At 40.3% G+C, this 72,089-nt stretch overlaps 2 protein-coding genes across 2 annotated transcripts; one reads left to right on the forward strand and one right to left on the reverse strand.

Annotated features, from left to right (window-relative positions):
• The first annotated feature begins 9,314 nt into the window (after window positions 1-9,314).
• Window positions 9,315-21,902, forward strand: INA (internexin neuronal intermediate filament protein alpha). The gene is made up of 3 exons (XM_055424745.2): window positions 9,315-10,444; window positions 18,500-18,624; window positions 19,893-21,902. The coding sequence occupies exons 1-3, from the start codon at window positions 9,380-9,382 to the stop codon at window positions 20,200-20,202; spliced, it is 1,500 nt and encodes a 499-aa protein (XP_055280720.1). The 5' UTR covers window positions 9,315-9,379; the 3' UTR covers window positions 20,203-21,902.
• Window positions 21,903-29,641: 7,739 nt separating this feature from the next.
• PCGF6 (polycomb group ring finger 6) lies at window positions 29,642-58,506 on the reverse strand. Its single transcript, XM_088842296.1, has 10 exons — window positions 57,878-58,506; window positions 57,089-57,188; window positions 56,900-56,996; window positions 56,059-56,114; window positions 55,899-55,958; window positions 54,907-55,015; window positions 50,190-50,217; window positions 41,006-41,104; window positions 34,215-34,301; window positions 29,642-31,066 (listed from the first exon to the last, which is right to left on the reverse strand). Exons 1-10 carry the CDS (start codon window positions 58,238-58,240, stop codon window positions 31,010-31,012), a joined length of 1,056 nt encoding a protein of 351 aa, XP_088698422.1. The 5' UTR covers window positions 58,241-58,506; the 3' UTR covers window positions 29,642-31,009.
• Window positions 58,507-72,089: the final 13,583 nt, after the last annotated feature.

The raw sequence follows: 72,089 nt of genomic DNA on the forward strand, positions 1-72,089 counted from the left end.
TCTTCAAGACAAGCCCTCAGGAGGAATTATTTTCCTCATTCAAATTGGAGTCCCTTTATTCCCCTTCACACAGCATACCTGTATTTAGGTCATATCTCTTTCCAGGGAGGAAAAGATTTGATCCATATAAGCTTGCTGAGTTGAGCTGAAGGATTCTTTTTTGGCATCCGCAGACATGTAGATAAAAGAAATGCTGTGGGAGGGGAAGCTCTCCAAGCCCTTTGCATCTCCCACAGCCAGGAAGTTAATAATTCTGAAATACTTTCTAAGTGGGATTCTTTCTCTAGTCATCATCAAAAGGCAGGAGGTGGACCAAATGGCTTGTCAAATTTGATTCCATTCTGACAATCTATGAGGTCTAGAAAGTAGGCACGCACACCAAGGTCGCTGAGGAGCTGTCCCAGGTCCTGAAGTGTAACTGAGCAGGCAAGCCTCCCTGTTTCTCCTTTCCTTGCATGCTGCTGCTACTAAGTCACTTCAGTCATGTCTGACTCTGTGCGACCCCATAGACAGCAGCCCACCAGGCTCCTCCATCCCTGGGATTCTCCAGACAAGAACACTGGAGTGGGTTGCCATTTCCTTCTCCAATGCAGGAAAGTGAAAGTGAAGTCGCTCAGTCGTGTCTGACTCTTAGCGACCCCATGGACTGCAGCCTACCAGACTCCTCCGTCCATGGGATTTTCCAGGCAAGAGTACTGGAGTGGGTTGCCATTTCCTTGCATACTTGCGTGCTAAAGTCGCTTCAGTTGTGTCCGGTTCTTTGCCACCCTATAGTCAGTAGCCTGCCAGGATCTTCTGTCCTTGGGACTCTCCAAGCAAGAATACTAGAGTGGGTTGTCATTTCCTCCTGCAGGGGAATCCTGCCAACCCAGAGATCAAACCTGTGTCTCTTACATCTCCTGCATTGGCAGGTGGGTTCCTTACCATTAGCACCACCTGGAAAGCCCTTCTCCTATCTTTGGGGCCCTGGCAACTCTGGTTCAGCCTATACTTGGATTTAGAAGCAGTAAATGAAGAGCTAATTCTGGGAAGGGGGAAAGGATGAGAGAGAAAAGTACACAAACACACAGAGTCTTCTGAATCAGCTTAGTCACCAGGAGACTGCTAAGGCAAAAACATAGAAACTTTGGTTTTATTTTATTTTAAAATAAGAAAGGTCACCAAGGAACCCCTAATCAGAAATCAAGAAGAAATGCAAGGGGACAAAAAACTGTGCATCAAACAATGCAATGCAAATCTGCGTAAATACCAATTTGTGAGCAAAACTACATCCACACAGATTGATGTGTCACCATCAACTGAGCCATACCAAAGGACTCACAGCTGTTTTTTATCTTTTCCTGTAGATAGAAACAGTTTAATTTTTACAGATAGAGGACAAATAGGTGTATGACTTAGCTTGATGTCATGTTCTTTCACATGTCTGTGTCATTAAAAAAAATAATAATCACGCCTCTCCAGAAAGTTTGAGGCATAATCCTCCCTACCTGTCTTAATGATATGCTCATGCAATCATCTTTTCACAGAGGTTAAAGAAACTCAGCGGAACAAATATGACTGCGCAACGTCAGAGACAGAAAGGAGATGGGCTGAAGTACACAGCACATATGGCCTGCAGTCAAATACATAGTGCCTTATGTATTTATGTCTGTAAGTTATGACCTCAAATTAGCCATAACTCCTCAACTAATTGCAAGCTCCTTAGAGGTAATGACCACATCTCATGTCTTCTCCTACACAAACAGCACAAACATGTAGGTGGACACACAACAGGTGTTCAATAATATTGGATGGCTGACTGTTTAAGGAAAGTAGAGGTGGAAGCTGGATTTCACTCAGGTAATATATATTTTTTTCTTTCAGGTAATGTATTTTCTTTTTTTAAAAAAATCAGTGTAAAAATTAGTGTATTTTTAACAGGGGAAAACATAAAAACAATGTAAAAGTCCAACAAGAGAATGATGAAACAACTTATGCAACATCTATATAACCAAACACCACACTGAACTGTAAAAAGAAGTAAACAGATCTATATAACCAATGTGGGTAAATGGCTACAATTTATGAAGTAAAAAATTAAAGATGTAGAACATATACAAAACCCATACGATTCTATATTTACTTTAAAAATTAATCTGAGAAAAGGATACTTTTTATCACTTGTAGCTATATTCACTGCTATAATTCCAGCAGCAGGCACACAGCCAGGGTTCAGTAAATATTTAATTGTCTATGGTAACACTGGACTTCCCCAGTGGCTCAGATGGTAAAGAATCTGCCTGCAATGAGAGAGACCCGGGTTCGATCCCTGGTCCGGAAGATTCCCTGGAGAAGGAAATGGCAACCCACTCCTGTATTCCTGCCTGGAAATTTCCATGGACAGAGGAGCCTGGAGGGCTACAGTCCATTGGGTCACAAAAGAGTCGGACAGGACTTAGTGACTAAGCACACACATGGTAACACCAAGGATTCAGTATAGCACTTAAAATACTCCCAACAGTATGTAAATTCTGACATTTTTTTGTTGTTGTCATTGTTACTTCAGAATAAGCAGGATTTTCCTATTGTTGAGCAGGAGGGCGGGGGGCAGGGAAGAGCACTCAGTAATTAAAGGAAGTTGGGAGAGCATTAGAGTGAAGATCATTAGTTCAATCTCAGATTTGGATAATACATTCTTTTTTGCTTACTTTATCTTTTTACCTACCTATATATTAATAAATCTTCACAACTTTTTATTTTGAAAATTTCCAAACCTACAGAAAAATTGCACGACTAATATGATAAGCATCTGCTTTCACCAATTGTTAACATCTTGCCATATTTGCTTTACTTCCCCTGCATCTCTGTGTGCATGTACTATTTTTGCCAAACCATCTAAGAGTAAGTTATATAAATCATGACAATGCAAACCTAAATACTTCATCACATATCTCCAAAGAACATTTGCCTATTTTTTACATATTAATTATCTTCAAAGAACTATTTCTTATTCTGAAGTAGCTTAAGGCCCACAAGAAGTTGCAAAGACAGTTCAGAAAGTTTCCAGGTACCATGCATCCAGCCAGCTCACTCTTCAAGATAACATCTTACATAACCTTAGTACATTATTAAAAACCAGGAAAGTGAAACTGACGCAACAAATTAATTCAACCACAGACCTTATTTGGATTTCACAGGGTTTCTCTCTCTCTCCTCTTTCATTCTATGAATTTTTATCATGCATATAACCTTGAGTGACAAAACTGCTCCCCCACAACAAAACAACCTTCACCTTACCCCTTTACAGCCTCATCCTCCCCACAACCCTAATCTACCAACCACTGATTTGTTCTCCATCACTGCAAGTTTGTCACTTCAAGGATGTTACAGAAATGAGTCATGTAATACAGAGCAATTTTTCACTCAGCATAACGCCCCTGTGATTCATCCAAGTTGCTGAGAATTATTTATCAAGAGTTGATTCTTTTTAATACTGAATAGCCTTCCACTGGATGGATGTATCATAGTTTATCTATTCACCTATTGAAGGACATTTGGGTTGTGTTCTGGTTTTGTCTATTATAAAGAGACCTGCTACAAACATGCATATGCAAATTTTTCTGTGAACACAGGTTTTCATTTTTCTAGGCTAAATACTCAGGAGTGAGATTGCTGAGTCATACAGTCAATGTATTTTTAACTTTATAAGAAACTGCCAAAGTGTTTTCCAGAATGGCTGTACCATTTAACAGCCCCACCAGCAGTGAATAAGAGTCAGATGCTCTGATCTTTGCAGGCACTTGATACTGTCAGTATTTTGTCTCAGCCACTTTAGTAAGTATATATCATTGTGGTTTCAATTTGCATTTCCCCAAAGGCTAGTGATACTGAACTTATTTTTCATGTGCTCACTTGCCATCTGAATATTCCCTTTGGTAAAATGTCTGCTCAATTCTTTTGTCCATTTTCCAACTGGAATATTCATTTTCTTACTACTGTATTTAGAGTTTCTTATATACCACAGATACAAATTCTTTATTGGATATATGATTTGCAAATACTTTCTTCCAATTTGTGGTTTGGCTTTTTATCTTCTTAAATGGGTCTTCTGCAGAGCAAATGATTTTTTTTTAATTTTTATAAAGCCAAATTTATTTGTTTTATGAATTACACACTTGGTATCATGCCAGAGTTTTCCCAAGCAGTTGTACTGGAGAAAAAAATCAACCATGTTTTCCTCCTCACATGTGTTTAATACTGTGAGAGATGCTGAGAGATACATAGATATAGAAGAGTTGTGCTCAAGAAGCTTCTAGTTCAGTTTAGACAAACACACAAATAATTACAGCAGAAGATGGGAGGTGACTGTGAGTCATGTGAGTATTGCAAAGACTGAGTAGCTCGAGGAGAGTTCATGAGAAGGAAGGATCATTTTACATTGGAAATATCAGGGAAGGCTTCATGGAGGAGGCAGTATTTGAGCCTTAAGAATTTCAACAGTTGAAGTCAGAGCAAGAATTGCACAAGCAGTGGAAGAGATGGGACAGAAAAATTAAGATCAAAAAGTGGTCTGAGGAGAAGAGGCTAGAGGGAAAGAATAAGTTCACTTCTGAATAACAGCACTTAATCTTAAGGATTTCAACAGTGGAAGTCAGGGCAAGAACTGCACAACCAGAGGAAAAGATGGGACAGAAAAGTTAAGATCAAGAAGTGGTCTGCGGGGGAGAGGCTAGAGGGAAAGAAAAAGTTGACTGTTAAATAACAGCACTTAAAGGGCAACAAACATTCATGAAGAGATGCCCAAACGGCAGTTGGATATGTGAGTTTGGAGTTGGAAACCGAAAATAGGGATTTGAGAATCAACAACATAGGTCAGGTCTTTTATTAATACATGCCCCACAGCATCTTGTATTCTCTTCTAGATCACCAGTCACAGTTTAGAGCACCAGTCACAGTTATAATTAACAATTAACCGTGTAATTAGTTGCTTAATCTCTATCTCTCTTGCTAAAATTCCAGTCCCGTGGAAGCAGAGTCCCAGCACCTAGTCCAGTGCCTTATATTCAGTAAATATTGCTGAATGAAGGAACGAAAGAAGTTGCTACTTCTAATAGCCATCACTTACTGAGCATGCACATGGAGGCATTGTGATACACACTTTGTACACACAACCTCATTTAGGCCTCACAGTAATCTCATGAAAAGGAGGTCAAAGATTCTCAAACCTAAATTCAATGGGTTGGAGGCAATGCCTTGGAATCTGAATTTAAGTTCCCAGGTACTTCTAAAGGGTAGTCATGTTTGGAGACTCCTCAGGTCGATGGTTTTGTTGAAATTTTACAGATGAAGAGACTAAGGTTCAGCAGATTTTGTTGTTGAGTCTCACTCTCTGTGACCCCATGAACTGCAGCACGCTAGGCTTCCCTGTCCTTCATTATCTCCCAGAGTTTGCTCAAACTCATGTCCATTAAGTCAGTGATGACATCCAATCATCTTATCCTCTGTCACCCCGTTCTCCTCTTGCTCTGAATCGTTCCCAGCATCAGGGTCTTTTCAAATGAGTACGCTCTTCTCATCAGGTGGCCAAGGTATTGGAGCTACAGCACCAGTCTCTCCAATGAATATTCAGGACTGATTTCCTTTAGGATTGACTGGTTTGATCTCCTTGCAGTCCAAGGGACTTTCAAGAGTCTCCTCCAGCACCACAGTTTGAAAGCATCAGTGACTTGTTCAAAGTCCCATGGCTAGGAAGAACCTTGATGCAAAACTAGAGCTCTTTACCGCAAGCCTCCCTGCCTCTGGGAGATATCACACCTAAAAATGAGTTTATGAGGGAACAGCAGAAGGCCAAAGACTGAGTCCTTGAAATCCGAGAGAGTAGTGAGCACTGCCAAATGCCACAGAGTGGCCATGGAGGATGTGGCAGGAGGAAGAATCTGGGGATAATTGAACAATGTGTCTACAGTGCCTGAGTCTGCCATTATAGTAAAATGAATACACACCCCCTTGCATAGGGCAAGGCACTCACTTAGGAGACCTGGCCAGCTGGAAGGAGATGTGGCTTGTGACTCAGCCAAGATTACTCTTTGGTAGTACAACTCTGTGCTAAAATAATTAAAGCCAAATATTTGGGCCTATGGAGTGGTATGCCAAAAAAGAGGAGGCAGGGAGGCACAAGTCTCATGGGGGCATTTAAGTATGGAATCTCTGAAATGCTAAGCTATTCAGCAATTGCAAATTGCAGCTCACTTTAGATTTTCCAGGGCCACTACCCCTTTGATGGATGATTCCGGTTTTCGCCTCACCCTCTTCTGCTCTATGTGTGTTTGCCTTTGGATTACTGCTTCTGTTGGAGAATGGAAAAGAAAGGCAAGGACCTCCCTGGTGGTCCAGTGGTTAAAAATCAAGTTAAAATTTCCTGCCAATGCAGGGGATATGGGTTTGATCCCTGCTCCTGAAATCTTCCACATGCCATGGAGGAATGAAGCCTGTGCAACACAACTACTAAAGACCACATTCTCTGGAGTCTGTGCTTTGTAACAAAAGAAGCCACTGCAATGAGAAGCTCATGAGCTGCAATGAAAACCCAGCAAAGCCAAAAATAAATAAATAACAATTTTAAAAAGAAAGGTGATTTTGCTTTCGGTAGTACAGTTAATGGACAAGGCAATGGCAACCCACTCCAGTACTCTTGCCTGGGAAATCCCATGGGTGGAGGAGCCTGGTAGGTTGCAGTCCATGGGGTCGTGAAGAGTCAGACATGACTGAGCGACTTCACTTTCACTTTTCACTTTCATGCATCGGAGAAGGCAATGACAACCCACTCCAGTGTTCTTGCCTGGAGAATCCCAGGGACGGGGGAACCTGGTGGGCTGCCGTCTATGGGGTTGCACAGAGTCGTACACGACTGAAGTGACTTCGCAGCAGCAGCAGCAGCAGTACAGTTAAAGTGATATTGGAGCCACAGAAAATTAGAAAAAGCTTCTAATTATATGTGCTTGTTTCCACTTAGCCACACTCATGTTAACCCCTGGTAGCACAAACAGTCAAGAGGGCTATACTCTCACTCCCAAGGGGCAGCCTAGAGGCCTGTGCAAGGATACTGTGGGCAGTCTCATCACAAAACCTGACTCATTTGCTGTTGATGGTAGAGGCAAAGCAATACCTATTTGAAAGAGGCCAATGATGACATTAACCCCTTACATCTGTACAAAGCACCTTCACATGCACCAACTCAGTCTTTTATGACCTTGATGTAGGTGCTGCTATCCCCTCATGCTTAGTAAATGGCAGGAGACACAATTCAAACCCATCACCTCTGATTCTTTAAATTACAAACCAGTCTGCTATTTTGTTATTGGCCAAAACCTTTCCGAAGCCCACTTAGCTTTATTCTGGCTACATGGAAATTAATAAGACTTTGAGAGTCTCATTGCTCTAAGCAGAATTATGCAGTGAGGAAAGAAAGTGTGTTTGCTTGCTAGTAACCTTATGTAGGGAGAAGGCAATGGCAAGCCACTCCAGTACTCTTGCCTAGAAAATCCCATGGATGGAGGAGCCTGGTAGGCTGCAGTCCGTGGGGTCACTATGGGTCGGACACGACTGAGTGACTTCACTTTCACTTTTCACTTTCACACATTGGAGAAGGAAATGGCAGCCCACTCCAGTGTTCTTGCCTGGAGAATCCCGGGGACGGGGGAGCCTGGTGGGCTTCCGTCTATGGGGTCACACAGAGTCGGACACGACTGAAGTGACTTAGCAGCAGCAGCAGCAGCAACCTTATGTAGTGTGCTGCAGCTAAGCCTGCTTCTTATCAGTAAGATGGGGAAAAAGGTCACCTTGAAGAGTAGCCAGAAGGAAGTAAACCTACGCAAAATTCTTGACACGATGGCTGGCAGAGAATATTCATTCAGTGATGTCAGCACTCTTCCATCCTTCACATTACCAGGTATTTCAGAGTCCACTGAACTCAGAATTGAGTCCCTGCAGTTCAGGTCTTGGTTTCTGAGGAGGAACCAAGGACCAGGCTGTGGTAGGGCCCAGCTATCTTACATGACATAAAGCACAAAGACAAGAATACGCTCCAAAGCCCCACAGGACTCTATTCCCTCCCCCCCGCCCCCCCCTTTTAGTGGCCTGTCTCAGGTAATATTTCTTCCATGAAAGTTAAATTTATCATAGAACTACATCATTGAGATTCCAAGATCAAAAAAGGCCTTCAGTTTGGAATTCTGGAATCTACTAAAAAGTTCCTCCCCTTCCCTCTTCAAAGTCATAGCCACATCCTGAGAGATTACAAGTTTGAAGACCCCCACGCTGCTTCCTCCCAGCCTTCATCTTTACAGATCCCATTCTTGGGAATCCACCCCTGTGCAGAGAAGGCCAGCTCAGTCAGCAGCACTCTTCTGCACTTTCGGAACTTAATGTTTGCAGGGACCTCTTTTGTCCAAAGACAAATCTTCTAAACCAGATGAAAATATTCACAGACTGAAATCTCAAACGCCTACAGGGCCAGACAGGTAAAGTAGATGAATTAAGAAGGCGGACATTAATCAGTGGAGAGTGGTGAGGGACTGTGGTGAACAGGAGGGCACACTTAACACATAAGTGGCAGGGGCACCTCAGCTCCGCCCATCATGGCCATCCCAGCTTTCCCTCCGCTTCTCTCCACTCCCTGCAACTCAGGCTTTCGCGGCGCACCTCCGTCCCCTCTCTTCCCCGGGGCGTTGCAGGCTTTCGGTGCAGCCACCCAACCCGTGCGCCCCCGAGAGCCGCAGAGGAGCAGCTGATGCGATGCTCTCTGACGTAGACCCACTTTTCCCCTGGGAACCCCGAGCGGGTTGAAGGAGGGGACAAAGCCGCGCCCTGAGGGTCTACACTCTAACTGGAAAAACAGGGCCTGACGCCCGGGAGCTCCGGGGTGGGCGTGAGAGTACAGCACACCTCTCGGAAAACACTAACCTCCCGGTGGATTAAAGCGGGCAAGGAGGGCAGGGTCAAGGGACTCGATAGAACCGCTCAGTTTCCAGATGGGAAACCCCCCATCGTTCAGGCACCCCTCCACACAAGTCACTTCCAAACCAGACGATTCTCGGCGAGGGGCTCATCAGACAGGCGGTGGCTCCTACACAAATGGCTGTGTCCACTCGCCCTCGGTCCGGGGCGCGCGCAGCTGCAGGAGTCACTGCGCTTCCCCGCCCCCGCTCCTGAAGGCCCCCCTCTCCCCTCTCCGCCAGACCGGAGCAGGAGCTCCGCCCCCAACGCACCGCCCCAGTCGTCCCCCCACCCCCCACGCCTTAAAACCCGGTGCACGCCGCCCCACCGCGCCCCGCCCGGCGCACCTCTCCTCTCCTCGCCAGAGCCAGCCGCAGCCGCTCTCCCGGCCCTTGGTCCCGGCACCATGAGCTTCGGCTCGGAGCACTACCTGTGCGCCTCCTCCTCTTACCGCAAGGTGTTCGGGGACGGCTCGCGCCTGTCCTCGCGCCTCTCCGGGGCTGGCGGCGCGGGGAGCTTCCGCTCGCAGTCGCTGTCCCGCTGCAATGTGGCCTCCTCGGCCGCCTGCTCCTCGGCCTCGTCGCTTGGCCTGGGCCTGGCCTACCGCCGGTCCCCGGCGTCCGACGGGCTGGACCTGAGTCAGGCGGCGGCGCGCACCAATGAGTACAAGATCATCCGCACTAACGAGAAGGAGCAGCTGCAGGGCCTCAACGACCGCTTCGCCGTGTTCATCGAGAAGGTGCACCAGCTGGAAACGCAGAACCGAGCGCTCGAGGCCGAGCTGGCCGCCCTGCGGCAGCGCCACGCCGAGCCGTCGCGCGTCGGCGAGCTCTTCCAGCGCGAGCTGCGCGATCTGCGCGCGCAGCTGGAGGAGGCGAGTTCGGCGCGCGCGCAGGCCCTGCTGGAGCGCGACGGGCTGGCCGAGGAGGTGCAGCGGCTGCGGGCGCGCTGCGAGGAGGAGAGCCGGGGGCGCGAAGGGGCCGAGCGCGCCCTGAAGGCGCAGCAGCGCGACGTGGACGGCGCCACGCTTGCCCGCCTGGATCTGGAGAAGAAGGTAGAGTCACTGCTGGACGAGTTGGCCTTCGTGCGCCAGGTGCACGACGAGGAGGTGGCCGAGCTGCTGGCCACGCTGCAGGCGTCTTCGCAGGCCGCGGCCGAGGTGGACGTGGCTGTGGCTAAACCAGATCTGAGTTCGGCGCTGAGGGAAATCCGCGCCCAGTATGAGTCGCTGGCCGCCAAGAACTTGCAGTCGGCCGAGGAGTGGTACAAGTCCAAGTTTGCCAACCTGAACGAGCAGGCAGCGCGCAGCACCGAGGCCATCCGGGCCAGCCGCGAGGAAATTCACGAGTACCGGCGCCAGCTGCAGGCACGCACCATCGAGATCGAGGGCCTGCGCGGGGCCAATGAGTCCCTGGAGAGGCAGATCCTGGAGCTGGAGGAGCGACACAGTGCCGAGGTGGCCAGCTACCAGGTAAAGGTTGGAGCGCTGTGTAAAGAAGGGAGCCCTGTGCTCTCCGGCTCGTATTTCTCGCACGGTTGGGGCCCTCGAAATCAAGGGGAGGATAAAGGAGGGGACGGAAAGCGCCCCGCCCAGAGGCATTGGCAAACAAAAAACCCTGGAGCCTCTCTCGCTAATTTTAGGGGCCTGGACTCCCTCTTTCTCTGCCCCTCACTTGCGTCCCTGTCTGAGCCCTTCTAACAAAGAAGCCCTCAAGCTTCTATTCTTCAGCAAGTGGCCATAAACACGCTGGCGACCTGAAGAACAGCCCCCTCCCAAAGAGGGAGTGAGCGCAATAGGGGTGGGTCGCAGCCTCTCCGTGGTTGGTGGTGCTGTTTCCGCTGTCTGGCTTGTTTGATTGACTTTGAAATGCTTTCTGTGCGTCCTGGGAGTATTTCTGCCCTTGGGTTGGGGGAAGAATGCGAGACTATACTGGCAGGAGTTCTATCCCATTGTCTTGACTTTTGCCCTCAGAGGAGTAGAGACTGGCAGTCAAGGAGATGAGTGATTGGGCTAGTAATAACCGCCCTGCTCTGTTCTCCCCCAGCACACACTCACTCAGTTCTCTCGGCGACTGACTAACGGTATTTCCTCCTAAAGAAAACATTACAGACGTTAGCAAAGGATGGTCGGGCGCTGTCCTCGGTGCTGATCTAGAGTTCTTCCCTTCTCAGAATTTCCCTCCTGTCTCATGTCCCAGTTATGACTCTCTAGGCAATTAACTGCTTCGATTTTTTTTTTCTTCTGCAACACCAACACATCAGTCTTGGCTACCTGCAATCAAGGGTCACCTCGTGGACAGCATCAATTTTCACTTTCATGGATGGTTTAGCATTTAACAAAAACCACTTAGTCTGCCCCACAGCAGTGAAGTCCCACTCGAAAATGCCCATTTCCTTAACATTTTTCCATCCTAAGTGCATGTGATAAATCACAGAGATGAGTGCATCTTTGTTATAGGTCACTTATTTTTTCCCGTCTTTGCCTGTCCTCTAAGCTCCTGTGAAGGTATCAATTGGTTCTTTCCTCCTTTTCTCTCCAAACAAAGGCGACTGCATCTTCAGTTTTACTACATGGAACATTCTGGGCTTAGGACCACAAAGGATACAGAGGCAGGTGAAAAGTGTGGAAAAGAATCTAAATAGTGTGGTTCTGTTTCAAGGTGCAATAAAAGTTCCATTGGATAGAATGCTAGTAGTTCAGAAACTTGCAATAATTCATTCTACCAAGCTGAAAGTTTCCATTTGATAAAATTAATAATGTTTACGAACATTAAGAAAATACAATCAAGAAAGCAGTGAATACTCAAAGTGCTATTTTTGTCTGGAGCCAGAGAATTATTATGAGTGTGCAGTATTTGCTGTTCATTATAAATAACTCCCTTTGATAAAGGAAGAAAGCTTGCTTGGGCTGTTTATTTTGGTATTTATAATTACAGTAATATTCAAATAAATACTTTTATTCCACTTCAAAATGTTTAACTTGAACTTTTCACTATGTGGCCTAGCTCTCAATGGCCTGAACTAATTACATTTAGTTAATTGAGATTTCATGTTTTCTTCTAGAAGCTTCAAAGGATGGGCTACCTGGTCTTCTGAAGGGCTAGCCCAGTATTTCTCTAAACAGGATAACTTACCCATAATCACCATCTGAATTGGGCTTTGCCATGTCCTCTGTTTGCTTGGTGTAGCCCCTACATTCTAAGAAATAGTGACAGTAATGTCTGGTTTGTTTTGTTTGCTTTAAAAGGCTTTCAATGTTAGACAATAGTAGGGTCATCCAGACTAGCCTGCAGAAAACAAAAAACAACAGAAACTGCGGCATCTGCAGCTCTGCAGTGCTGCCCCCATCAGCCATAGCCTCAGTGGACCTGCTGTGAATGGAAGAGGCGATCAGACAACAAATATAGATATATAAAATCTGAAGAGGGGTGCACATCTTCACCTGCGTATCCTGAAGTCCTGAAGCCACAAGGGTGTCATCAGGTTATTCTGACAATCTTAGCAGTGCTGACTGAGATGAAAAGCCTCCTTCCCCACAGTGAGATTCAGCCATTGTTTTCTTGCCCTCTAACCGCCCCCCTCCCCTTTCACTGCAGTGATGGGAGGCTATTCTCTTTCTTCTGCTTCAGAGATTAGTGGTAGGTCCATTTTCCTTTGCAGGTTTGCCACCCTCTTAGAGGCAGAGGAAGGCCCCATTAAAGTCACGTTTTCCCTGCCCCAGAGAGCTGACAGCCTATTTGAGGAAAGAAAGCTTATCACACTTTTGAAAGGGTGAAGAATGATTCAAGGTGACATATTAGTGTGAGTATACAGTGGTGTATGCCAGAGCTTGAATTAGGCGACACGAAAAATTAAGAGGCACTAGGACTATTGTCCTCACAAGTCAAACAGAGCCATCCTCTTTAGCCAGAGGCTTTCCATTTCTGACACAGGGTGATTCTGTTTCCTGCTTCACCACCATTAGAGTCCCTGTTCTGCCAAAGATGTCTAAGGACATTTTTGAATGGTACTGGGGGCCCTGGCCCTGTACGATGGTCAGTCTTGGAAAGCTGAAGCTTTCCTTGAAAGACCTTGCAGAACAATCAGGATCACACCATCAGTTAATGCTCTCCAGGGAGATGAGCCAAGTCTGCCCTCTTCTCTCCAGTATGAGATTGAAATGTAGCCTAATTAAACAGCAGGAAGGGGATGGCCCCTTGGAGATTGGGGGTGGAAGTGGCTGCATATAAATCTATAACCTGATAGATCCATTTCTGAAATTAGAATTCAAGAAAAAGGTCTTCATTTGGTCCCCTTCTCTCTCTCTTTTTTTCACCTCTTCCATATGCTTTTTACTTTCTTTTGTTCTGTTTTTGCCCTCTCTACCTCAGTATATTAGGGCTTCCCTGGTGGCTCAGTGGTAAAGAATCTGCCTGCCAATGCAGGAGGTGCAGGTTCGATCCCTGGGGATCAGGAAGATTCCCCTGGAGGAGGAAATGGTAACCCTCTCTAGTATTCTTGCCTGGGAAATCCCATGGAGAACGGAGCCTGGTGGGCTAAAGTCCATTGGGTCACAAAGAGTCGGACATGACTTAGCAACTAACCACCAAATATACCACCTCACTGTATTATTGTCACCTGGGCCACCCTGATAGAGCCTTTACAGAAAAACTAGAGGTTCCTAAACCCATTGACCTACCAAGGTTACTTGGGGGCTTAACAGAAAGAGTCTCAGGCTTACTCCCAAAGATATGGATTCAGTAGTTTGCAGGTGGGGCCCAAGAATATGCAGTTTCAGTAAAAGCACTGCAGCCTGTCACTTCCTCAGACTGATCGGGGGGTGCACTGACTTAAACCACCTTTCCCAGTGTAAACCAGCCTGTAGAAATACTTGTAGTGCACCATTTTTAAAGTATTGTAGAAAAAATCATGGGATGAAACAAAGATAGGAGTGAAAAAAGGCAGCAGAGTGACCACAGGGTCATATGTACCGTATATAGAAATCCTTTCTCCCCACCTTTGTTATCAGGCAGAGCAGTAATTCTGAACAGCTTTCCTCAATCAGATGGTGCCGCACTCACTACTGTTCCCCTGGGTGAGGGCTTCTAAAAGTGATGAACCCACAGCTCTGTCTGTTGTCCTGTTCTCCACTGCAGATGCTCTGGTGGCCTGTTCTCTCTCTTACTCCCAGTCCACATCCTTCCAGCCCTGAGGAGGATGCTCAGCATTAGCCATTCCAGGAGAGACCCCTGGAATGGGAGTGCCTCTCTCCTGTTCCCTCAGTCTAAGCCAGCAGCCGCTGCGTGGTTGGGGGAGGGGGCAGACTGCAGCGCTTTGCTCAGATTTCCAGCTGGAGGCCATCTTTGGCAGGGCTTTTGAAGGGCAATGCAAGACAGCCTAGGGTGGGGAAGAAAGCGCAGACAAAGAGCCTAGATGTTGAAGAGCAGTGGTCAGCAGTCAGCATAGTTCCTTCTAAAAAGAGCAAAGTCATGCTTTATGTCTACACTGATCCATAAAATAGACCTGTGAAATGTGTGGAAGAAAAGTTCAAGGAAATCTCATCTATCTAGAACTCAGGTCCCCAGCAACCTCTTATTCAGAAAACAGCTGTGAAACAAAAATATTTTTTTTAAAAGAAACTAATTAACCTGCTGATGTGACACATCTATCTCTAAATCACATGTTAGGAAGTTGGCCCTCTGTTGCCCCCCAGCTTATTTGTTACTTTACTTTGTGATTCTAAAGCACTTGGCTATTTGGATTTCAAGCCTGCGGCAAGATAGAGAAGAGGAACCACAGGAGTCAGGCATTGTCAGGAGTGAGTAGCAGCAGATCAGTTCAACTTTCAGGACAAAGAAAACCACTAGTAGTTCAAATACTGCTCTCAGGGGCCATTTAGGGTAGAAATACACAGCCTTATATATACCGTAGTTGACCTAAAAGATAAAACACATCACAGAATTATAGAGAAATAATTGATCATTATCTTAATCTTTAGTTGCTGAGAAAGGTTGCATTTTGTTTAGTATCCTAGGAAAGAGTAGTACAAACTCTTTAGAAAAGTTTTTATTTAGATTTGTTATTAAAAACTGTTACGGAAACCTGGGTGTCCAGAGCTGAAAAGCCTGTGGCTGTTTTGAAGAATGAAGTATTATATTAAATTCTGGAATTTAAGGTTTAACTTTGTACCTTCCTATCAGGAGAAAGAAAATAATATCCTTTAAATGAAAAAAAAAAAAACAACTATTATGGAGATGTACATCTTCGTGAAAAACAAAAAATAATCCAGTGCTTTATAGGATTTGCCTCCAACTCTCCAATGTTAAAGTTTTATTATACGTTGCTTTCTTTAGTTATCTAAGCCAGGGTTTGCCTATCTCTGAGATCTAATGCCTGATGATCCGAGGTGGAGCCAATGTAATAATAGAAATAAAGTGCACAACAAATGCAGTGTGATTGAATCATTCCAAAACCATCCCCTCCCCTTAATCCGTGGAAAAATTGTTTTCCACAAAACCGGTCCCCTGTACCACAAAGGGTTGGGACCGCTGATCTAAGGGGTTGTAGGGAGGGCTCGTGATCAATTTATCCATATCATTAAAAGGGTAGCGTCACATGGTATGATATTAACAATAATAAAAATTACTAACATTTATTAAGCAGTTCCTAGGTACCAAATATTGGAGAAGGAAATGGCAACCCACTCCAGTGTTCTTGCCTGGAGAATCCCAGGGATGGCGGAGCCTGGTCGGCTGCCGTCTATGGGGTCGCACAGAGTCGGACACGACTGAAGCGACTTAGCAGCAGCAGCAGCAGCAGCAGCAGCAGGTACCAAATGCTGTTCTAATGACTATTATCTAATTGAACAGATAATGGACTCATCACATAATAATGTGAGGTGCATTAAACTGAAATCCTCATTTGAGGATCTCAGAATACCTCAGAAAAGAATAAACATTATAATTTCCCATATACAGAAATGGAAGTTTCAAGGAAAGTAAAGTATAGAAAACTGAGGTATGTTAAATATTGATGGCAGGGCAAGAAATGCAACCCAAAGATCTTGATGAAATCCTCTTTTTTTCCTCCTGTAACATTTCTCCTGCCCCTCTGCATAATGAGAATACTTCCTCCCCTTTCTCCTTTTTCCTTCACCTTAGACTCTTTTCCCCTTACCACAGTATATTGATTCTTCTACTCCTAGGGCATCACTAGATTTGCTTGTAGCTCAGATGGTAGAGTCTGCCTGCAATGTGGGACAACCAGGTTCAATCCCTGGGTCAGGAAGATCCCCTGGAGAAGGAAATGGCAACCCACTCCAGTATTCTTGTCTGGAAAATCCCATGAACGGAGGAGACTGGTGGACTACGGTCCATGGGGTTGCAAAGAGTTGGACACGACTGAGCAACTAACACTGCTGCTGCTTGCTGCTGCATCACTTCAGTCGTGTCTGACTCTATGTGACCCCATAGACAGAAGCCCACCAGGCTCCCCATCCCTGGGATTCTCCAGGCAAGAACACTGGAGTGGGTTGCCATTTCCTTCTCCAATGTGTGAAAGTGAAAAGTGAAAGTGAGGTCGCTCAGTCGTGTCCGACCCTTAGCAACCCCACCGACTGCAACCTACCAGACTCCTCCATCCATGGGATTTTCTAGGCAAGAGTACTGGAGTGGCTTGCCATTGCCTTCTCCGAGCAACTAACACTATTTAACCTCAAATATAGCAACCATCAAGTAAAATTTCTTGGCAAAAATCCCTTTAAACTCTTATGATATCTTAACACACTTTGGAATATTTCCACCACTGTTCAGTGTATTATATATTTTCCTCACTGCTTATCATTCCTTGCTCTGTACCCATCAGTTAATTGGGTTTTTTCTTTGCAGTATTCCTGTCAATATTTATAGAACAGGTAGGTGTTATGAATTTTAATTCTTTCTGAAGATTCTTTTGATTTGGAAGTTTGCACCCGTGATCTATCAGCCCTGGCTTTCACCAGCATTTTATCATCCCTGCAAGGGAAATTCAAAGGGTTCCTCAGCACTTTCTTGAGGTTTCTGATATATTTATCTTCATGACTGTTGCATAAAAATAACTCTCAGCCACTGTACTCACCAAGTTGAGAATTGCAACTAAATTATATGAGTTATTTGCTCAGAATAAGAAAAGAAATTCATTCAACAGTCATTCATTGAGCATCTCCAGTGTTCATTGTGCTAGGCTATGGGCTTCCAGGGGTGAACTAGACAGACGGCTTCCATGTAAATTACATCCTGGTACAATAGTTTTCTAACAGTGGATTTACCCTCCCAGGGCCATTTAGCAGTGTCTGGAGACATTGCTGGTTATCACAGCTGGGAGAGAAGGTGCTGCTGGCATCTAGTCGATGCCATTCTAGTCAGGAATGCTGCTAAAAATCCTACATTCACAGCGACAGCCCCCCTCAACAAAGAATTATCCATATAATAAGAGCTAAAAAGCAGAGTGGCCACTTTCAGGTGAGGGCTTTTTTCTGAAGATACTTTTTTAAAAGTTTTCACGAATTTCCTTCATGGGCTAGCAGTTGCCCTGGTTTAAGGTAAAAGTACATGCTAGATCAGTGTGGAGAGGGTACTTAAATTGAATGCTGAAGACCTGAGTAAAGGGCATTTGAACTGAATCTTGTATGACATGAAGTCAGCCATGTGAAGACCCACCACAGAGCATTCCAAACAGAGGAAAGAGCTAGTCTAATGGGCCTGCAATAGCAATGAACTTAGTAAGTTTAAGGAGCGAAAGAGAAGGCCTTGGTAACTAAAACATACTGAGCAAGGTGAAAAGTATATGCTGTGCTGAGAAGTTTACACTTAATTCCAAAGCTGTTGAAGGGTTTTAAGTAGATGAGGAATAGGATCTGCTGTGTTTTTAAAAGATCCCCTCGTTTCTCAAGAATCACAGATTTAAACCTTTTTTTTCTTCTGTGCCTGGTTTTGCACCTGGAGGAACTTAAAGCACAAGTGTTATATGAACTTAAGTTTCTTTTTTAAAAAATTGTAATTTCAATTTGCCATTTGGATTAAAAAAAAATTCCTTGAAGTGTTTATGCTTCCTATCTGTCAAGTAAAATTCGGTCAGTGACGTGATTGAGTAGCATCACAACGAATGGAGGCAGAGACTTGCCATCCTCTCTGTGCTCTCCACAGTTGGAATTTTCTGAATCTAAGCACCTAACCTGAGCCTTTGGTTTTGAAAAGGACATTCAACAACTGAGTGATTTGGCAGTGATACATAGCAAGGGAGGGACAGTGAGTAAAAAATAAATATCTTCCTGGTGTTTAACTGAAAACCCTGTGCCCCGTGACAGAAAGGTATCCAGATCTCCTGGGACCTTTATGGAAAAATTAAGATGTTGGAACCCCATCCTGGAACAGTTGAATCAGAATCTGGGCTGAGGGACAGGTATGGATTTTTCATGTGTAGGCAGAGTTGAGAATCCTTGCTTTCTCAATCTCGATGAATGTCAGCCAGTTTGGCCTACGGCTATTGGATTTGTGTTGCTACTTTTCAGGATAACATTGGGCAGCTGGAGAATGATTTGAGGAACACCAAGAGTGAGATGGCCCGCCACCTTCGGGAATACCAGGACTTGCTCAACGTCAAAATGGCTCTTGACATTGAGATAGCAGCTTACAGGTACGTCACAGGGCATACTCACCTAGGCAAATCCCATCACCTAGGGCATTGCTACCCAGATAAGTGGTTTTAGGCTCCAGTTTCTGATGGGTGAAGCAGGGGATGAGGAAAGGCATCACTGGCTCCTTCCAGGTGAGCTGACCCTTACGTCCCTCAACTTGGTTAGGTCCCAGCTCTACCCTACTAGTGCCTGGAGGCCTGGAGACCTACCTCTGCAAAGATTTAAGGGAATAATGTGAGTGCACAGAGGTTGAAATAAAACCCATCAGACTCTAACTTTAAAAACAGGGTTCAAAAAAATAAATAAAAACAGGGTTCATATAACATAGACAGTCCTTATAGAGGAAGGAAAAAAAAAATAACAGCAGCTACTACTTTTTGAATGACTACTGTGTGCTAGGCACTATATTAGATTCTGCATATAAACTATCTAGGTATCAGGTTGTATTATCATTTTGCAGATGAGGAAATATGAACTGTAGACTGATTGTGTAACTTGCTGAAAGTCACAGTGTTGGTAAGTGAAAGAGTTCAAATTCAACCTCAGATCTGAGAATTTTTTCTTTTTTTCTGACACTTTGTATACTACTTTAAAGCTCACAGAGGATTTGATAGTGTTTTGAGTTTCTGATTTTTTTTTAAATGATAAAAGTTACCAGAATTATGAGAGGAAAAGAAAGATATTGGGACCATTCTATTATGATGCTGTTTAGGCCAGGCTGGGAAAAAGCTTGGTATCTGAAACAGTTTAATTCCTTGGTTTCTGTTATTGCTGATTCCATTTCCTTTGTACCCTGAAATGCTGAAAAAATACAGATCTCAAGTTCAAGCTGAATTAGGCAGTTCCTTTGTGGACTTCTTACCTTCTTATCCCTGTTGCACTTAAGGTGTTAATTAGTAAATTACTTCTTAGATCTTTGTAGACTCTAAGTGCCAAAAATGGGTGTGATGAAACCAAGGGGAGTTGAAGGGTTGTTTTTTTTTAATGTATTTGCAAATAGGATAGGTTTCCCCTTGACAGTGCTTTAAACATAGCTGGTGCTAAAGGCGTGTGTGTTTGTGTGTGCTGGATGAAATGGTGTGTGTGTGTGCTGGATAAAGTCCAAGTCTTTGGCCTTGAAATTCAATATTTATTGGTCTCAATGTCATGAAGAAACTGTGAAATCTGGAATCTGGAGTCTTTCTGAAATGAATAGGAGATGGAGGGTTAAATTCTTTTAAAAGTTGCAAGTTGACTTCCTAAGAGTTTTTCTCTGTTGGATTTACAGGAAACTGCTGGAAGGCGAAGAGACACGTTTCAGCACCAGTGGATTAAGCATTTCAGGGCTGACTCCACTTCCCAACCCAAGCTATCTGCTCCCACCTAGAATCCTCAGTTCTACCACCTCCAAAGGGTCAGGCACTGGCCTGTCTCTTAAGAAAGAAGAGGAGGAAGAGGAGGCTTCTAAGGTAGCCTCAAAGAAAACCTCCCAGATAGGGGAAAGTTTTGAAGAAATATTGGAGGAGACAGTGATCTCTACTAAGAAAACCGAGAAATCAAATATAGAAGAAAACACCATTTCAAGCCAAAAAATATAATTCTCTTGCTTAAAAAAAGTTGATGCTTAGGAGGGGATAATATACACTTGACTTGTTAAACAGCCTATTCCTGATCCAAAACACCTGTCGCCACTCTACATTGTCTTCAAGGCTTCAGTCTCATATTTAGCATTGAATACTTACTTTCTCTAATAAGAAAACCACACCTTAGATTGGAGCAAACCGCAGTCCTAGAGTAATCACAGAGGAGTTATCTAAGAATGCAGCTTTCTCACCTAAAGCTCAGGCTTCACAGCTATAGATGATTCAGGTACAGAGGAAGTACAAACTAAGGTGCTAAATCTGTGATCATCACCATCTTGCTGTGAATTGAAATTAAAACCTATATTCACTCACCATACCCAGCCGTTACCCAGCTATGTAATCTCACTCTAGATATCTAAAACATAAGATCACTGCCAGAGATAAACCCACAGTCCACACCCGACACCACTCAGATAGAATTGTTTTACAAATGATAGGTGTTTGTTTAATGGGTATTTTCCCTCTCACCGCCCTGCAATTCCATATATCCTTTCTTCCATTCAGGAAAAAAAAAAAAAAGGCTAGTGTAGTATTTGTCCTTTTAAAACACATTTAGGTTCTTCTCAAAAGAACTTAACCCCTTTAGCTCTCTGCTCAGTAAATAGAATTAGATGCATGTTGACCATTTCTATGATTCGTGTAATGACTTCTCCCTGTCCATTTCATGTCCTTTTAATTATATACTTTAAAAAAAAAAATGGCAGTGATAAGTTTTGTGGGTTACCCCCAAGAAACAATGAAAAGAGCCCCTAGGTTTTAGGCTTTTAGATTAATCAAATCCATTTAATTAGGAAAAAGGAATAGTTTATTAAGAATGTAGCTTTTCACCTTAACTTTAGAAGCAGTCATAGTTAATCCCAAACTGTGATTAAGCTGACCTTAGATTTAGTAGTGTAAGCTAGAAGAGGTGAGTATTTGTATGAAGAGGAAGAGACAAGGTCTCATTTATCCGTGGCAGTTCATTTGTGGTGATAGAGAATTAGCTGTTTCATGCCTTTTCCCTTAAAATCCTCGTATTTCCCTGCCCACTAGTCTAGGTCCTATAAAGGCCTTGTCTTCACACCTATGCCTTTTAAGAATGCTAAGTGTAGATTATCTTATCACCAGGACACAATGCTCCTGCCCAAAAGTAAAAAGTCCCTTCTGGTCAATCAACACCACCAGCAAATAAATATAAAAAAGAAATCTTGATCTTCTAACAGAGTCTTGCCCAACAGATTTCCCGTTGCTGCATAATTGGTGGGGTCTTGCTTCCCTGCTGGAGAGGAAGAGACACTCAGACCAGAGAAGGGGCACAGATGTCCTGCTTGCACGCTAGGAAATAGGTTCTGGGAAGTCCAGTTTTCATTTGCCCAGCAGTGTAGCACCTGCATTGCCCAGTCTTCCACATGTGCCGTTTGATGCAGAATTAATTCTCTGTCGGAGTCACTTCCACAGATCTGAAGTGTTGCCATATCTGTGTCACACATCTCCATTTCCGTGGTGAAAAGGACATGATGCTTTTACTCAACTTTCTGATCCTAGCACGTGCTTCAGCCGTTCAAGGAACTTGAAAGAATACTTTTCTCTTCTTCCTTTCCCTCACTCCATTCCTGTCTTTACTCCTTACACTTACTGTAAAACATTAGTAAAATAAGAATTAAAAGTCACACGAATCCCACCAATATAACTTGTGTTTTGTGGTTTCTGCTGCTTTAACTGAGAGAAGCACTGTTTTGGTTCAGAGAACAGTTGCACCCCCCTGATAATTCAGAAATCATATATTCTTTGTTCTGTGCATCCTTGTTTAGTGTTTCTTTTTTTTTTCTCCCCCTGTCAAAGCCTTAGGGCTATAGTCTGCAGGCTGTCTGGTCTGAAACATAATGCACTAAGTGGGCAGTTCATGGCAGGAAATGGGGAAATCAAATCAGTCAAATGATGAAAGACAATGTATTCTGTGCCTGGATAATGATTTAACTAGCTTAGCTTGCTGAAGATTTCTGAGAATGAACTGGCAGAAGGCAGATGATTTAAAAGTTCTTCAAAACAGTAAGAATCTTTTCCTTCTTTGAAAATGAGGTTCTGCTCCTGCAGAACCCACATGCCTAGGTGGTACATGGGCAGCAGTAATAGAATCTTCCTTTACTGTAGTGATTCTTAACCTTTTTTGGGATTAAAAAGGCTTTTCCCCCTTGGAGAAAGCTATGGATCCTTTCCCCCAAGAAAATACATGCACAAAACTATACAGGTCAAGGGGCCTGTGACTCCTTTAGAATTATCTACTTCTGGTATACAGAAGTCCATGGATGCCAAGTTGAGATCTCCTAATGCCATGCCAGGTTCCAGGATGGAGACTGCTAATGAGGGGATATTTGGATGCAACTCACAGCTGATGGTTGAAGCTGGAGCTTGCTGAATCCTGAACAATATTGTCATTCTCAGTCCATCTGTCTAAAGGCACTTCCAGGCCACTTGAAGATACATTAGTGGTACTGCTAATGAAAGATGTTAGTTGCACACTAACAATGAGAGTTTTGCAATAAAACATCTTTTAGGAACTTCCATGGTGGTCCAGTGGTTATCACTCCTCACTTCCAATGCAGAGGATGCAGGTCCAATCCCTGGTCAGGGAACTATAATCCCACATACTGAGTGGCACAACCAGAAAGTAAAAAAAACACACAAACATCTTTTAGGGCCTATTAAAAGAACAGTAAACTCATCAGTACATGGGCTTGCAATGTAGACATTTGTTGCCACTTCTAAGAATAGTAGTATGTGGTTACCAGATCCTTCTCTATGCAAGGCCAGAGTCCTTTCCTTAATTTATAGCGTTTCTGGCTCTTACTAGTCTGTATCTCCTATTTTCAGTGAGTCGCCACTAGTTGCTATGAGCTCATTTATAAAAGAAAGACATTAAAAGCATATTATGAAGTTGATAAATTATTAAGACAGAACAATTATAGTAATAGGGAAACATGGCATTCAGCATCACCAGGCAGGGAGGAGAAGGAAAGGGGAGCAGCAATATCGACTGTTAGAACAGGACAGGACAACAGAGTGAGTCTGTGAGACTGGGGAAGCCTGTCCATGAAGCATACTAGTGATAGACTTTCAGTCACTAGGCAATGTGATCCTCCACATTCTGAAATGTATTAGTAACACCTCTTAAGTATTCAGTACCTACTTACTATATGCCAGTCACTGTACTATGCAGTAAACGTAGAATGAGTTAAGCCTCACCACTCTCGCTAGTATAGTATTTGTATACCCATTTGACAAATGAAGAAACAGAGTCTTGGAATGACAAAGTGAGTAACAGAGCTGGTCTTCTGACTCTTCGGTGCCTGCTTTTCTTTCTTATGTTGCCTTTCTACGTAAAAGAAAGTACCCCCCGCCCCGACTTGAGGGAATAAACGTCTTTCTTTCCATCTTCTTTTTCACTCCTTCCTCCCAGGGTTTAACTTAAGGTTTCTCTGCCCCAGAAACCTTTGGCAACATCGAGTCCCAAGGGCAAACTGGTACACATTGCAGATTTCCCGAGCCTACTGCCTTCCTGCACTGTAGTGAGGTGGTGGCAGCCCAAACCTGGGCCTTGGCCCATCCAACCATGAGCCTCTGCACGTTCCTGCTAAAAATTATAAAGGAGTGGATGCTATTTACCTATTTTTTAAAAAGGAGCTTTAAAAATATTTTTGTAAAGGCATCCTATAGCTCAGTATCAAAGAGCTGGAATTAAGGGAATGTTACAGAGGGGCCCTTGCCTCAAGAGGTAATAAATCCAAGATATTTGTAATTTATTTTACTGGACTGGCTAAAGAGGGGGACAAAATTTGAACAATAGTCTAGAAACTTAGAGTCCAAATTTTATCTCCAGAAATAATACAAGTTATGCAGTCATGGAGATAAACTTCTAGAACTTACTTGTGAACATAAGCAGGGAGACCAGACAACCACTCATGGATCTAAAGGCAAACATGAGATAGTTTTTTAAATGTATTTAAAATCCATTGGAACAGAAAGCACATTGGCAGTTGCTAGGTCTAGAAAAGAGGGGTATAGAAGTGGGGCTTTATTGTGGAATGATGGAAATGTTTTGGAACTGGATATAGATGGTGACTGCACAACACTGCAAATGTACTAAATGCCACTGAACTATTCACTTTAAAATGATTAATTTTATGTCATCTAAATTCACCTCAATTTTAAGAACCCACTGTTGGAGAATTTATGAGACTATCAGAAAAATAATTATGACGTCTACCATACCTTCTGCTCCAGCTGAGGCCATTATGTACAGCCACCTGGGTCAACCCAGTAGAAGGAATTCCATTTGGACAACACATTAAGCCAGATCTACTAAGAGTAGTATTGATTTCAAAACAGAGCCTGGACAAAAAGCCAGAAATCTCCCTGGATGTAAATGAGAGAATAGCTAGAAATGTTGCTTGCTTATGAGCAGTTATCACTGATTTCCAGCTAATTTTATTTTTATTATTATATCATCAGAAATCTGTAAGTTCCTTAAAAATATCCAAATTGTAAGAACACATTTTGTTTCTTGGAACCAAATAAATTGATATACTGAAAGCACAGTGCTAATTTAAAATGGAAATAACTGAGGGGAGCTTTGTAAACATAGTTCCTATGTGAAATTTTATTTTTCTTTCTAGACAGTACATTACTGGTTTTGCTGCATGTTCAGATTTAAGTGTACAGGTTAGCTGCTGTCATCATGCCTTTTGCTATTTTCAAATATCTCACATGGCTATGCCATTTGCAAATGGGGTGAGTGCTACTGAATCCAGTCAAACAAAGGGCTGTTTTTATTACATTACCAACCCTTGCTGCATACACTTAAAGGGAGAAAAGAATGGTTACTATGTGGATCAAAAGGCTGCTCTCCTCCTCTATCGATCTCTTAGAAGTTGATTGGATTGCCCTCATGTTTTATGCTATTTCACAAGCTTACTAGGTGGGGGTGGGAACTAGCTAAAATTTATCAATTCTTTCTTAAAATCCCTTGAAACACACACACACACACACACACACACACACACACATACACACCCCAAGGCTGTAATAAAACAGAGTGAGTCATACCACAGATATTTAAAGAATTACGTTTCTACAGTGCTTCAGTGATTCTGAATAAAACAAAACAGAGAGAGCTCAGGCTACAAAGAAAATGAAGACTGATCCTGGAAGGGTCTCCAGGCTTGCTTCCTCATTGATTAATTACTGTAGATCACCACATGGCTACCGTCTTCCCTGATGAGACAAGTGGTCTCTGTTCTGAGACTTTTCAGTTTTATCACATTCTCCTAGGGGTTAGAGAATGCTCAGCAGACTGTAACCAAAATCATTAGTATAACGGCTGGAATTTTAGAATATAATCAGTAGCGGTCTGGTTTATTGCTGATTATTACACAGCGCAAAAAAGCAGCTCTTTCCTTAGAAGTACTTATAAAAACAAACTTAACTCAGGCTAGGCCATATGTGTGAATAAATGAGGGGTAACTTTCATCCCTCATGATTTCCAGGCATAAGAATTTATACATGACATATAGAATTCCTGATGTCCTTTAGGACTAGACAATCTTTTATCTTTATCTTTAGTCAGACATATGCTCAGCAAAAGGAACCCGACTCTGGCAACTGAAATTGTCTGTCCATGGCCTAACCTAGTCTGTAAAGTAGAAACAGCAAACTTAAGATTAGAACTAAGGTGAAAGCAGAATTCAGGTCCAACTCCAGGGCCTGTATCCCCACACTTGGTCCAGTTATTAATAGAACGAAGTGAATATAGAAAATATACAGGACAGAAAATGGGGAGGGAGAACATGGTTTAACTTTGATCTTTTAATACTAACGGGCCTACTTATTCGTTGGAAACTAATTCAGCAAAGTAATCTAAGATGTGACTACCAAAGGACCATAACTGAATTTGAAAACAGACTATATGCCAACCACTATTCTGAGTGCTCAACACATTCATTAATTATTGTAACAAGTCTTTGCGTTAGGTACAACTGTCCCGATTTACTGATATGGAAAACTAAAGCTCAGAGAAATTATATAAAAGTTCAAGATCACACAGCTTGCAAATAACAAAGCTGGAGGTCAAACCTGTGAGCCTGGGCTTCAAAATTCATGTCCTTAACCAATGTGAAATACTGCCTCTAGGCCTACTGGGGGGAAAAAATCTGTTCCTGGCAAACATCTTCATCTTCTGATTTAAAATGTTGTTCAACCAGCTTTTCTTTTGGAAAAACATTTTCTTAGAAATATTAGAAGAAAAAACTTTTCTTACTTAAAAAAAAATAGTAACACTATAATAACCTGTGTAAAACTACTCAGTCGTGTCCGACTCTTTGCAACCCCATGGACTATAGCCTGCCAGGCTCCTCTGTCCATGGGGATTCTCCATGCAAGAATACTGGAGTGGGTTGCTACGCCCTCCTCCATGGGAGTTTACCAACCTAGGGATCAAACCCAGGTCTCCCACATTGCCTGTGGATTCTTTTACCATCTGAGCCACCAGGGAAGCCCTGTAAAACCACAGGTACCATCAAAATGAAACAAATATACAGTAAAGATCAAACCATAATATCCATTCTATGTAAATAAATACCTGTCAAGCTTTCAGAAGATCAATATGGTATTTCATTTATGCATGGACTATTAATCTCAATGGATAATAAAAATTTAGATATCATCTGTCCAGTTTTGAAGAGAGGCCAATAATCAAACTCACGTACACAACATTATTGAAAAAGTTTAAAAGTCAGGACCTACCCTTTGACCATGATAGACAGCAAAAATGAACATTCAGAGTCAGCTTGATTCTTCTCTATTAACAGAGCCTTCCAAGATAACAAAATAAACCAGAGAGGTTGCCAACTATCAGAACTTGAAAAGGAAAAAATAATTTTTTTTAATTAGTCACATATACATCTAATAAGAAATTATAATCTGGTCATTTTAGAAGACTATTTATCTAGGATTGAATCACTGAGATTATACTTTGTGTAGGCTGAACAGGGAAAGTAAACTGGTTGGTGGCATCACTTCCAAGAATTCAAAGCCACAGTTGCCGTAGAAGAGTCACTGTGTGAGTGTGTGCAACAAGTTTGAATCCAGAGGAGAGACTGTCGAACTAGATAAGACTGTATCTGACTCAATCAAGAAGGAAGGGCAATGCAGTGGAAGCAGAGGGGAAGCTCAGTGAAGCCCAAGGTCAGAAGAAATGATCATACCAGAGAGAAAAGACTGGGATGGCATTTAGGGAGGAACTGAGAAAACTGCCAAGCTCACATTCTGTCAGACTACTATTATTACAAATTAGTCCCCTGGATATCTTTGCTTAGAAAGGGCTTAAGCAAAAACAGAGAACCTAACAACTGTGCCAAACAAATCTTTCTCGAGCCATTGATCTAGACTCTGGAATCTGTACTTCATGTAGTCTTATTTGTGCAGACTTGAGGATTTAGTTTTGTTTCTGCTTTTGTTCCTAGCAAAAATCCCTCTTGAAACAGTAAGGCTAACTCAAGGCAATAAGACAGGGCATTTGTCTTGTTTTTGCTCGAGCTTTTTCCTCATCTAAGTCTGACCCTCCGGTTATTTGAAGACAGTTACCATATATGGCCTCTCACCGCTAAATTTTTTGCTTCTCCAAGATAGAAGCAATTGGTCAATGCTTGCTCTTGTTTTCTGAGTCTCTCCGAGTGTTCCCTATCCCACTGCCTTCCCATCTGTCAATATTTCTAAGGTATGCTACACAAAACTGGATAAAAGATGCATTGGAGATTAGAGGTATTAACTCCCTTGATCTAAAATTGTGTTTCTACTGATGTAGCCCAAGGTCACATTGCCTTTGGAAGTACCAATTTTTAAACCTTTTTTTTTTTTTTTTACTGATGTTTAAACTGATTTTTAAATCAGTGTTCTTACTTAGTATACTGTCTGGTAGTAACAACAAGCCAAATAAAAATAACCAGATAAAATTCATTCTTTTGGATGCCTGGAGGTTAAGTTCAAGGGGGAGGGAAAAAAGAAAGGGTGGAACTCTTTGTGACTCTCATAGTATTTACTAGTATCTGCCTTTGGTAAGATTCTGAGATGTGAGTAATCCATAGGCTGCAAGTTCCTTAAAGGCAGACCACTTTCCTCTAATTTTAATTTTGTTGTCCACACTAGTGATATTCTTTTGACTTATTGAAGAAATATTTGTCAAATAATTACACTTGATGTTATTGTTGTTCAGTCACTCTGTCGTGTCCAACTCAGTGCGACCCCATGGACTGCAGCATGTCAGGCTTCTGTCCTTCACCTCCCGGAGCTAGCTCAAAACTCACATTCATTGAATCGGTGATGCCGTTCAACCATTTTGTCCTCTGTCATCCCCATCTCCTTCTGCCTTCAATTTTTACCAGCATCAAAATCAGTCCTTCCAATGAATATTCAGGGTTGATTTCCTTTAGGATTGACTGGTTTGATCTCCTTGTAGTCCAAGAGACTCTCGGGAATCTTCTCCAACACCACAGTTCGAAAGTATCAATTCTTTGGCGCTTAGACTTCTTTATGGCCCAACTCTCACCTTTATACGTGACTACTGGAAAAACCATAGCTTTGACAAGATGGACCTTTAATTAATTACATATAATACTCTGCTTTAAAAAAATAAGTGTCTTCCCATGTTACTATAAATCATAATTTCTGAGCCCTTGAAATAACATTAGTATGCCTGAGAACTTGGTCACACGAGATAGTTTATGTAAACAATGTGATTTATGGTGAATGCCTATTTTTATGTACCTGGGACATGCTGTATCAGGTTATCTACTGGAAGGGTGCTAGGGTATCAAGGCTGCATGCCTATGTGACTGAATTCCAGTAAAAACTCTGGACTCTAGGGCTCAGGTGAGCTTCCCTGGTTGGCAACACTTCACATATCATGCTGGGAAAATTAAACACTCTCCTTGCATCTCCAATGGAAGAGGATAAATGGAAGCTTGTGCCTGGTTTCTCCTGGACTCTACCCTATATAACTTTTCCTGTTGCTCATTTTAATCTGTATCCTCTCATAGTAAGAAGCTATAACCAAGAGCATAATAACTTTTTGGGTCCCATGAGTCCTTCTTGTGAACCATTAAACCTGAGAGTGGTCTTGGAGATCCCCAACACAGATGTTAACACGGGACAAGAACAAAAATAGTAAGTAATTTGTGCAAGAGACATTTATGAGGCAGTGAACTCCATAGCTGTTACTTTGTCTACTGTCAAATAAAGGCATCCAGTATAACCAGGGAAAGATGTTTATAAAATATTTATTTGATGGCACAGTTTAACTTTGCTTTGGCTGTCTTGTCCCTTAAAGAGTTTTAGTTATTTAAAAAAAAATCCTCAATAAACACAAGCATTTCAAAATAGGTTAAAATAAATTTTTATTAAAAAATTGTATTAAATGTTAGAAGAAATTTATACAGAATTCATAAATTCTTTATAAAACAATTGTCAACCTTTCTCCAATTATAATTGTTTTTATGCAGATTTGGAAATTTTGCAGTGAAATAAGCTTTACAAAATATTTATTTTAAAGCATTACAATGCTAACTTTAGGCAAAATAATCTTTAAAATGGAAATTTTTGCATGCAAGTGAGTGATCTCTCAAACACCCGTATTCTTTATCCCAGTGACAAATGGGAAAATGAACATTAAACTGAGGAAACATTACTGAGGAAACAATGAACAAGTATTCTGTAAACCTTAAATTCACTCAAATTTTTAAATTACTTTCAAAAGCAGTACCATTACAAGGTACTGACAATCACACTGTGTACTCAAAATTAATGTTAATCAAACTAACATTCAAAAAAATGTTGCAAAGAGGCACCCCTTGTTGTAAGATATGTTAAAGATGCCTTCATTACACTGAAGACCTAAACCCTACAGGGCACAGTATCCTCACACACAAAAAAATTAGAATTCATCCCTTGTAGAAGTGGATAATATCTCTTTAGTAGTGTTGCTTGTTTAAAAAAAAAAAGACATAAGTTCAAAATATGACGGCAACATACAAAAGTGGCCCATAGTTTTGGTCTTTGAGAGGTGAAGTGAAGTGAAGTCGCTCAGTCGTGTCCGACTCTTTGCGACCCCATGGACTGTAGCCCACCAGGCTCCTCCATCCATGGGATTCTCCAGGCAAGAATATTGGAGTGGGTTGCCATTTCCTTCTCCAGGGGATCTTCCCGACCCAGGGACTGAATCCAGGTCTCCACAATCTGTAATTTAACAGAGTCTGGTTTTAAATTTTCAGTTCAAAAGCACACTTCTTTTCCAACTGGATGACTGCCCAACGGATGCCATTCCAAAGAGCAGAATCCCAATCACCAACTTGAAAGGGGAATGGCTCAATGAAGACAAAACAGTGACTGATTTACCTCAAAGATTAGGAAACAAAATCTATATCAAAGTATCTGAAATCATAAAAAGTAAATGCTTTAAAAAATTTCCCCCTGAGCTATGGATGCTTTTTATATAGTCACTTACTAGAGACTTTACTAAACAGATCTTTCACTAAACAGATGCATTCTATCATTCCAAGTTATACTTAAAAATCCTATAAGACTCCTATGATTCTTGGTGCTGAAAATAGATAAGTTACATCTCAAACAGCACAAAATGATAGCAATTACACGTTTCATGGAAATCTTTGGTGAGAATGCAATCCTGCAGAAGCCTCCTTATTATGTTCACCCACTCATAATATTCTTACAATCTTCAAGTAATTTTCAAAGGAGAAACCACAAGTCCATAATGAAGGACCAGCAGACCATCCTGAAAAAAATAAAAGTGTTCTGCAGTTACTTGAAAACCACGTACATATATGATCAAGTCAAAGATAGTTCATTTTTTATAACCCAACACTAATGTGAAATTCTTTGATTTAAAGAGAATAAAGGTCCAAGATAAAGAAACTTGCTTATCTACTCACCTCATAACCAAACACTCCCTGTTAGTGTGCCTTTTTAATGACTCTTAGAAGAAAATCCTGAAACTACCAGTATCCACAGTTTGTCAAGGTTGTTTGTGGCTAAACAATTCTCCAAAAAGAACTAAAACTTCTCATTTTGCATATTACTTAATATATCACCCAAATCTGGGCTTCTCTAAGAAAGACTCAATTGTTACGGAGTATCATGTATCTGCTAGGAAATAAAACATTTATTTCCCATATAAATGCAGCTTACAACTAAAATAAGTGAGAAAACTTCAGAACTCTTACCCATTTAATACATGATACATTTTACTTCCTTCCTGAAGACTGTTCAGTACAATACACCCTTTCTTTGATACCCAGAGTCATCATTTTGAACTGTAACTGTACTGTGCTATATAACACAGTGATGTCCTCTGGGGTTGTCGGGAAACTTAACACTAAATGACTCCAGATATCATGTTTATGAGTCTTCTTTATGTCTCCTTTCTTGATATCGGGTCTTAATTCTTTGTGCTCTCGCCAAGGCAGAACCCAGTAAGCAACCTACCTTTTTAAGGTGCTATTTGTAATCTACTATGAACTGAAAAACTAGCTTAAAAAGAAGACTCATTCAGAAAGTATGCCATGGGCAATGGGCCTACTTTGAGCAACATTTAGAGGGAGTGGTGGCATACACGCCTTGCATTTCCAACTGTGGTCTAGCTACCACACTTTCTTTCTTCTTTATTAAGCTTTTTTATGGCTCCACTTACTCATTTCTCATTCACTATTCAACTCACTGCAATCTGGCTTCTGTTACTGGCAACTCCAGTGAAAACTCATCAGAATTCTAGAAAGGGGTTCACAAATTCAAATACCCACAAAAGCCAGAGAAGTACCATAAATGAATATGTGAGTCAGTTAAGTAGTCAAATAGGGTATATTGAGACCAGTGGTAAACCATATAGCAGATGCTTAGCTAAAGGAATTTAAACTCAAAAAATATTTAAAACACAGAATAAGCCAAATAAAGTACAATCAATCCCATACCATGTTTGGCCTACAGATCATCAGATCTCTTCTAGACTAATTAGTCTAATCAAAGTAAATGAATTTGTATTCTAACACACACAGAAGGATCCTATTAACATATTTACATGAATACAAATTACATTTTAGAGAATGTCAATTTTTTGCATATAGTTGTTTCAGAATTACAAGCTGTTTAAAATCTCAAAACAACTTCAATACATGTATAAAATTACACTTTATGAAACGAGAAAATCTTTATAATTCAAATTTGTACCTATGTTTATTATGTTTATATTCTGATAATATTTATATATTTAGATGTTTCCATTCATGGTCTTCTTACACAATCTAACCAGAGTAAATCCTCTAAAAGACAAGTCAGATTATGTCTCTTCTGTCCTTGGCTCAAATCTCTCCAATCAATAGTTTCCCCCCTCACTCAGTTAAAATCCAAAGTTCATACTACAGTCTATAAAGTCCTGCATGGTTTTATTCTGTCAGATCTGAGCTCCTCCCACTCTCTCCCTCACGTGTTACCTCCTAGCTTTCCCACTGCAGAGATGTATTATTCATTTAGCAAAGAGGTCCTGAGATTACATGACACTTACACAGTTATCAATGAGGACTTTAATTATAAATATTCTTTAAATTGAAGTCATACTTTCTACATACTCCATTGACTTTGGGATTTTATACCTAGCCTTTTACATTTCTAATCAAGCTTAACTTTAAAAAAGACAATATTTTCTAAGATTTCTACAGTCTGATTTTATAAAAATCTTAGGAAATGTCTTGTTTCTACCTCTAAGTATGCTTTACTTAGCTAAGAAACAATTTTACTTTTGTATTTTATGAAGATCTTTTGAATTATTTGTTACTAAAATATAAACAATTAGTACAGTGTTATATTTCTAAAAACATGTATGAATAATCAAATAATTACCCAAATAAGTATTCAGCTACCAATTTGTTAAGATCCTAAGCTTTAAGTTCAACTTTCTCAACAGTTGAACCTTGATTCTACCGCTAACTAACCAAGTGATCTTGGGCAAGGTACTTAATCTCCATACACCAGTTCTGTCAACTATCTGATTCCCCAAAGGATTTCAGAATTAGAGGGCAAAATTCCAAAAGAAACTGGAATTTTCTCTTCATTAAAATGGTAGGTCTTATCTTGCTTTCATTTATCCTTATTAGAGTTCACACTATACTTCCCACTCACATTATAGGTTACTTAAAATATCCTAACAGTTACCATGGATTTTTACCAACTGAGCTAGGAATGGTATGTGAAATCTCTACAGACTAACAAGTATCCGCAAGTTTTTCTTAACGACACATCCTTGCAGATACATTTGCCCAGCAGTCTTCAAAGCTCTACTGCAGTACAAGACAGAGAAGCAAAAAGGCCTCTAGAATCAAACTGCCTGGGGTTTGAGCCCTGGCTCACACACTTACTCACTGTGGATAAGTTACATGTCCTTTCTGTACCTTACCTGTGCGTGCATGATCAGTCACTTCAGTCACATCCGACTCTGTGCTACCCTATGGACTGCAGTCCGCCAGGCTCCTCTGTCCATGGGATTCTCCAGGCAAGAATACGGGAGTGGGTTGCCATGTCCTTCTCCAGGGGATCTTCCCAACCCAGGGATCAAACCCAAGTCTCCTGCACTGCAGGCAGATTCTTTACCGTCTGAGCTCCAAGGAAATCCACCTTACCTGTACCTTTCCTTATCTTTAAAACTGGGGATAAAAGAATACCTACCTCATAAAACTATGATGAGTAAGAGAGCTCATCATTACAAATCATTTAGAAAAGTACCTGACACACAGTAAGCATCCAGTAACCATTAGTTTTATTATTTATAGTCCAGATAATTTTAATTATAGAATGTTTATTAAAACCCTGGTAACATGGAACACTCTTCTTTCATTAATTAACTTACCCATTAGGCATAAATATGGTAGACTTACCTGCATTGCTGCATCGCCTATTGCACGTCGAATTTCCCTTAGAGTTTGATACCGTTCTAACAAGTGATCACCACAGATGATGTCTACCTACAGGCAAATAAGAGTATAAATTTGCTTTCCTGCTTCAAAAAACCACATTAAAAAACAGGAAGATCGATATAATTATTTTTAGACTAGGCTTTGCTATTTTGTTTTTTATTTATTTTGGCCATGGCATGTGGGATCTTAGTTCACCAACTGGGAACTGAACCCATATCCCCTGCATTGGAAGCGTAGTCTTAACCACTGGATGGCCAGGGAAGTTCTGACTTAACTATTTTAGACTGATTAAACATTCTTACGAAGGAGTTTAGAAACTATTTACAAATAAAATGGAATGAGCACTAGAGGACACGGCACAACACAGAACACTACAGCAGATATTCCCAATGGTTTCCTTGAATCTCTCAGAATAAGTTAAATCATACTTGATATGTTCAGCATAAGATGGCACAGAAAATTATATTTTTGAACAGTTCCACGACACAGTGATTAAGGACTTATAATGCTTCAAAAGGCAATCTTTAGTTGTTTGAATGATTTTCTTATTAAGGAATATCTCATTTTCCAACAATGAAAAGTCTAACACTGATATAAAGTACACAATAAGGCATTGTGTTTTACGGGTAGAACAATCTTAACAAGATCTTTTCAGCTCTTTTAGTAATGTCAAAGCTCTAAGATAAATCTACTTTTATACTGAATGCACTAGACAGAACAATATGGTTGTATAGTTACATACTATATTGTATATGATTCCAGTACACTCACTTGCTAGAAACAGAAATGAAGTCCTTACATGCTCTTTCACTGAGTATTCCTTTTCCACTGTTTCAAATGGGAACAGGTCCTCAAAATCTTATTAACACATATCATTTAACAGACTCCATCTCCTAAGACTCCTAGCCATCTCATTCTCTGTCGTCCCCTTCTCCTCCCGCCCCCAACCTTTCCTAGCATCAGAGTCTTTTCCAGTGAGTCAACTCGTCGCATGAGGTGGCCACCTCTTAACTCCTATTTCTCCTTTTCCTTTCTTCTCACATGCAATCAGCTACACCTGTTGCTTCTTTCTTCATAATAACTTTTAACTTCATATCATTCTTTCAAGTGCTGCCTTCAGATTTAAACCACTGAAATCATCTCCTAACCAGATTCTTAACTTCAAATTCTGTTTACTCTAAAAATCCTATGCAATGCCAACATGTTAACCCCCCTAAAACCTTTAGCATGCTTGGGTAAGAATAAAAAGTACCTACATTTAACTGAGCAGACACTATGCACAGCATACGTTACACTTATACATTTTACATATGTTATCTCATATCATTTTCACATTCCTGTGAGTTAGGTATTATAATCCCCACTTTGCAGATAGGGATGCTAAGAAGTAAAGACATTAAATTTTCCTAAAATTACAAAGCCGGTAAGCAGCAAAGCTCAGATCTGAACTCAGGTCTATTTCCAGGTCTGTCTATTTCCAAAAATCAGTGCATGTCAGGGATTGGCAAACTTTCTATAAAGGGCTAGATAATAAACCGTTTATAAAAAGATGGCACGCTAGATTTGGCCTGTGGGTCAGTTTGTCAAGCCCTGTGCTATCTCACAATGAATAACCTCCAATTAGTAACAACTCCTGTTTTATGCTTACCAGTTTTAAAGTTGGTAGAGCAATATCTGTTTGCAAAAGGACTCTGATCTTGCACACAGAACTTAGATCCAAGAAAAATTACAGACCTTGGAAACTAACATGTTTTTATTAAGTATCCAGCAAGCCAGAGACCACCACTCTTAGCGGGCTTCACCATGTGGTATACATTTATGACTTAGTTACTACAAATTTTCAACTTAATCCCAAGAGGTTAGCCAGTTACTAACAGTTTGATGCATATGGTCCCAGATGCTATGTGTGCATGCAAGGATTTTATTTTTATAGAAATGGGATCGTGTCACATATTTTGTTCTACATATTCTTAAAACATACACACACACACAAACACCAAAACCTTAATATACATGGACATCTTTTGGAATGCATAGTTAACTCTGTCTTTAATAGCTGCATAGTGTTCTGTTTTATGAAGTATATCATAAATTATATATCCATTCTCCTCAGAAACATTTAAACTGCTTCTCACATTACCTGTTGATTAACTTAGTTCATTCAAACAGAGTTACATCTTTGAGAATGTCACAAATATGACCCGCATATTTGATAATTAGCTAGAAGGACTCAGCATATTCACAGCTATGATTTACTACAGCAACACAGCAAGGATACAGTCAGATCATCAGGAAGGTAAAAAGATGTAGGGAGAGTCTGGAGAAATCCATTCACAGGCTTCCTTTGCTCTTCCCTCCCAGTCCAGGAAGCAATACTCCCACAATACTCTTTTCTCTAGCAGTAGAAATGCAGCCAATTTGTGCAGTGTCTCTGCCAGGGAAGCCCACTTGAGGCTCAGAGTTTAGGGTTTGTACTGAGGCCTGGTCATGTTGGCATTCTCTGCCTAACAACTACCAAATTCCAGACTCCCAGAAGCAAAGCAGGTATTCACTGTTTGTTCAGTCCATGCACAGGGAAACATAAAATAGTTAGGTAAGTTTTCATATTAGTGCAGGGAACTTTTTACAAGCCAGCTCCCTAGATGCTAGGCAAGGGCCAACCTTGTCAGCCAGCCCTTCTAAAGACAGCAGCCTCGGGTCTGCTTTGTTAACTCTTTTCTGCATAATCTTTCTAACCTCTGGAGTATTAAGTCTTAAGACAGGAAGGATAACTACAATATTTCTGAACCTCAGAGCAGAAATCAGAATGTGAAGATAGTCTTAAGGGAAGAAAAACCCTTAACTTTTTAAAAGCAAGATCACACTAAAGCTTCCAAGACAGAATTTTTCACTGAATGAGCCAGTGCCACACTCATCCCTCTTTGTTCACACATACTCTTTTCTTTGATAGAAAGTTCTTTTCTTCCTTATCTGGCCAAAAAAAAAAAAAATCCATTCTGCAAATCCTTTGACAAATTCAGAGCTAAATCATTCACTCTGTGCTCCTGTTGCACTCATCATAGCCTATTGTCATTTTATATCTTTCCCACACAGTTGAGTTGCCTGACAGCATGAATTTTCTGTCTCATGTTTGTACTGGATGCCAAACACACAGATTGTTTAATACTAATAAACAGTAAATGAATGGTAGGGATATACCATATGACACATTAGAATCTCCGTAAAATAAATGATTTGGAAACAATTCAGTGGTATGGTTAAGCGTTAAGGTAATATACTAAATAAACAATAATAAAAAAGAACTTATCGGGACTTCCCTGCTGGTCCAGTGAATAAGAATCCCCCTGCCAATGCAGGGGACACAGGTTCTATCCCTGGTCCAGAAGATCCCACATACCTGAGGCAACTAAGTCTGTGTACAGCCTCAATTACTGAGCCTATGTGTCATAATTACTGAGCCCATGTGCCTAGAGCCCATGCTCTGCAACAAGAGAAGCCACAATAATGAGAAGCCCGAGCACCGCAAGGAAGAGTAGCCCCTGCTCAGGGCAGCTAGACAAAGTTTGCGCACAGCAACAAAGACCCAGCACAGACAAAAAGTAAAATGAATAAATAAATCTTAAGAAAAAAACCCTATCTTACAAGATGAATTCAAAATTTACTACTACATCTTTTATATAGAAAATATTTAGTGATAAATGTGATAAGCATTTTATAAAACCAAAAATAAGATCAAATGAAGTACAAAGGAATATACCACAAGAGTTGGTAAAAAAAAAAAAAAAGAAAAACAAGAAGATACAGTAAGACATCAATAAATTCAAAACACCACTAAATCAACCATGATAATTCAAGACACTGGGATATCTATATGAAAAAAATCCACTCAGATAATTATTGATTTCTGATTTGAATTAACTTAAATCTCTTAAGAACACGTGATCTATATATTTTTTATCTTTCAGAACTATCTTCTTTTATGTTTATCTGCCACAAATAAATATCTTTAAAGGTATTTTATCAAGTAACAATCCCTTAGTAATCATTCATTCCTGCTAGTAAATAACCATTCATGAAGGTCATATATCTGTAAACAAAGCATACATTTTCTATTATTGTTTAATGGTTAACTATTTTGTTTGCTGCTGCTGCTGCGTCGCTTCAATCATGTCCGACTCTGTGCGACCCCATAGACGGCAGCCCATCAGGTCCCCCGTCCCTGGGATTCTCCAGGCAAGAATACTGGAGGGGGTTGCCATTTCCTTCAATGCATGAATGTGAAAAGTGAAAGTGAAGTCGCTCGGCTGTGTCCGACTCCTAGCGACCCCATGGACTGCAGCCTACCAGGCTCCTCCGTCCATGGGATTTTCCAGGCAAGAGTACTGGAGTGGGTTGCCATTGCCTTCTCCTAACTACTTTGTTTAATGGTTAACTATTAACCATTGGCATGCTCAGTCCATGGGGTTGCAAAGAATTGGACATGACTGAACAACTGAACTGAACTGAATGGTTAACTAGCTCAATGTTTAATTCACATTAGAAGTGTAACTCTTGCTTATTTTCTCTTCGATTTAGAAAGCTTCAACAATTTTAGTCATAAATGGGTCTGTATAAGTGATAATTATCTGTTTTATTATTTTAACATTTTGGTGAAATAGTAATTTATGAATGTTACAAGTTATAAAGTACCTGAATTAGAAAAAACTATTTACCTAGAGAACCAAGAGCTGAGAGAGAAAATTAAAGACTGAAACAAATTTCAAAATGTTAAAAGCCTTGAATTCTATGAAATGCAGAAAAAAATAAACCCACATTTTTATACAATAGAGTCAATTTAGAGTTTTGGCAACCAAATTTCTTAAAACACCAAATGTGAAATTTATCAATGGCTCTGATCAATATCTAACCACAGAGGAAGTAATCTATACCCTAAAGAAAGCCTCTTGGGTGCCACTTCTTATTGTATATAATCAGGTGCAACTCTTCTGATTTCTGCTCTTAGAAATAACAGACTATTATGGGATCACTCACAATTCTTTGTTCAGGATTCTGTCAACAGCTATCTATTTCTCACCAAAATACAGACTAAAGGTAATAAATAAGTCATTTCCAGTTTTCAGTTGCCATGAGATATAGCTAGCATGATATCAAAGTCAGTAAAGGAAGTCACATCTAGCTGCATTTAATATATATTTGGAGGAGGGCACGGCAACCCACTCCAGTATTTTTGCCTGGAGAATCCCTACAGGCTGAAGGGCTTGGTGGGCTACAGTCCATGGGGTTGCAAAGAGTTAGACATGACTGAACAATATGTATTAACAATATATATTTATATATTATATATAATATCAACAGATATTGATACTAAAAGCATAGCAAAATTTCAGCTAGCTTTAAAATATTTACTAACTTAATCTATAGTAAATAGATATTTTAGAAAAAAATTATTCTGTGAAATTTTACACATGATGAAAAATAACAAAAAATCCCTTTTAAATTTGACTAATGAAACAGCAAAACTATATAAATGTGCATTTTCACTGGCCCACATTACCAAACTATGAGTATCCGTTCCGCTCCGTTCAGTCGCTCAGTCGTGTCCAACTCTTTGCGACCCCGTGGACTGTAGCCTACCAGGCATCTCCGTCCATGGGATTCTCCAGGCAAGAATACTGGAGTAGGTTACCATTTCCTTCTCCAGGGGATCTTCCCAACCCAGGGACAGAACCCGGGTCTCCCGCATTGGAGGCAGACGCTTTAACCTCTGAGCCACCAGGGAAGCCCAACTATGAGTATATCTATCTAGTATAGACTGTTATTTTTCTAAGGATTGAAAAAGATCTTCCATTCTTGTTGTATAATACTTTTATAAGATGAAAATCTCAAACATCATGTGTATATTTATACTTTATATTCAATAATACATGACGTTTGAGATTTTCATCTTGTAAAAGTATTATACAGCAAGAATGGAAGATCTTTTTCAATCCTTAGAAAAATAACAGTCTATACTAGATGGATATTTCACTTTTCTAGGTGTCCTGAGCTAGATACTGATACAAGGATGGCCTCTGAAGAGACTGAATGGATAGAAAAATATACTTTTGCTCTACTATCAAAAATAAAAGAGCTGGAGCTGAGGCTCTAGAAGCTCTTTAATCATTCTCATATCCTCAGCTTTTCTCTGACACCCAGAGATGGTAATCAATGGCAGCAAGAAACAGCCAGTAAGTCAAATATGATTAAAATTTTGGGGTAGGGATCACTGTATACCAATATTCAATAACTATTTATAACATCTGATGCTGGGAAAGGTTGGGGGCGGGAGGAGAAGGGGACGACGGAGAATGAGATGGCTGGATGGCATCACCGACTCTGTGGACATGAGTTTGAGTGTACTCCGGGAGTTGGTGATGGACAGGGAGGCCTGGCGTGCTGATTCATGGGGTCGTGGAGAGTCGGACACGACTGAGCGACTGAACTGAACTGAACAATGTCATAAAACAAAAGCCACTGCCTGAAATCCTAGAGACAGTTCTTTCTTCAATATGCTAAAGGTAATCTCACAACTTTCTGTTTTTTAATATTTGTTTTTATTTGGCTGTGCCAGGTCTTAGGTGCAGCATGTGGGATCTAGTTCCCAGACCAAGGACTAAACCCAAGCCTTCTGCACTGGGAGTGTGAAGTCCCAGCCACTGGACCACCAGGGAAGTCAGTCCCTTCCCCTGACTTTTTACATACATATACTCTACCTGACAAGCTGGATCAAGACCCATTTTTCTTCTGAGGAATTTTTCTACATGTCCAATAGTTGCTTCTCCTGAAACTCGGACAAACTTCTTTTCCAATGGCTACAAAAGTAAACAAACAAACCAATTTCAGGTAAAAAATGCATAAAATGCATAAACCTTAAAACACATTTTATAGCAAAGATAATTTAAAAGATTTACAAAAGAAAAAATATCATGAAATTTGAGTTATCTAACTCATACAAAAAAAGAATTTCTGCTTAGCTTCTCTCTAAAAAATAGAGAGAACAAATTGTCAACAATTTTTTTTAATAGAAAGGCTTTAAAACTTAGAGCAAAATTTATTGACAGTGAATACCCAAGATTCAATGTCTAAAAGAACCTAGCTTCCTCAACAAAAAAACTGCAAGGAAAAGAAAAAAACAAACCACCAATCAAAGAGTAGGAGGAATCCATAAACTAAAAAAGATATAAGGCCTATAAATAAGAGATATCAACCAATTACAATGCTGCTGCTGCTGCTGCTGCTAAGTCACTTCAGTCATGTCCGACTCTGTGCGACCCCACAGACAGCAGCCCACTAGGCTCCCCTATCCCTGGGATTCTCCAGGCAAGAACACTGGAGTGGGTTGCCATTTCCTTCCCCAATGCATGAAAGTGAAAAGTGAAAGTGAAGTCCCTCAGTCCTGTCCAACTCTTAGTGACCCCATGGACTGCAGCACACCAGACTCCTCCATCCATGGGATTTTCCAGGCAAGAGTACTAGAGTGGGGTACCATTGCCTTCTCCAACCAATTACAATATATGGATCTTATTTGGATCCTGATTTTAAAAAATCTATAAAACAACTTTCATAGGAAATTTCAATAGCATGTGGATATTTGACTTAGGAATTACTGTTAACTTTTAAAACTATAGCATCATTATTATATTTTTATAAAAAGTCTTCATCTTTCAGAAACAAACTGAATTATTTACTGATAAAACGATAGTCTTGAATTTGCTTGAAGATTATATAGGAGAAGTGATAAAGGTAAAGATGAACTGAGATTGGCCATGATTTTATAATTATTGACATTAAGTAATACATGTACATAGGCATTCATTTTACTATTGTCTACTTTTGTATGAGTATGAAAGTTTCTTGCAATAGTGGAAAATAAAAAGATTAACATATAAACATAAATGGCTGGAATCTGATCCAATGATCTAAGGTGATGGGTCAAGAGACCATAGGGTTTTAAAGTAGAAAGAAACTAAATGCTTTCCCTGCTATTCTATCTCTGAGGCAATTAAAAGGATATTACTATTAACAAAAATGAAAAGCTGGGGTAATAAGAACTAAAAGGTACCTTTTAGGAAAACATAAAGTATTTAAAAAGCAGAGACATTACTTTGCCAACCAAGGTCCGTCTAGTCAAGGCTATGGTTTTTCCAGTGGTCATGTATGGATGTGAGAGCTGGACTGTGAAGAAAGCTGATCGCAGAAGAATTGATGCTTTTGAACTGTGGTGTTGGAGAAGACTCTTGAGAGTCCCTTGGACTGCAAGGAGATCCAACCAGTCCATTCTGGGGGAGATCAGTCCTGGGTGTTCATTGGAAGGACTGATGCTAAAGTTGAAACTGCAATACTTTGGCCACCTCATGCGACGGGTTGATTCACTGGAAAAGACTCTGATGCTGGGAGGGATTGGGGGCAGGAGGAGACAGGAACAACAGAGAATGAGATGGCTGGATGGCATCACTGACTCGATGGACATGAGTTTGAGTGAACTCCGGGAGTTGGTGATGGACAGGGAGGCCTGGTGTGCTGTGATTCATGGGGTCGCAAAGAGTTGGACACCACTGAGCGACTGAACTGAACTGAACTGAAAGTATTTTTATAGAAGTAGCAGAAAGGAATCCTAGAATTGTTACCAAAAGGACCCAGGCAGGTTAAGCACGTATTTGTCCCATGTAACAGCACTCAGCTCTCTTCTCTGTAATTTGGTTTCTTAAGAACTTTCCTAATGATAGCCTTATCCCTAAATACCATAGTGCAACAGATAGCATATTACGTGCAAATATTGCAGAGACAGACTGCCTGGGTTTAAATTTTCTAGTTGCAAGTCTTTGGACAACTTGCTAAAGCTTTCTGCGTTTCCATTTCCCCATTTGTAAAGCAGAGATACTAGCAGCACCTACCTCACAGAATTATCATGAGGAAAGGGTGTTGAAAAAGTATGTGTGTGTATGTGTGCGTGTTTGTTAGCTGCTCGATTGTGTCCAACTCTTTGTGAGCCCATGGACTGTAGCCTGCCAGGCTCCCCAGTCCATGGAATTCCCTAGGCAAGAATACTGAAGTGGGCTCCCAATTCCTCCTCCAGAGGATCTTCCTGACCCAGGGATTGAACCTAGGTCTCCTGCATTGCAGGTGGATTCCTTACCATCTGAGCCACCAGAGAAGCCCTAATATATGTAAATAACTATAAATAATTCCTGGCACACAGTACACACTTAGTTATTACTAGTGCATTGATTTATTGTGCTCCTTTATGTGAAGGAATGTAATTAGAGGACCTAATTGTCATCATGGATACTGATATAATGCAGACAAAAATGGCAAAGGTTTGTGTCTTTTTAACACAGGTGTAAGAATCATCTCGAAAATCTACAGCAGTCTTTCTCACTAAGGAGCAGAAAGAGCAGTGCTCCAAGTGCAGTACTGATGAAGGTACTGCACTGTAGGTACCATTGCCTGAATAGCCTGAATCCTATCAAGTGCCTTGAGAAGCTGCAATTCTGGGTCGTCTAGGTAGATGCCTGCCTGGCAACAAGTGCATTTCTGAAGGTCAGGTTCTCATTACTATCTTAATAGTAGGCTTCCGGAATACCAAAAGAGGATAGTTCAATATTCCTCATTTCTAGTTCTTGATGAGCACTTCACCCCTATGTGTTTATTAAGATTAATCCAACTTAGTTGAGGTTATCGATACTGTACTTTTTAGATTATCCAAAACAGAATTATGAAATCTGCCACCATCTCAAAGAAAACATTGGCCTTAGCTTTCAAAGTTGGGTTCTTACATGGTTAACTTTAGTCTTCATACTCCAGGCTCATAAGGTAACATTTTTTTCTGCTATAATTTTCAGATCCAGCTTTTTTAGAAGAAAATGTAATCTTCTGATTTTTGCGCTTTTTTTTTTTGTTAAGGCTATAACCCAGTTCTCACCTAAATGGTCAACTTAGTTTTTTCCTACTACATCTAATAGCCTCCTACCATCTGCACATAAACAGAAAAGTGAAATTTCACAGAATTATATTTCTTTGAAATTAAGCACAAAAATCTTCCCTACCACCTGTTAACACAGAAGGTCAATTTGGTAAGAAAGCTGGAATAATAAGAATTTATAGGGAGATTTAAGAGACATTCAGTTATTTTTTGGCTATAGAAAATGCATACTACTAAAAATATCTTTTATAAAGATCAACTCATTTTACCTTGAAAAAATTCCTGCCTCTGTCAAATGAAAATAGTTACCAACCCAGTAGCAAGGTAAATCCCAAGCAACCAGATTGTAATTCTGAAATACCACCCAAGGATACCTTGGAGAAATGACCAATTCTGTGTCTGGGGCAAGAGATGTACAAGTTGAGTATCAAATATCTTGTTATTACAGCCATGATTATCTTAAGATATGACAATCTGAACATCAAAATAGATCACTAAAGTGGATTTAAACCACAAATATTTTTAAATGCAAAGTAAAACAAAAACACTTATTATGACTGCAGCATGCTAAAGAATCAACTCATTATTTTGAATCTGGTAAGTAAAGAGAAAGAATCAGCATTTATCCTTTCTTTCCGATATGAATGGTATTGCTGGCTAACCAAACAGAAGTTTCTCTTATAGAAATATTTCAATAAATGGAGGAGGAATAACAACATCATTTTCCAAACCCTATTAAGTTAATGGATTTGACATTGAGTACCAATACTTGTTAGCATTACAAAGACACACACAAAATCAGAGACAAAAACACACACACACAAAAACAGAGACAAACACACACACACACACAAAAACAAAGAGATACAAACAGCCAGACATTATGTGCCTCCAGATGGACAAAAACACCACCACCTACAAAGTATTCTTAGTTCCCTCAAGTCAAACCTGTATGATCAATACTCAGACTTAACTACCAGTTTGTGAGCAAGACAGAAGAACTTGTTAAATTACAGAGATGCAACATCAAAACCCAATCTGTAGGAAACAATATAGCACAAATGACTCAGTTTTGTCAACAATGAACTGCAAGAAAAGAGAAACAGAAATGAACTGTGAGAAAAAAGAAACAGAAAACTTACAAATTTAAAGATCTATCAACCAATCACATGTATGAACATTATTTGGACTTTAATTTAAAATAAAACACTCATTGCGACTAAGATAAAAATTTGTACGCCGACTAGATACCTGGTAAGAAACATCTTTTTTTGTTTCCTAATTTAAATCTTTTGAAAAATCACAAACTTACAAAGAGGTTATAAGACTAGTAAAATGAAGATCCAGATAGACTTCACCTACTTTATGAACTAGAATATTATCATATTGCTATATTTGCTTTATCTCTTCCAACGGGTATGTATGTGTGTGTACATACATGGACACTTACTATTTCTTAAGTCGCTATGTGTGTCTGACTCTCCGCAACCACATGGACTATAGCCCACCAGGATCCTCTGTCCATGGGGGTTCTCCAGGCAAGAATACTGGAGTGGATTGCCATGCCCTCCTCCAGGGGATCTTCCCAACCCAGGGATTGAACCCAGGCCTCCCGCGTCACAGGTGGATTCTTTTCCTGTCTAAGCCACTGCTGCTGCTGCTGCTGTGACTCTGTGCAACCACATAGATGGCAGCCCAGCAGGCTCCCCCGTCCCTGGGATTCTCAAGGCAAGAACACCGGAGTGGGTTGCCATTTCCTTCTCCAATGCATGAAAATGAAAGTGAAGTCGCTCAGTCGTGTCTGACTCTTAGCGACCCCATGGACTATAGCCCACCAGGCTCCTCCATCCATGGGATTTTCCAGGCAAGAGTACTGGAGTGGGGTGCCATTGCCTTCTCCGGTCTGAGCCACTAGGGAAGCCCATTTCTTAAGTTACTTGCAGACATTGAGATATTTTACTCCTAAATATACCTGCAGTTATCTTCTCAGAATAAAGGGACTCTCCCTCATAACTACAATATAATTATGAGGAAATTTATAGACACATTCAGGAAATTTATAACAATACAATGCAATTATCTAAATGGGTCCAAATTCAAATTTTTCCAACGTCCTAATAATGTCCTTTGTATGTTGTTCTTATTTCAATCCAGAATCTAATGAAAGAATGCACACTGCATTTTGTTTTCATGCTTCTCTAATTTCCTTTCATCTAAAACAGGTCTGTCACTTTATTTTTATCTTTCACTACACTGACATTTTTGTAACTTGTTTTTTTGGTATGATACATGTTCACTAAAAAAAGGGACTCATCTTTTAAGATTACTGAAATACTTTACAGAGGAAGTGGCAAAATGCCAGGGATTTGTTTCAGAAAAACATTAGAAAGAAGGGAAGTGTGGGAGTCCCTGGTGGCCTAGTGGTTAGGATTCAGAGCTTTCATTACCATGGCACGGGTTCAATCTCTGCTTCGGAAACCAAGATCCCACAAGCCCCATGGCAAAGTCCCCCAAAAAAGAAGGGAAGTGGATGGAATTATAAAAGAAATTCAATTGGTCATTAGTTAACTGGTAAAACTGTGTGATGGATGCATGGAGGTTCTATTCCGTCTACTTTTCAGTATGTTCAAACATCTTCATAATTAAAAGTTAAAGAAAAAAAGATTCCTGGGAAAAATTTTCTGACATTTATTACTGCTTGGTGGAATATTTTTAAATTGAATGCAGCAAACAGACTTTATGATCGTCATGCCATAAGTATATGTGGTGAAAAGTTTAACTAGGCATTATCATAGCCATATTTATTTGAACTCCAAGATAAGAAATAAAAGCAGCTTTTTAAGCAGTAGATTATACTGAGCTATAATATAAAAAACTGTAACTAGAACTCCCCTATAAATGCAGAATTAAAAGAAAAATGATAAGACTGCCAAAGTGTTAGCTAAGAAAGTATTTTTAAAAAAGACTGTTTCAGCAAAGTAAAAATAGTCAAAAAATGCAAAAATAGGATCATTTGTTTCTAAAACAATACATTCATTACCTCATACAGACATAAGCCTGCAAATTAACATGGGAACCTTTAGTTAATACTGAAAACGTAATGCTTCAAAACTTTAACAATAGTATAAACAAACTCCTATAAACTTAGCTTTATCAACTCAAAGTCAATCTTGTTTTAAATAAATCCCAAGCTTTTCCTATCCCAACTGCTTCCTGGCCCCCATCCCCTTGGCTTGTTTTGAAACAAACCCCTTACATATAATTTCCTTTGTAAATACTTCAGCATGCATTTCTAAAAAATAAGAACTCTTTTTAAAAATATAATACTACCACCATACTTGAAAATAGACAGTAAGTGTACAAATTTCACCAACTGTCTCAATTTTTTTACCTAGTAGAAAATGATTTTATTTTTATGGTTGTCATTACAAAGAGAATAAAAATTTTAATTTATGTATATATTATTTTTATCAGATATATTTTTGTTTTCTCAAAATGCATCCACTAAATTTATTACAATGCTTCTATTTGAAGTTTTCTTGGCCTTGGCTTGTTTTTTAACAGCTTTACTGAGATATAATTCACTTATCATTAAATTCACCACATTTTAAAGTATACAATTCAATGGTTTTTAGTGTATTTATATAGGTGTGCATCTATCACCATTACTTAATTTCAGAACATTTTCATCACCCAAAAAGAAACGCACACCAGTTAGTAGTCACTCCCAACTTCCTCCCACCCTCAAGTGTCTGGCAACCACTAATCTACTCCGTATCTCTATGCTTTTGCCTATACTAGACATTTCATGTAAGTGGAATCAAATAACACGTGGTCTTTTGTGCCTGGCTTCTTTCAGTTAAACGTCTTCAAGGTTCATCCATGTTGCAGCATGTATCAATACTTCATTCCTTTGGACGGCCAAATACTGTTTCATTACATGGATATATCGTACTTGGTTTATCCGTTCATTAGTTTATAGATATTTGTGTTACTTACAACTGGGGGCTAGCGTCTCATAAATTTTTTAGTTTTCAAATCCTATCCAAATAGACAACAAACACTGATGTCCCTTGAGTCTCTTCTAATCAATATATTCTATCTACATGTTCCCTTTTTACATCTTTTCCTTTTATTTGCTGAAGAAACAGAACTGTTTGTCCTTGTCCTGCAGTTTTCCAGTACCTAGATTTGGCTTATTATGTTCCTACAGAGTAATAAAATAAGTTCCTGTGTCCCCTGGATTTCCTGTAAATTAGTAACCCAGGGGTATGATCAGTTTCACATTTGTTTTGGCAAGAACACTTCATAGGTGGCAGGCAAAGTCATATTTCTTTGATGTGTGAGGCTCCGAATTACATACATATTCTAAGTGCACATGTGCTTTTGTGGAAGTAATAGGATAATATTCCAACTTCATTTTTAGTTCTTTCTCCATGAGATTTTTATATTCTGTTGGCTCACCTGGCTATTACAGGTCACTACACAGATGTCTTCAGTGAACTCTAAGAGCCTGTGACTATATTTGTCCCATATAGAAACTTTTATACTACTTTCCCACCCACCACACTACGAAAGGACTTCCTAAAGTTATTCACCATAAGTTTGGTATTTTACAACTTCAGTTCAGTTCAGTTCAGTCGCTCAGTCGTGTCCGACTCTTTCCAACCCCATGAATTACAGCACGCCAGGCCTCCCTGTCCATCACCAACTCCCGGAGTTCACTCAAACTCATGTCCATTGAGTCGGTGATGCCATCCAGCCATCTCATTCTCTGTTGTCCCCTTCTCCTCCTGCCCCCAATCCCTCCCAGCATCAGAGTCTTTTCCAGTGAGTCAACTCGTCGCATGAGGTGGCCAAAGTACTGGAGTTTCAGCTTTAGCATCAATCCTTCCAATGAACACCCAGGATTGATCTCCTTTAGAATGGACTGGTTGGATCTCCTTGCAGTCCAAGGGACTCTCAAGAGTCTTCTCCAGCACCACAGTTCAAAAGCATTAATTCTTTGGTGCTCAGCTTTCTTCACAGTCCAACTCTCACATCCATACATGACCACTGGATAAACCATAGCCTTGACTAGATGGACCTTTGCTGGCAAAGTAATGTCTCTGCTTTTTAATATGCTATCTAGGTTGGTCATAACTTTCCTTAGAGGTTAAAAGTTACCAAACCTAACACTGCATCCCCTCCATCACAATGATCTCTGGGAAAAACCTATAATATACTTTGTCCAAAAAAGTACACTCTATTCCTGTGCGTCAACTCATGTCCCTTAAGCCACTACAGTCACAAAACAAAACACTAAGCCCAACCACGTATGATTCACCCATATTTTCGTGTAGACTTTGACACAGTCACTGAAAATCTAAGCAGAGCAAAGTCAGTTATTTCTTTATATTTTTATAATCCCATGTAACTATAAGGCCTGATTTACCCCCTTTAAAAAAGTCTCCTTTTCCTGAGTGACTCACACTACAGCAGCTACACAGTGTGCAAAGGCACCTGTGATACCTAAGCCTTTAAGACAACTCTGAACTTAAGAATACATTCTTACTGCTAAAGTTTCACTAAATGATTTAAGTAAAAAGTTGAGGCAAGTTAATTTGAACCAAAGATGTTACATGAAAATGAAATTGTAAGTTCATATTTAACTCTAAATGCCAACTATGCAAAAAATGCTTTGAAATATTTTTAAATCACCAAATCAGCACAGCATTTGGCTTCACTTTTAAAAATTTCTCACTTATTTTTCCTTAGACCATTGTTGTGAAATAATAATAAATCCTTACTTAATAACTCTTTTCTCAAAAATCTACTATAAGAGAGCATTATTGAATATACTCCAAATTTCAACAAGCTTTATGTCTAAAACACTTTTTATTGTTATCAAAGACAGTCTCCACATGATTGTTAATCTTAAATTTGTGTCTTATAGGGGCCTTTTGTAAAGCAAATGAAAAATAAAAGTAAAATACCTTAAAATGTCCTGTGCCTTCATTAGCACTGAAAAATGAAAGCAAAATTAATCAATTTAAAGTACATATTTAATTATATAACACAGAAAAATAACATAATAAAAATATTTGAGAAACATCAATTTAATCTTAAAACACAGTTACCTAACCCTTTATGAAATGAACAGATACAGTCAATTGTCATATCTGCCACCTAGTGGTAAGGTAAAGGCAGCTTTATACCGTAGTTTATTTTGCTTTGTATATTTTCTTCCAGGAATCAAAAGCATAGATTTCTCCCACATATAGCATTCTAACATTTTCCAGTTTAAAGTAAAACTTTTTTTTCTTTATCATAATTAATGTGTTTTTTTCTCAACAGTAACATTTATAAGATAAGAGTCCTTACAAAAAAGCTGCTACTTTTCCTCTTGTTTTACTTGTAGCATAATCACCTAGGCATGATTTACTCAACTTGTCTTTCTCCTACAAGGACAAAGACTTTTGATTAAATCAATTACTCATATCATGAAGAGACAAGGAACAAACTTTTTTGAGCAAATACTATGCACCAGGAGTTATATTAAGTCTTCATATATTATGAATGTTTTCCATTCAGTCCTCAACAGTAGCCCTGTAAATCAGGCACTAGAATCTCCAGTAGACAGATAAGGAAAATTAAGCTCAGAGATGATGAATAACTTACTTAGGGTTACAGAGCCAGGAAGTAATAAAGCTGGGTTTCAAAAACAGGTATACATATCAAGGCCCACATTCCTTTTTTTTTTTTGCCACGCTGCCCAGGATCATAGTTTCCTGAACAGAGATTAAACCTGGGCCATGGGCCATGGGAGTGAGAGTTTCAGAATCCTAACCATTGGACCATCAGGGAATTCTTAAAGCCCACATTCTTTCTTTCCTATCATGTGAAAAATAGGCAAGGTCACAATAGCATCATAATACAAACATAATGACATTAAAATATAATATACAAGTTTTAACTATTTATAAAGTATGTTATACTGACATAAATATAAAACAATTTATGTATACATATTATATATAGACTTAAACCTAAGATTATAACATAATCTTAAAAGTTATAAAATATTCTCAGGAATTCCCTGGTGGTCCAGTGGTTAGGACTCTGTGCTTTCACTGCCAAGGGTGTGGGTTCAATTCCTGGTCGAAGAACTAAGATCCAGCAAGCCGTGCAGCCAAAAAATAAATAACATCAAAAACATCCTCTTCTTCATCATAAGAATTATCTCTATAGAATCCATGATGCATGGGCATCTGGCTTCTGCTTAAATGTCTAAAGAGATAGCTTCTTATTGGCAAGTCAGTTCATTCCATTTGTGGGCAACTTTAGAAACCACTTGCTTGCACTGAATCAAATGTTTCTCCCTGTAACACACCTACTGGCCCTAGTTTCGCCTTTTGGTGCTCTTGTGGCTTAGATTCAGTTTTTCTGCCACCACACATAACATGGTTTTCACACATTTCACTATTCTGATTACACCTCCATTTACCACTAGCTCTCTTAAAATATAGTGCCCAGAGCTGACCATAAGACCCTAGTTGGCTAGCATAGCATACAGTGGAATAGCAACTCTCTGGTTTACTAAACACCACTGAGCTTAAGATTACATTAAATTTTTGCCATATCTTCTCTCACACACTCTCATGTGAGTCCCTTTTCTTTACCAGGCAGATGCTGTACATATTACAGCACCAGACAAGCCTTTATTTCTGAATGAGCCTGCATTATTTCAATATGCATATATTACAGTAGTTTAGACATGTGAGGAATATCACATGTAGATTCTTATGACAATCCTGTGAGTTGGTATTATAATCTCCAATTTAGAAATATGGAAACCGATGACCAGAGGAGTTAAGCTACACCCTAAGGTTTACATACCTTGAGTTATGCTTTTTCTGTATACACTACACTGCCTGTCTAAGATTATTTCTTTTTATAATTTTTTACCTTACACATAGAAACTGAAAAACAAAAAAAAAAGTACTGTACAAGACTATCTTAGGATCACAAAAGATGCATACCAAATTTGGAGGTTGAGTGGGGAATCTCACTTCATGCTCATTCCAGCGGTTGAAAAATCACTGTCCACAGGCTGAACCCAGCTCAGTACTTTTCTCCTCCAATTCAAGCAGGGTCATTAGCTGGATCAAATTTACCCTTGTACTTGCATCAGGTTAAAAATCTCACCTGCAATTTGTCCTACCAAGAAAGAGCTTCCTATGGGTTACCCTTGGTAGCCTGACTTCAGGGGTAACACCAAGCTTTTCAATGTAATAAACATATGGGGATTTAACTCTGAGGACTGACTTCAAAAGGACTTCTTGCCACATTGGAAGTTTTCTTCCCCATAACCATTTGAAAACATAAAAGGCTATTTTCTGATGTAAACAGATTACCCATCATAATCAACAACACACAAGGGTCAGTTCTCTCGTTTTACAGACAGGGAAGCTGAAGAAGCTAAAAACTACAAGTTACATGAGGGCAAGGGCCATGGCTGACTTATTCAAATTACATTCCCAACAGTTAGCAGACTGCTGTGCTGGTACACAGCCGCACCTTAATAAGTATCTAATGCATTAACAGTAGTGGTTAGTTCAGTTTTACAAAACTATATAACAAAGGAGTTAGGACTTAAATAGAGATCTTATTCCAAGTGAGGCTTCTTTTCTTCTACAGCAGGGAATGTGTTAAAAATGGAACAGCCCTGGTAAATGGTAATGACTACTTTGAGTACTGTGGTCAAGCATGTCATGATTAAGTACCGATTTGTGCTGCTGGCAGAGGGAGAGATAATGTAGCACACTTGGCACATATTTGCCATCTTTACATTACTGCCACTTTTCAAAAAAGGTTTAAAAAATGTTCCTATTGTACATTAGCGGAAAAGGTTCAGTTCAGTTCAGTTCAGTCGCTCAGTCGTGTCCGACTCTCCGCGACCCCATGAACCACAGCACGCCAGGCCTCCCTGTCCATCACCAACTCCCGGAGTTCACGCAAACTCATGTCCACAGAGTCAGTGATGCCATCCAGCCATCTCATTCTCGGTCGTCCCCTTCTCCTCCCTCCCCCAACCTTTCCCAGCATCAGAGTCTTTTCCAGTGAGTCAACTCGTCGCATGAGGTGGCCAAAGTATTACATTTCCCTAAAATAATGTTTCAGAAATACAAATTCCTTTCAATTTTCATTAACTAGACTTATTAAAAATCAAGTTACATGGTAAAAAGTCAAATACAATAAAAAGTAAGACTTTTTCTGATCCTAGATTCATAAACTCCAGTGCCCTTTTATAAAAGTAACTGCTATCAACATTTTCTTAAATGTCCTTTCAGAAATGGTCTATCCTTTTTGTGGGGGGAAATATATACATATACACACATATATGTTCACCAGCCCCTTTTTTAAAAAACATAAATGAGCACATGCTATATAGTCTCTTCTACATCTTATTTTTTTCACTTAAGAAAATGAATTTTGGCAATTGTTCCATACAAGCACATATGTTACTAGCACATGCTCATGGTCCACATACCATTAACTTACTAGTTCCTTTTTGAACATTTAGGCTGGAACACATTCTTTACAGAAAGTGCTGTTTTAAAGTCTGGTATTATATGATTTCTTATTCTTCTAAAGAGATCTTTATTTCTTTTCTCATAAAACACTACTATGTGGGCTCAGTGGAGGCATAAGAAAGGTTTCTCACCTCTCAGGGATCCATAATATTTGAGAACACAGGATGAATGCAAAAAGAGATAAATATAACACAGTACAAGCTAGATACTAAATAAATAATACAGGCAACCTAGAGTTATAAGGAGGAAGTGACTGAGAAGTCAAATAGTCATCAGGGACATAAAATGGAAGATCTAGATTTTCCAAGAAAGGCATTTTAGTTTATCCTGCAAACCATGTAATTATTTCAAAAACTACAGTTTGATACAGGCCAACTCTATGATGACAGTTGGTCTAACAATGCTGCAATATAATGGAGTACACTATATGTTACAGTGTTGGAAAGAAGCAAATTTATATGAATTAGGGAGATATCCAACTACTGGAAAATGATTTGGCAAAACCAAGTAAAGTTGAAGTTGAACATATCCTAAAGAATCAACAAATCTACACTCTTAGAGAACTATCTCACAAAGACACAAGGAGATCTGTAAAAATTCCTTAAAGCAACACTGTACAATAGCAAAAGAAATTGGAAACAACGTAAGTGCTCCAAAGTACAAGCAAAGATAAATTATGGTATGTTTATTTTAAGGGAACAGCCAGTGAAAATGAGTGAACTAGTTAAACATTTTAACATGGATGAATCACACACTGCTAAGTGAAAAAAGTTGGAAACCATAGTATGACACCATTTAAGGTTTTTAAATGGACAAAAACAATTCTACATATTGTTTAGGAATATATACACATGTGGTAAATGCACAAAAAATGCATGGGAATGACAATCATTACTTCTGGAGAGTAGTTATTAACCTCTAAGGGAAGCAGGGAATGAATAGGGAGAGGTAGCCAAGTGCCTTCTGCCATAATAGCACGGGTGATTTTGAAAGCCAGATGACAGAGATATAAGTAGGTATTGTGCTACTCACTAGTACCTTAGCTCAGGATGATTTTGTAACTGTTGGGACTTGAAATTTTCTTTAAAGTTTAGAAGTCGAGATTTAGGGTACTTACCCAATGAACTCTAGTAATAAAGACATGTCAAGTTCAGGTGGAATACGAAACACTGATTCTAAGACTTTCTTGGTTCTTCCTTTGCTTGAAGGGACTGGCTGTGGAACAGCTATTTGATAGCCAAACAAAAAAGCTGAGTTAGAATAAAAACTTTATAAATTGAGATCTCTGAAAAATAATTACACAGATTTAACTATGTCGACTATTTAAAAGATCATAAAGCACTCATCCTCCCTTTTTTATATAACATTAGCTAATCTGTCAAAGCCAGTGAAATTAGTGACAAGCCTGGGGAGTGCTCCACAGGAGAAGGCAGACATATGTGGCTGGTTTATCAAGGCCACAGAGAAAGCTCAGCATAAAAGCAACAATAGCTGCGGGTAATCCTTAATAAGCACTACTATGTGCCAGGGCTCATGCTCAGCACTTTTTATATGCACTATCATATTTAACCCTGATTATAATTCCATGGCATAGGTAGTACTGCTTTTTTTTTAATTGAAGTACATTATGTACTTTAACTGTAAAGAAAATAAGATTCAACTTAATGAGATTAGGCAATTTGCCTAAAGTCACCCACATAGTAAGTGGAAGGATTTAAACTCAAATCTAACTTCCATACTGTGACACTACCATCACCATAAAAACTAGTATTCGAGCAGTTACTATGTTCCAGGCACTGTTTTAAGTGCTTTGCAGTACTCAGTGAGTCCTTACAACAACTTTATAAAGTGCTACAATTATCCCTGCCTTATAGAAGAAGAAACTGAGACACTGAAGTCATCTGCCCAAGTTATACACCTAATAAAGTGGCAGAGACAGGATCACAATGCAGCTCCAGAGCCTCTACTCATTAAGCCTTACAAAATCTTTCTCTCTCTTTGATCAAAAAATAACCAGCTATCACCAAAAAAGAACCTCAAAGGGAGTGAATTTTATTAAGTCAGTATTCTTTAATCTATAAATACATTATGATATACACCCAAACTTACCAGGTTTAGGTACTTCTAGACCTCTTTCTTTATAGAAATCATGCATTTGCTTTTTTTCTCCTAAAAAATGATAAAACACAGACTAAATTACACTTAAAATGTAACTAGCAGAGTCAGAAGAGATTCTGGGATTTACAACTAGGTAATAAAATAAACTTACTTTCCTCTAGATTGATCACTAATTTGTACACTATGTCTTGTAACTGTCGGTCCAACCTAATAAAAGGAAAGGATGGAGAATACCTCAGAATTCAGAAAAATGCATTTGATACAGAGTGAATGATGCTCTTTGTAAGTAACTGTTTTCTCTTAGGAGCGAATATCTCCTTTCTCAGAGGTGAGTTACTTGTAGGTAGCACTAATGGTTCTCTTCTAAGAGAACCTCAAGTAATTACACATAGTCATAATTAGAAGTAATTATAGACTCTTGAACAGTTTGCTAAATTGTTCCATGTGAACCGGTCTTAATTCCTAAATAAGAATGTGAGTTTGAGGGCAGAGACAGTACTTAAAAATTCTGTGTATCATCTGCAAAATACTCTTCTATGAAGTAATAAAAACATAATAGTATTTGCTAAACAAATGAAAGCAGTCCACTTTTAGTGTTTTTCTTCCCTTAGCAAACTGAGCATGAACTGAAAATTTGATTAATAAGCCACAATGACCTATGACAGGTTTTTCTAAAGAGGCCAGTTATTTCAGTTATTACTTTTAAAAATAGAATTCTAGATACACAGAAAATGACAAGCTTAAACTAGCCTCATCAACTTTAGTGATGGAATTTAAATCCTCAAGAAAAGAGGTCTGTATTTTTTTTTAAGGTTTACAGCAGAGGTCACAGTGCCTGGTACACAGTAAGTGCTCTGTATGTATTTCTTTACAGAATATGCATTTCCCTTTCTTGTCATTTTGAGATAGGTCAAGAATTTACTACCAACTACAAAATTTCAATCTTTTAGAAAAAGTATACCTAAAATATAAATGTTACTTATTTTTCTTACCTTATGTTGTAAAGAGGTTGTGTCTGATGTACTACTATGTTGCATTTTGGACATCTGTTACTATAGTAGAAGTGTCTGACAATGCAGCTTTTACAAACTGTTGGGGGAAAAATATTGGAATTAGAATGTTTTCAAGACATTTCAAAAACTTAATATATTATTTGGAAATGTAATGAACTATACGCTTACATGTATGAAGACATTCTGTAATGGTAGTTGCATCTATTAAATAACCTTTGCAAATGGAACACAAGATGTACGGAGTCAGCTCAGAGAGATTGATCAGGCGCTGCAAATGCAATGGAAATAGGTTACAAATCCTTGCCAAGTCATGATTCCTAAATTTTTTTTATCAACAATGTGTAGTTTACTTTGCAACATGGAAACATGTTTTAATACCTCAGACACTTCAAATACTCTCAAAGTTACAATAATACAACATGAACCAATGTTTCAAAAAGATCTCATTCTTTTTGGAGCTACTGTATATTGCCAGATGAAGGGCATCTTACTTTATGAATTATCACAAAATGGACAAACTTTAAATTTTGACTGGCTGGGTATACTGTCTGAAGTAATGAAGTACGCGCTTCCCCAATTAAAAAAAAAAAAATCTTCCCAATTAGAGATTGACTAGGTGGGGAAGCGTTTCCCCCACACTCTCAACATCCTGTAGAACTGGAATGTACTCCCAGCCACTGTAAGCTTCTAGAAGGCAGGAGAACAGTACCCTTGGCGCCTACATCCCTGGCACGCAGTAGCTTCAATAATGAGTGAGTCGGACACAGAGAGCTTAAGTGACTGCCGGAATCTTACAAAATGAGTTGGCAGGGAGAGAGGTCAGTCCGCGCCACAAGCAGGCAGCGCAAAGAAGGGTGAGGGTGGACTCCAAAGCCAAAGGATGCGGTGGCGAGCGGGGACATCCGGCCCGGCCCTAACGGAGGAGGGCCGGCGTGGTCAAACAGGGGCTATCAATACCTCCTCCTCGTCCTCGGAGTCCGGCCGGCCCCCCTCCAGCCTCAGCGAGAAGTGGTTCATCTCTTCCTCCTCTTCCTCCTCTTCTTCTTCCTCCAGGTCCTCATCTTCTTCCAACTCCTCGTCCTCGTCCTCGAAGCGGCCCCTCAAGCGTCCCAGGCTGCGCTCCGGCTCCAGCTCAGGGGGCCGGGAGCCCGAGCAGCCGGGATCCCCCGCCTCGGGTAGGGGCGGCGGGCCCTCCTCACCGGCTACGGGCGCCGGAGTGAGGGCAGGCGGGGAGACGGGAGGCGGCGGCGGCATGGTTGCGGCTCCCTCGGCCTTGGCAGCGCCCGCGTTGCCTGCGGTTACCGCCTGGACACCCTCCATGCCGTAGGTAGAGAACAGACGAGGCGAGACCAGGTGGCTGGATAGCGCGGGAGTTCCGTCCGCCTGCCTGAGCTGCCAACGCGCAGGCGCTAGAAGCCTGCAGGGCCCGCTGGGAAATGTGGTTCACCGCCCCTCACCTAAGCCGGGCAGTAGGCGGAGCCACTCAGGTATATGGGGCGGGGCTTGCAGGCCACAACTTGGAAAAACCTTACCCATTTTCTACTTCGAAAGACTGATGCGCTCTACACTGCTTTCTAAAAACGACGGAATTGGTTCCTTGTAGACAACAATATTGTTTGCGTCAGACGCGCGGAGCCCTGAAATAGTTGCTATAACAGTGTTGCATTATGAATAATAATAATTTCAACTTGAGTACCAGTGATGTTGTTCTGTGCAAGAATATGTCCATTAGGAAGTATGAAGTTTCTACTTTGAAATATGGAAGTTTATTTGGAGGAATTAATGCTTGTATTGGCACACGGTGGAAATTTAATCATAATTCAAAGGCCATTTGTGATTCCCCATCACATAAAGGAAAGTTCATTCTACTTAATTCAGCAAATATTTATTGAGAACCTGCTGAAGCAGGAACTGAGACCTACCAATGCATCCCAATCCCCCAATCTTATTAGAAGAGAGATTTGAAGCTGGTGTACTTTATTCTTGGTAAGATATTGGTGACTAATGTCGTGAAGTTTGGAAGCCAGATTCAGAGAGGAGTCAAATGTCCCTTAATGAAATAATGCTGTGGGAAATGACATCTGTGAGAGCGTGTGTTGTCACAGAGTAAGATTAATGCTGACTTAGGAGTGGTGTACATACTTCTCAGGGAACTCGTGAATATATCAAGTTCCTATGCTCATTTGGGTAAAACTTTGCTGGATTTGGTGCTGTAACCAAAAAACTTAGTTTGGGACTCAAACCCCTAGGTTAGAACTTCAAATGCTGCCAAAACTCAGACTGAGACTTGAATCCGTGGTGTTTTAACTGAGATCACACATCTGGTCTCAGGACTTAGTGAAGCTCAGTTTCTGCTTTTTTAAAAAAAAATGTATTTATTTATTTTTGACTGTGCTTGGTTTTTGTTGCTACACCAACTTTTCTCTAGGTGTGGCGAGGTCTACTCTTTAGTTAAGGGGTGCAGGCTTCTCATTGCAGTAGCTTCTCTTATTGCAGAGCATGGGCTCTAGGGTGAGGGTTCCAATAGTTGTGGGCTCAGTAATTGTGGCGCACAGGCTTGGTTGCTCCATGATGTGTGGGATCTTCCTGGACCAGGGATTGAACCTGTGTCTCCTGCATTGGCAGGTGAATTCTTTACCACTGAGCCACAAAGGAAGCCCTGAAGCTCAGGTTCTTTATGTCTCAATGCAGAAAGAATTCAGTGAAAGACAAAGTGACAGATAAGAGGTGAATTTATTTAGAGAGAAACACACTCTATAATGAGACTGTGGGCCATCTCAGAAGGCAAAATATGGGGTGGTTGTTTTTATGGACTGAGTAATTTCATAGGCTAATAAATAGGAGGATTATTCCAACTATCAATATTTTGGAGAAGGGGTAGAGATTTCCAGGAATTGGGCCACCACCCAGTTACAGTCAACCTCGAAACAGACATGGTGAATGTGGGTGTGTCATTTAGCATGCTAATGTATTGCAATGAGCGTGTGATGAGGCTCAAGGCCCTTGGACCTAGTTGGTCCTAACCATTTCTGGTTATATCTTCAAGGGCTGTGTCATTCCTTTAGAGGTTGTGCCTTGCCCCCTTCCATCCTTTTTCGGTCCTCATCCATGGCTCCTGAACTAGGCCTCACCTCTCTCTTTGAAGTCCCCAAAGTCTGATCAAGCCTGAGAGATAGAGGTTTGCAAGATCCAAGAAGACAAGGAAGGAAGGAAGGAAGAAAATGTCTCCTCCTATAAGGAGTGTAGAGTCTCAAGGGAGGAGGATGGGAACTGGACTATAACACTGAAAGAGGATGCTTGAAGAAACTGAAAGAGACAGACCTAGATACCCAAGGTGCTCTCCTTAAAAGGCCTAAAACTGCAACAGCCTCTACATAATTATGTTAAAAGCCATCGTCTTTAACCCTGATTGACATTGTAAAAGCTATCTGACAAAAGAATTGCTTGTACTGTGCATTTCAATAACATAATTTTAAATTAGTATTATAGAAAAATATTAATAACAATGTTAATAAAGTTTTACTTTACGTAAAGAATATGAAATATTGAAAACCCTAAAATTTTTAAAAATACAATCAAGAATTGCAGTATTTTCAAAGCTGATAAGCTGAGTAAATGATGAACTTGCATTACTGCCACAGGGGCATGTCAGTATAGTTGGTAAACTGAAATATCTGCAACCTTTGTCAGTCCTTTAGTATGATAGCTAGTTTTTTAAATTTAAATCACTTATTTATTTCTTGGCCACACCATGTGGCATGTGGGATCTTATTCCTGAACCAGGGGTTGAAGCAGTGTCCCTCGCAGTGGAGTGGCAGAGTCTTAACCAGTGGACCATCATGGAAGTTCCATGACGGCTAGTTTTATGTCAGCTTGGCTAGGCTATAATATAGTTATTCAAAAGCTTATGTAGGTGTTACTGTGAAAGTATTTTGTACATGTGATTAACATTACAGTCAGTAACTAAGTAAAAGATACTATCCTTTATAATTTGAATGGACCATATCCAGTAAGTTAAAGAGCCTTAGAAGCAAAACTAAGATTTCTCTGAGGAAGAAATTCTTTCTGTAGACTGCATCATCAGCCCATGCACAGGAGTTTCCATTCTGTTGGCCTGGCCCACAAATTTCAGACCCTGCTTAGCAAGCACGAACAATCATATAAGGGAATTCCTTGTAATAATAAATCTCATATATATATATTTATCTCCTACTGATTATGTCTCTTTGGTAGAACCCTGACTTATACATATGGCAGATGGCTTAATTGTGTAATATTTGTAATATGCAGGCCTTCCACAATGTATCTCTTGGGTCAAATGAGAATTTCTTGTACTCCATTGTGATCATGTGTGTTACCACATCCAATTTATACTTGGAGCACTTATCTGGGATCTTTATATTTTGATAAGGCACCACAACTGAGTCATGCCCTAGATTGAGCCAGAACTTCACTCTCACCCTGGATGCTATCTTGTTAGAATGGTATAAATGTAAAACAGCAAAAATGGATCTAGCACAACCAGTAATTCTAGTCCATATATCATGATTAGTTGTAGAAAATATAAAATATAAGTATTAGAAGGTATTTTTGTTTGTTTATTTTCCTGGGGGAGAGAGGTTTGCTTTGATAGTTCAAACAGACATATCTAGGGGCTTCCCGGTGGCTCAGTGGTTAAGAATCCACCTGCCAATGCAGGAGACATGGATTCAGTCCCTAATTCAGGAAGACCCCACATGCCATGGAGCAACTAAGCCCATGCATCACAACTATTGAGCCTGTACTCTAGAGCCTGGGAGCCACAACTACTGAAGCCCGTGCACTCTAGAGCCTGTGCTGAGCAGTAAGAGAAGCCACTGCAAGGAGAAGCCCTCACATCACAACTAGAAAGGAGCCTTTGCTCTCCACAACTAGAGAAAAGCCCGTGCAGCAACAGAGACCCAGCACAGCCAAAAACAAATAAATAAGAGCAAAGGCATATCTAAAAATCATTGGGAATTCCTTAGTGGTCCAGTGGTTAAGATTTCCGGCTTTTATTGCTGAGGGCCAGGGTTCAATCCCTGGTTGAGAAACTAAGATCCTGCAAACCACTTGGCATGGCCAAAAAATAAAAATCAATATCAGTTCATGCACTAATTCACTATGTCCTGTACAAGATAGCAGAGACTGGTGGACTGTAAAGAACAGTGGGTCTCTGGGAACCAATTTTTTTTCTGGTGAATTTGTTTTTATTGGGATAAGAAGGGTGGATTGGGAAATATCTCCATGGGCTAAGGCCCATCTGGGAAATGTCCATCCTAATCTTCCTGGTACAGCTTTTGGAACTCTCTTTCTGTTGGAGCTGTTGCTTTTGCTACCAGATGCCTTCAGGTCCACTCCTTCTGAGCACCAAAATTTTAAAGCAGATCCATGACCAACATGGTAGGACTGGTTGTGGGGGTCAAGAAATCCATAAATGCTCCTTGGAACTTGGAGTGATTTCTTTTGCTTGTAAATAAATAATTCACCAAAGACTTTAATCAGCCTGACAGTTCTCAAAAGGCTAAACTAAGAGTTACCACACAGGGAATTAATTCCCTGGCAGTCCAGTGGTTAGGACTCCACACTTCCATTTCAGGGAGCATGGGTTCGACCTGTGGTCAGGCAACTAAAATCCCTCATGCCTGCATGGCCAAAAAATAAAGTTACTATATAACCTAGCAATTCCACTCCTAGGTATATATTCAAGAGAAATGAAAATATATGTCCACTCAACAGCCCTTACATGAGTATTCATAGCAGCATAATTTATAGTAGCAAGAAAGAATTCCAATAGTCATCAAGCTAATGGATAAACAAAATATTGCCTATCTATTCAGTGGGATATTCAGTTCAGTTCAGTTCAGTTGCTCAGTCATGTCCGACTCTTTGCGACCCCATGAATCACAGCACGCCAGGCCTCCCTGTCCATCACCAACTCCCGGAGTTCACTCAAACTCATGTCCATCGAGTCAGTGATGCCATCCAGCCATCTCATTCTCTTTCGTCCCCTTCTCCTCCTGCCCCCAATCCCTCCCAGCATCAGAGTCTTTTCCCAGTGAGTCAACTCATCGCATGAGGTGGCCAAAGTATTGGAGTTTCAGCTTTAGCATCAGTCCTTCCAATGAACACCCAGGATTGATCTCCTTTAGAATGGACTGGTTGGACCTCCTTGCAGTCCAAGGGACTCTCAAGAGTCTTCTCCAACACCACAGTTCAAAAGCATCAATTCTTCGGTGATCAGCTTTCTTCACAGTCCAACTCTCACATCCATACACGACCACGGGAAAAACCATAGCCTGAACTAGACGGACCTTTGTTGGCAAAGTAATGTCTCTGCTTTTTAATATGCTGTCTAGGTTGGTCCTAACTTTCCTTCCAAGGAGTAAGCGTCTTTTAATTTCATGGCTGCAATCAGCATCCGCAGTGATTTTGGAGCCCAAAAAAATAAAGTCTGGCACTGTTTCCACTGAAACCACAAAGTGAAATGAAGTACTGAAACATGCTACATGAGTGAACTTTGAAAACATTTTTCTAAGTGAAAGAAGTCAGTCATAAAGGATCGCATATGGTATGGCTTTATTTATATGAAATGTCCAGAAGAAGCAAATCCATAGAGACAGGAAATAGAATAGTGATTGTCTTTGACTGATGTGTCTGGGGTGAATGGGGTATGTACTTTTAACAGGTACAGAATTCTTCTGGGAGTGATGAAAGGCATGAAAATTTAATGTGGTGATGATTGCAGAAACCCACTGGACTGTACACTATAAATGGGCGAATTGTATGATATGTGAATGATTCTCAATAAATATAGTTAAAAGAAAAATGGCAAATATAAAAATGGTATATTATGATTACATTAAACTTTCTCTTCAAAATTATGTTCAAAGACTTTGAAGACAAAAAAGAGGTCATAAAAATTGTGTAATAGAAATAATTCTTGAATTTAAAAAAAAGTCCTCAAACTTTTGTTCGTCAAAAATTTTGCCCCCCCCCCAAAAATTTGTCCATCAAAAATAAGATGACACTGGACCAAAGAAACAGACTAAATAAGATTAAACAGTTTTTCTAAAATACTTTCAGGAACCCATAGACATATGTCTGGTACACATCATCATGTGTTAAGGAATGTTAGATAGCTCCTTCCTGTCCTTAAAAAATAAATAGTTTAAAAGGGGTTTTTGTGTGTGTGTGCACGTGTGCACAAGAGCTAATGAAATGTCTCCAACTGATAGTTTTGAGATCCAAATATTTCAGAGTGTATAAGGCAGAGTTTTGTCATTTGGGGTGGGGGTATGGCTACATTGGTAAACACTCAATGTAGGTTTAGCTTAATTCAGACCAGATATTATGCAAGATAAGGCAACCCATGGCTTCTTGGGCTTCCCTGGTAGCTCAGCTGGTAAAGAATCTGCCTGCAATGCAGGAGACCTAGGTTCGATTCCTGGATCGGGAAGATCCACTGGAGAAGGGATAGGCTATTCACTCCAGTATTCTTGAGCTTCCCTGGTGGCTCAGATGGTCAAGAAGCCACCTGCAATGTGGGAAATCTGGGTTCAATCCCTTGGTTGGGAAGATCCCCTGTTCTGGCCTGGAGAAACCCATGGACTGTATAGTCCATGGCGTTGCAAAGAGTTGGGTACAATTGAGCAACTTTCATTTTCACTTCTCACATGGCTTCTTGGTTGAGACTACAATCAGAAGGGCCCATTGAGGAAAGAAAAGAGCCAGTTTGTGGCAAACCACTGGAAGATATTTAAGCAAAGCAACAATCTCCTTCAGATCACTTTGGGTCCAGATAGGTAGAGAATGCTTTAACTAAGCAATTGAAAGTGAATACTTTTGCATATGCTGTATAAATCATCTAGCAGAAATTTCTTGGGTTTGGAAGTTTGTTTTTTCTTTATTTTCCCCTTGTGAGAGGATATGATGCTCTTCCACTAGAAATATTGGAATTCTAAGGCAAAACCTCTACTCGGCAGGAGTCAGAAAAGACTGGAAAAGCTGATAGCCTCCTTTCAGACAGGACTTTAGCCAAATCCTATGAATGTTTGTAAGTGACAGAAGAGCTTACAATTGGGAGAATAGTGGTTCATGCCCTGCAGGATATTCAGGCAGGAGTGGACAAAGCATCAGTCAGTCACACACTCCAGTAAGAATGGACTCCCACAGTAGAGCCAGGTCAGGACTCCAGTGTTATAGGAGAACTGGGTCACGCTCATCTTGCTCCATGAGGAACAGTGTATTTGAACAGAGACTCTTGCCTGGAGAATCCCATGGACAGAGGAGCCTGGTAGGCTGCAGTCCATGGGGTCGCTAACAGTCGGACACGACTGAGCGACTTCACTTTCACTTTTCACTTTCATGCATTGTCGAAGGAAATGGCAGCCCACTCCAGTGTTCTTGCCTGGAGAATCCCAGGGACGGGGGAGCCTGGTGGGCTGCCGTCTGTGGGGTAGCACAGAGTCGGACACGACTGAAGCGACTTAGCAGCAGCAGCAGCAGAGACAGTTTGATGTAATAAGTACCCAGTCTATAGGGCAGTAACATTGGCATTAACAGGCACCTGCTGCATGCATGCATGCTCAATTGCTTCAGTAATGTCTGACTCTTTGTGACGCTATGCACTGTAGCCCACCAGGCTCCTATGTCCATGGAATTTCCCAGGCAATTTTCCCAACCCAGGGAGCGAACCCATGTCTCCTTCATTGCAGGCGGATTCTTTACTGCTGAGCTACGGAGGAATCCTATGCACTTGCTAGGCGCAGTAAATAAGCCCATTTGCGTTTGTAAGTCAGAGCCTGTTACAGACCCAGGCACAGGAGCTGAAGAAGTGTGGAAATGGTCACTCCTTTATAAAATAAAAGTGTGCTAGTCATTTGAATTCCCTCAAGATGGGCAAGATCACCCCTTTTCTTCATTAGGAAGGGCTTAGTTGGCGTGGACAAAGATCAGTGGTTGCCTGATGTCACCTGCCTGTTCCACAAGTCACACCATGTCCTGTTAATAGATCAGGCAACACAATCTACAATAAAACAAGTTATTGAAAAATTATAGAATTTACTAGAGGAGGCAGCAATAGCACCTGGAAAGTAGTTAAATATTTGGAGAAGAGAGGAAACCAAATTATGGACCTGAGAGCGCTAAATAGGAAACCAATATCCTAGAACAGAGACTGGGAAAAATTTTTTCTGTAAAGGTCCATATAGTAAGTATGTTTGGCTTTGCAGGCCACATAGTCCCTGTGGCAGCCGCTCAGCTCTGCTGCTGTAGCTCAGAAGCAGCCATAAATAATATGTAAACAAAGAATTACATATGCCTATAAAACTTTATTTATAAAGAAAGACAGGTTTGAGAATTCCCAGGCTGTCCAGTGGTTAAGTTAGGACTCCACATCTTTCCACACCCCCTCACCCCACCGTGACAGCACATGTTCAAGCCCTGATCAGGGAACTAAGGTCCTGCAAGCTATGTGGTACAGCTAAGAAAAAAAAGAAAGAGGTAGGTTTTCTGACCCCTACTGTACCAGATAGGCTCTGTACCAGGAGACTCAGTGGTAAAGAATCCACCTGCCAATGCAGGAGATGTGGGTTCGATTCCTGTTTTGGGAAGATCCACTAGAGGAGGAAATGTCAACCCACTCTAGCATTCTTGCCTGAAAAATCGCACAGACAGAGGATCCTGGTGGGCTACAGTTCATGGGGTCCCAAAGAGTCAGATATGACTGAGTGACTGAGCACATTAAGCACTGTAGAACAACTAATATCCTAGAATTAGGTGTGGACTCCTACACGAGTTGATAGGCTAACCTGTGGAAAAAGAAGATATAATAAGAGTTAACTGTATGAAAATGGGGATAGTGAGGGGAAGAGCTGCCTAGGTGATGTGGGGAGCAGATGAATGGAAGATGAGTTTGGAGAGATAGGCTTTAGATCAGACAGGAAGGAGCCTGAGGATCAAGAGAAGGAATTTGTATATTATTAAAATTGGGGTGGGAAGACATTGAAGGGTTATAGACATGTAAAATTTTAAGTAAAATTACATTTCAAAAAATCATTCTAGTTACTAGGTGAAAAAGAAGGGATGTGATAAGCTGAAAAAAGGCCCACAGGAAGATATCCACATTGAATCCCGTGAACCTGTGAATGTTATATTATTTGCAAAAAGGATCTTTGCAGATGCAATTAAAACCTTGAGATGAGGATCTAACCCTGGATTATCCAGGTGGGCACTTAATCCGATGACGTGTGTTCTTATAAGCGAAAGGTAGAGTGAGATTTGAGAGACGGAAGGTGAAAAGAGATGGACACATAGAGAAAGTGATATGAAAACAGAGATAGACATTGGAGTAGCATGGTCACAAGTCAAGGAACATCAAGGAAAGCCAGTATACACCAGGAGCTAGAAGAATTCAGAATTGAATACATTCCACAGAGCCTCCAAAGGGAATGTGGCCCTGACCACACCTTGATTTCAGACTTCTGGCATCCAGAGCCATAAGAGAATAAATTTCTGTTGTTTAAAACCACCAAGTTTGTGATAATTTGGGTTTTTCTGGTCACACTGTATGGCTTGTGGGATCTTAGTTTCCTGAAAAGGGATCAACCTGGGGCCCCAGTAATGATAGCTCTGAGTCCTAACCACTGGACTGCCAGGGAATTCCCCTGTGATAACTTGTTATAGGAACCTCAGAAAAACTATTGCAGATGGTAAGCAAAGTAAAGAGATCTTTTAGGAGGCTCCTGGAGTAATCCACATGACAGCTGCCAATTAATGGTCTGGTCTAGGATGATGGCAGTGAAGAGGGAAATACATTGTCAGAATAGAGATCTATTTCAGACTAGGACTTGGAGAAGATTGATATGGGTTAATGAGTACAAGCCTGAGAGACCTGGTTGATGGCCATGCCAATTACTGACATAGGGAGGGACCAGGTGTGCAGCTCAGTTTTTAATGTATTGTGTTTAAAATGCTGGATAGTCATCAAGAAGATATATAGAACAAAGTATTAGAGATACAGGAGAGGGGTATGGGCTAGAGACAAAAACTGGATAGTCCTTGGTATTTACATTTCATGCAAATCAGTGAGATAACATGTAAGGAAAAACACAGAGAGAAGAGCGTCTCAAATCTAGCCCTGAATAACATCAAAGTGTAAGAGCCAGTTAGATCCAGCAATTCCACATGTGGGTATACACCCAAAATAATTGAAAGTAGGATCTTGAATGGAAAATTCTGAAAGAGATGGGAATCCCAGACCACCTGACCTGCCTCTTGAGAAACCTGTATGCAGGTCAGGAAGCAACAGTTAGAACTGGATATGGAACAACAGACTGGTTCCAAATAGGAAAAGGAGTACGTCAAGGTTGTATATTGTCACCCTGCTTATTTAACTTATATGCAGAGTACATCGTGAGGAATGCTGGGCTGGAAGAGGCACAAGCTGGAATCAAGATTGCCAGGAGAAATATCAATAGCCTCAGATATGCAGATGACACCACCCTTATAGCAGAAAGTGAAGAGGAACTCAAAAGCCTCTTGATGAAAGTGAAAGAGGAGAGTGAAAAGGTTGGCTTGAAGCTCAACATTCAGAAAACAAAGATCATGGCATCTGGTCCCATCACTTCATGGGAAATAGATGGGGAAACAGTGGAAACAGTGTCAGACTTTATTTTTTTGGGCTCCAAAATCACTGTGGATGCTGATTACAGCCATGAAATTAAAAGACGCTTACTCCTTGGAAGGAAAGTTAGGACCAACCTAGATAGTATATTAAAAAGCAGAGACATTACTTTGCCAACAAAGGTCCGTCTAGTCAAGGCTATGGTTTTTTCAGTGGTCATGTATGGATGTGAGAGTTGGACTGTGAAGAAGGCTGATCACCGAAGAATTGATGCTTTTGAACTGTGGTGCTGGAGAAGACTCTTGAGAGTCCCTTGGACTGCAAGGAGATCCAACCAGTCCATTCTAAAGGAGATCAATCCTGGGTGTTCATTGGAAGGACTGATGCTAAAGCTGAAACTCCAATACTTTGGCCACCTCATGCGACGAGTTGACTCACTGGAAAAGACTCTGATGCTGGGAGGGATTGGGGGCAGGAGGAGAAGGGGACGAAAGAGAATGAGATGGCTGGATGGCATCACTGACTCGATGGACATGAGTTTGAGTGAACTCCGGGAGTTGGTGATGGACAGGGAGGACTGGCGTGCTGTGATTCATGGGTCGCAAAGAGTCGGACACAACTGAGCGACTGAACTGAACTGAACAGGATCTTGAAGAGACATTTGTAGGTCCATATTCTTAGCAGCATTATTCACAAATCCAAAAGGTGGAAGCAACCCAAGTGTCCTTTGATAGATGATGGATGAAGAAAATGTTGTATATACATACAATGGAGCATTATTTGGCCTCAAAAAGGAAAGAATATTTTTTAAAATATTTCTTCAATGTGCTCCATGCCACAGCAAGATGAACCCTGAGAACATTATACTAAGTGGAAATAGCTAGACACAAAAGGACAAATATTGAAGGATTCTACTAATGTGAGGTATCTAGAGTAGTCACATTCCTAGATACAGAAAGTAGAAGGGTGTTTCAAGGGACTGGGGAGGAGGGAATAATGGGCGACTATCATTTAATTGGTACAGAGCTTCATTTTGGGAAGATGGAAAAAGTCATGGAGATGATTGCACAACAATGTGAATGAACTAAATGCCACTGTACTGAGTAAAAATAGTTAAAATGGAAGAGTTCATGTTAGATATATTATCACAAATTTTTAAAAACTAATACATTCTCATTGTGAAGAATTAAAACAACATGAAAGTTTATAAAGCAAAATATGGAAGTCTTTCCCCATGATCACCCCCTCAGTTCAGTTCAGTTCAGTCACTCAGTCATGTCCGATTCTTTGCGACCCCATGAATCGCAGCACGTCAGGCCTCCCTGTCCATCACCAACTCCCAGAGTTCACCCATACTCATGTGCATCGAGTCGGTGATGCCACCCAGCCACCTCATCCTTTGTCGTCCCCTTCTCCTCCTGCCCCCGATCGCTTCTAGCATCAGGGTCCTTTCCAATGAGTCAGCTCTTTGCATGAGGTGACCAAAGTATTGGAGTTTCAGCCTCAGCATCAGTCCTTCCAATGACCACCCAGGACTCTACATGGAATTTAACAAACTTATGTTTGTAAGATACCTGATATCACACTGACATCCTTGCACCTGCATATCAGATGGTTATTTCCATAATTCTAAAGGTGGAATTGGTGGGTCAGAAGGTCTAAACCTTTCCGTTTTGGTCAAACATTGAAATGGATAAGTTTTTATTATATTTTAAGCCAGGGTTTACAGTGAAAGCTAAGAATGCAGTGAAAATATGTAGTAGTAGTTTAATTAGTACAACCATAAAGAAAGCAATTTATTAACATTTATCAGGAAACTTAAAAATGCTCACACCTTTTACCTTACAGCAATTCCACTCTAGGAGTCTCTACCTCAAAGAAATAAATAAATGGATACATAATATTTAGCATTGTTTATAATAGCCAAATTTTGGGCATAATGAATACTTTTTAATAAGGGAATAATCAAATAAGTTATGAAAAAATTATGACTATCTCCTTGTTTAAATACTACAGTCATTAAAAATGATGGTTAGAAGATTCTAATAACATGATTAAAATTGTGTAAAAAGAAAATCTAACAAAGTGATATTAATGTTATGTTTGGGATTAATGTGGTTTTTATTTTTCATTGTTGCTGTAATGTGGCTTATTTTTGCAGAAAAATATTTGTTTAAAGATTGAAAAATAGATAAAAATTATCAAAAGAAAAGAAGACAGGTATAAACAAATTTCTTCATGGAAATAGATATGCTGATGCTATACTTCATACGGAAAAACAACACACAAGAAAAAACAGGAAAACACTAGGAATAGACAATTTCCATAAACATTAAACATGCTACAAAGCCTTTCTAATGAAAATTTTGTGGGGAATCCCGTGGTAGTCCAATGATTAGGACTCTGCACTTTCACTGCCTAGGATGCGAGTTCAACTCCTGATCTGGGAACTAAAATCCCACAAGCTGTGAGGTGGGACCAAAACCAAACGAAAAACACATTATGTGTACAATTGGGTGAGTAAATAGACAGGACAGGAACAGAAAAGAAAATCCAGAAATAGATGTCAGTACATATAGAACTTCATTATATGATAAAAGTGGCATCTCAAAACACTAGGGCAAAGAAAGACTTTTTCTTAAAGGTCCTTAGGAAACCTGGTTAGCCATTTTGCAAGGAAAAAGTTAAAATAGCAGATCTGGTTGCATATGCCTTCCTGTCTTCAAGGGAATCTAGAACCACAACTAACCTTTGATAAACATCTTGGAATATGGCCCTCAGAGTGTTTGTGTCAGTAATTGATCGTTTTGCTGTGTACTCCTGGAGCAATGGACCATGCCGTCCCAGCTTGTCAGATTGCTTTGCACAAACATCAAGATCAATAATTTGCATGCACCTGATTTCACTGCTGGGGTCCAGTCTGTTGCCATGGCTGGTTGTGTAGCAGTCTATGCCTACTAAATGACCAGCTCCCCTCCACAAAAGACTCAGACTGTAAAACTCAAACAAGATTCCTTGGGCAGAGATATACCACATATGTCTGTAGTTTGATGTGTGTGTGTGAGAGAGAGAGCATGTCCTGTGTAGTTGTGGAAGGAATAGATGCAGAAGCCAGCATTTGTCCTTTGGACTCTGCCAATGTCCATCTTTTTCCTGCTTGCTTTTGCTCTGCATACTTTACTGTCATAAACCTTCGCCTTAACTAGAAATTGCAACTGAATCTTGTGACTATGTTTTATGAGTTGCCAAACTTAAGGAGGTTGTGGGACTTCTAAAACACTATTTTAAAAATTTTATTTGGCTGTGCCGGGTCTTCGTTGTGGCACCTTTGATTTTCCTTGTGGCATGTGGGATCTCTAGTTGTGGAATGTAAGATCTAGTTCCCTGACCAGGAATTGGGAGCATGGAGTCTTAGCCACTGAACCATTAGGAAAGTCCCGTGAAACACTTTTGCAAAAGATCAAGTTAGATCTATATTTCACACCATATATAAGATTCAGTCTCAAACTGATTAGAGAGCTACTT

Source organism: Moschus berezovskii, chromosome 12, assembly GCF_049115385.1.
Source record: "Moschus berezovskii isolate FMDL1 chromosome 12, NW_MosBer_1.0, whole genome shotgun sequence".
Lineage (NCBI taxonomy): Eukaryota > Metazoa > Chordata > Mammalia > Artiodactyla > Moschidae > Moschus > Moschus berezovskii.

Excerpts from the sequence above, each read along its gene's own strand:
- PCGF6 (XM_088842296.1), bottom strand. The coding sequence starts at position 58,240 with ATGGAGGGTGTCCAGGCGGTAACCGCAGGCAACGCGGGCGCTGCCAAG. Across the intron at positions 57,189-57,877 it reads ACTCCGAGGACGAGGAGGAG|CGCCTGATCAATCTCTCTGA; the intron begins GTATTGATAGCC and ends TTGCATTTGCAG. Across the intron at positions 56,997-57,088 it reads TACAGAATGTCTTCATACAT|TTTGTAAAAGCTGCATTGTC; the intron begins GTAAGCGTATAG and ends TTCCCCCAACAG.
- INA (XM_055424745.2), top strand. The coding sequence starts at position 9,380 with ATGAGCTTCGGCTCGGAGCACTACCTGTGCGCCTCCTCCTCTTACCGC. Across the intron at positions 10,445-18,499 it reads CCGAGGTGGCCAGCTACCAG|GATAACATTGGGCAGCTGGA; the intron begins GTAAAGGTTGGA and ends GCTACTTTTCAG. Across the intron at positions 18,625-19,892 it reads ATTGAGATAGCAGCTTACAG|GAAACTGCTGGAAGGCGAAG; the intron begins GTACGTCACAGG and ends TTGGATTTACAG.